The sequence below is a fragment of the Mustela nivalis genome (assembly GCF_964662115.1).
Source record: "Mustela nivalis genome assembly, chromosome: X".
Classification (NCBI taxonomy): domain Eukaryota; kingdom Metazoa; phylum Chordata; class Mammalia; order Carnivora; family Mustelidae; genus Mustela; species Mustela nivalis.
The window spans coordinates 4,405,411-4,466,358 of record NC_139040.1 but is presented as its reverse complement, the minus strand read 5'-3'; the positions used below and the strand labels follow the sequence as shown (position 1 = coordinate 4,466,358).

The window sequence follows — 60,948 nt, the reverse complement described above, 5'->3', positions numbered from 1 at the left end:
CGATAGCTCAGCAGAGACACCAAGCCATGATTAGAAGCTTGGAGTGTTCATCCCTGCCAGGCGCGCACTAGCCTCAGGGGGACGGGGGCCCTATGGGCTCTCCCCCCCTGCTCAGGGGGACTCCCTACTCCTGCCCAGTGGAAAAGTGAAGGGCAGCGGTGTCTCTCCGTCCTGGGGACGGTTGCTTTTCCCCCTCTCCCCCGCTGCCCGGTTCCAGAGCCCACCTGGTATGGTCTATGGCCCGTCAAGGCCACGGCGGGAGCCTGGGAGCTCGTTGCCCGTGCCCCTTGAGACACTCTGTCTTTGAGGCGGCTCGGGGTGCGGAGTGCGCGTCCTCGAGGCGCTGCACGCCCCAGGAGCCGGAGGTTGTTTCCTCCCAAGTCGGAGCATGACGCGCTCGACATGTTGAGTTCGGAAGAGAAAGAGGACGACTGGGGACAAAGGGGAAAAGTTATCAGGTCCTCTGACAGGGACGGGAAGAGCCCCCCCCCCCCATGCATCCTGTCCTCCAGATACCAGCAGGCAGCCTCTGCGCTGCAAACCCGTAGGACCCGGCGGCGACCGTCTCCACCCACCTCTGGGTGCTGGAGGACGGTAGGGCCACCTTTTCTCCCCTCCTATGAGGGGCGACCTGACCTCCCCTCGTGGGTCAAGGGAAGGTCCTGTCATACAAGGGACCCGGCACGACGGGGAAGGGCGCCTGCCCGGCCAGGGAAACCCTGCCGCGGTGAGCCCTCAGCCCCCGATGCCAGCTTCTCGGACCCGTCAGGCGCCACACGGAGGCCTTCCTCAGGAGCGGAGGCGGAAACCCGAGGGGCCTGACCGAGGGTGTCCTGGGCCCCGCATCCACCAGGAGGGGTGTCGTGCCACGTTCTTGACGGCGCAAGCAGAAAGCTGAGGCCTAGCCCGCCGCTAAGAAAGAAACATCGCAGAGGCCGAGGGCACTGGGTTCATCACCAAGGGGCTCCCTCTCTGACACGTTTTATTAACCTGCCTGATTTCCGACAACCAGACGGCCCTGGCTGCGGTGGTGTGCCTAGCGGGGGCCATCGGGGGGCCGAGCGGTCGGTGGCAGGTACTCGGGGAAACAGCGGCAGTCGGGACAGCAGTGGAAGGGGCTCGGGGGGTGAGGGGTCAGGGTCACGGGGGTGACGGGTCCGGCAGCCACACCAGGCAGAGCGGCCACGGCGGGCCCCCAGGGGTGGCAGAGCGGCAGCAGCCCGGCCACGGGGAGCTGCACGGGGGGCCCGGGGAGGAGCACGGGGGGCCCGGGGGCGAGGCCCAGCCCCGACGCGTAAGGGTGTATCTGCGCGGGAGGCAGGGTGACACAGACCCAGGGCAAGGTCGCGGGCTGGGCCACGGCCGGCGCGAGGCAGATGGGCGCCTGGGCACCCTGGGGCTGGCCGTGCACGGGCCGGCCTGCCGCGGCGCGGGTGGCGGCCACGGTGGTCCTGGCCGCCGCGCCGGCAATGGCAGGAGGGGCCGACCCGCTCCTGCCCTGGATGGTGGGGCCGTCGCCCTGCGGGCGGCTCTCTGGCTCCGGCGGGTCCCCGGCAGAGGACAGGACTCCCTCGTGCCGCAGGCCGGGTGTCGGTGCCGCCGGGGGGACGCCCAGGGTGTCGGGCTCGGGCTTGCTTTCCATCTGCCTTACTGTGGATTTCACGGCCACTCTCCTCTTCATCCTCAGGAGCAGGTGAGGACAGTCTCTCTTGAAGAAGGGGCTCCTGTAGAACTGTAACTGCGGGGCAAAATGGAAAGAGGACGAGAGAGTCCGTGTCACAACAGAGTTGATCGCAAGCGGCAGCCGGGTCGGGCCCGCGCTGCGGTCCGAGGTAGCCGTAGGCCCCGAGGCCTCCTGGGGGCAGGTCCCGGTCCGGGCAGGAAGCCGCGTGCTCGCTGTCCTCTCGTCCGCCCTCGCTCACTTAGGACACCCACGGCCCCTGGGGCCAGGGTTCCAAGGGGCCTCCCGGGTCAGCATCCACGTCCAAAGGAGGGGGGCTTGGAGTCCAAGGGAGGGAGGCTCGGGATTGGCAGACGGGGGCGGGAGCCTGGGCGGCTGTCCGAGCCAAGGTCCGCTGGCCGCAGAAGCGCGCCCTGGCTGGGAGTCCCCGGCTCGGGGCGTCCAGGGGCCCGCTGGGCTCGGGAAGCACGCCCACTCCTTCAGCCTTCCACAGGCTTCCAAAGGGCTTTGGGGCAGCACAGCCCCCAGACGCCCAGGCACACCGCTCGTTCACGAAAGGGGCCCGACCACCCGCCTCGGCGATGGCCGAGAGCTGCGGGAGCCCCGCGTGGGCACGCTCACAGCCCCCGGGGAGGCGGGCTGCCCCCACCGCCCCGAGCAGCAGGGCGGGAGGATCCGGTGTTGGCGGAGGTTTTCGGGCACGGGCCCCGTGCAAGCAGCGTGCCGTTTGGGGGTGCCCAGAGCAACGACGTCCCTCACGTGTGGCCATCCCCGGATGCCCATCGCCTCACAGACACACCCAACCAAAAGACACAAACCTAGAGAAATGGGAAAAGCGGGGGGGGGGGGTGGCGCTGAGGGGAGGGTCGCAGAAGAAAGAAGGGAAAAAAGGAGAAGACCCTTTCTCCCTCGTGAGGAGAGCTCTGAGCGTCTACTCTCTTACCAATTCCCAGTGCCCCCCACCCCCACTGAGTGCCTGCCCGGGTCGGCAGCGCGCCCATCACGCGGGTCCTTGAAGAAGGCAGCCCCGACACCCTTGGCGCCATCCTGGGCACTTTCCCCACAGTGGGTCTCGGTCGCCGACCCCGCTGCCCAGAGGGAGACCCGGGCCCCAGAGGCCCAGGAGGCAGCCCCGGGGGCTCCCACCCCCCACCCCGACCCCAGCACGCCAGAGCCTGGCGGCTCGGCCCCCGTTACCTTGCTCAGGACGTGAACAGGGGCCCCTCCGGTGAGAAAGCTGGTAAGGCAGATGGATGTGTGGACGTCCCGGCGCAGTTTGCTGAATCCATACAGGTTGAGCTGGCGGACGAAGCTCTTCATACAGTCCGTTTCGAACACTTTGTCCGGACCCTCCCTCTCCAAAACCTCCTTCTGAAACAGCTTCTCGTTGATGCCTATGCAGGTGCCATCCTTGGCCCACCAAATGGACGCAAACTGGGTGCTGTTGACGATGGCCCACAGCTTCTTGGGAAAGGGCAGGCAGAGGAGGCTGCCTTCTCCCACCGACAGGGCGTCCTGGGAGGTGCGCGGCCTTTGGAGCGGAGGCTCTTGGGCCAAGGCCTGGAAAGCGTTTTCCTCCAGCAGCAGCCTGAAGCCAGGGTCCCCAGGGGACACCGGCTGCGCCAGGGTGAGGGGAGGCTGTGCTGGAGGAGCGCTGCTCTCCGGGCCCACGGCGGCAGGAGCCCCCTCTTCTGGAGGGGAGGGCGGCGGCCCCAAGCCCTGCGCCGGGCCCGGCGGGCCCCGCTTCTCCTTGCTGGCCATACTCCGCTCCGGCGCGTCCCTCCTTCCTGTAGACCTGCGAGTGCGGCCTGGCCGGCTGCACCCCTTGATAACAGGGCGGCCCCGGGGACATCACAAAGGGGCTCCAGTTACTTGGGGGGTGACATCACAAGCCAGCCAGCCAGTGACCTGATAAAGGGCCAGCCACACGAGTGACCTGTCGGCACGCCAACCTTCTGGTCACACCCGGTCCTTCCCTGGGCAAGGGGAGCCTCGTCTATGGCTTTAAAGTAACACACCCAACAGGGGCCCCTGGGTGGCTCAGTGGGTGAAGCCGCTGCCTTCGGCTCAGGTCATGATCTCAGAGTCCTGGGATCGAGCCTCGTATCGGGCTCTCTGCTCGGCAGGGAGCCTTCTTCCCCCTCTTTCTCTGCCTGCCTCTCTGCCTACTTGTGATCTCTCTCTCTGTCGAACAAATAAATAATAAAAAAAAAATCTTTATAAAAAAGTAACACACCCAACATCCGGGGCCAACCCCAGACCGTCCTTCCATCCCACACCTAGCTCCCCGGGTGCCGCCTGACCTCCGCTGGCCTGCGTCCTTCAAGAGGTCAGAGGTCGTTCTCCGGGCCTGTGGGTCTCGAGAGTCCCTACCGAGATGCACGCTTTCAAGCAGGGAGCAGAGGCTGGGGCGGGCGTCCACGGTCAAGGGTGTGGGCCACGCGGGCCTTTCAGCTTCGTCCCAAAAGGTGCTGAGGTCCTCCCCGGAGACCCTCCTAGTCTACCCACGCTGTGGGTCCCCCCGAGGCCACATGGCCGATGGCTGCTTACTTAGGTGAACAGGTTAGCCAGGTGTGTCCCACCACCACCCTGCAGATGGAGGAGGAGGAGGAGGAGGAGGAGGAGGAGGAGGAGGGGAGTGCTGGTGGGAGGAGGAGGAGGAGGAGGGCAGGAGGACGCCTTCTCCTTCCTTGCCTCTCCTCAGCCTGCACGTGCCCCCCTTCACACCCGGCCACCACCTCCCAGGCAGACTGTCGGGCCGGCCGGGAGCCGGGGGCCTCACACCGGCTGGCTTCCTTCCCTTTCCTCCACTGACGGTGGCAGGGGCACCCGTCCTGGTTGGTGGCCAGGGTTGGAGCTCCGGGGTCCTTCCCTGGGCTCTGGGGCCTGGAGGATCCAGAAGAGGAAGCCATGCAGAGAAGCCTTCCAGCACATTCTCCCCACGTGCAGGCCCACCTCCCCCCAAGCACTCCCTCCCCAACTCGATTGTGGGCGTGGAACTCAGTGAGTTTCCAGAGATGGCCACGCGGCAGACGCACCGCCAGACTGGAGGCTATTTTGTCTAGCAGCAAATAGGCAACAGAGTCTGTGGCCTGGGGCTCCCCGCGGGGCCTCCCTCCATCCCCGGCAGGTACAAACCGCGGGCTGAAATGCCACCCGAGCTGAGTGCCCGGGAAATGCCGAGACAGCGGGGGCCGACGGACAGAGGTCCCAGGGCAACCGATGTAGGGGGAGCGGCACCAGCGGCTGCCGACACCGGGCGCTGCCTCGGGACCACGACAAGTGCCCGTCACGGGTTCAGACTGGCCTGGGGCTGGAGAGTAGTGTCGTGGGGCTCCTGAGCTGTCGCGGTGTCGGCAGGGGTGTCCCAGGCCACTGGTCGAGGCTCCCGGCGTCCGTCTTTCCCTCCACATTCTCCGTGTGCAGGCTGTCCCTGCAGGCGCGTTAGAGATGTTCACCCGCCCCCCCCCCCCCCCCCGCCGCACCCTGGCTGCCCTTGGCCGCTAGAGGATATTTCCTTGTGGGCTGAGAGCATCCTTGTGGCCTGAACCGCATCTAAAGTCAGATGCACACAATACCGTGGAAAAGGAGGAACCAGTTTATTGAACAGCTGCAGGGAGGAAAAATAGTGGATTGCGCTACATTTGTTCCACACCAAGCAGGAAAGGCCTCGCCATCCCGAGCGTTCCCTCTACCTCAGAGACCACAGGCTTGCGGCAGCCTGTGCCAGGTGGTCTCATGCGCGCGTGTGTGCTGGGCACCCGCTGAGCCCGGTTCAGCCAGGGCAGCGGCTGCACATGTCCAACCCTTCCCTCTGGTCCTGCGTCAGAATGTTGGTGCTCCTTTTCTCTCCTGGAACAAAGGGCTGCTTGTTCTCCCCAAAGGCTCTTAGCCTGGAGGGCTGCTTACTTCTGCCTTGACTCAGGGCTCACCCCGCGACCCCGCCATTCTGTGAGCCACTGCTCTCCTCGAGAAAGGTCTGGGACCAGCAGGAAGGGCTTCTGTCAAGGGCAGACACAAGGCCTCAGATCTTAATAGTTCCCCCTTCCAGTGGCTTTTCCGTCTCCGCCACTCTGTCCCGCATTTCTAGTTTCAGGTCACGCGTGATTGTTGTCTGACAGCCCGTACTCCCAGACACAGGCAAAGCTCAGACCATTTCTTGCTTTTTGTGGCTGTTCTGGCGGCAGCAGCTACTGTATGATCTCAAGGGGTAAATGATGATGTGCCCTGACGCATTGTGCCCCAGGGCGGGACAGGTGTGCCAGCAACTTCTACTTCCGCAACAGAACACCTTATGTCTCCAATACAAGCTTGTAAAAAAATACTTTAACAGAATATACTGTACAGAACTAGGATTTGACACGGTATATTACAATGCTAAAATATTTGTATAAATACTATACAGGCACAGAGTCACTCCATTAGAAAGGGCTCAGCAATGAGGCCATTAAAAACTGCTGTCGGTGCTGCCCGGGGAGAAAGCGCCCCCCCACAGGAGCCACGCAGAAAGGGCGGTGAGGGCACAAGGGGCCCCGAAGCTTCCGCGACAGCGCCAGCTGACTGCACCCCAATGGCAGACGTGAAGTTATGTGGTGAGGCCAGCCTGGTTTAAAGAAACATTTTCAAAGAACGCTTCTGATGGGAATTTTAGCACTTTGCAAACCAGTTCCTTCTCTGGCCTCATCAGCCATCCGTAACAGAGCCAAGCCAGCTCCCGAGGCGCCGGCCCAGAGGGGATCGCTTTCTCCTTCTCACCCGTGGTCCCTCCATCACACCCACAGCCGCTGACAAACCCTCCCCCCAGCCCACACTGCGCGCGCCCGTCCCCTGCCCTGCGTGCGTCCCGTCACGGTGAGTCACTGGTAGGCATTGAGTGCAAACAAGGCATGAGATGGAAGTCCCTGGAGCCCCCGCTCCAGTCCTAGTTCTGGGTGGGGTAAACGGGAGGCAGAGGAGGGCAGAAGACAGCGTGCGCCCCGGTCCACTTGCACTCTGCTCGAGGGAGTGTGTCTAATCTGGCATTTCGATATTTAATTTGGGAGGTGGGAGGACATACTTCCCAGGGCTCTGGGTGATGACCACCCTGGTCTTCTTCCGAAACATTGGAGCAATTTTAGGAGGTTCTGGAACTGGGGCTTCTTCTGTTTCCTCATTATCTTCATGATGGAGGTCGTAGGAAATGTTTCCATATTCTCTCAAAAATGGGAAGATTTCAAGCAGAAACTGACAGAAATCCTTACGAATACCAAACCACCCTGAAAAGGAAGGATGCACTTTTTCAAACACTGGCCTCCGCTGACTCTCCTGTCACTTTCCTTTCCTGAACGTGAAGTTTTGCTCGTACAACGTAACGCTGTCTCCTGCTGCCTTAGCAACGAAGATCGAGCGAAGCCCGATACCCACTGAGGGAAGAAGAAAGGCCTGTGGCTCCCTGGCTCTCTGACAGGGGCTTCCCACACGGGCCACGACCCCAGGGAGCACTGTGACCTTGCCAGAGATCAGGGGAGGGGGGTGCCCTCTGACGGGGGCTCCAGTACGTCTCGGATGGATACCTGCCTCCTGCCGTCTTCCCCACTGGACATGCTCACACAGGACAAAGAATGGCACGAATGGCAACCAAAAAGGGGCTTCTGTCAGCATCTGGCAGGCACGCTGGTCCATGCCGGCAGGCAGCCTGAGCTCACAAGGCCCTTCAAAGCTCCTTCTCGGAGGCCTGCTCCTGCTCTCTCTACCATGGGACCATCAGCTCAGTGCTGGCTCTCTCTCCCAGGGCACAACCCCCGCTCCAGCTCCCTGACTTCCAGAATGGCATGCTCAGGCTACCTGCAAAGGAGCTTACAGTCTAGTGAGGAAGGAAAGATCACTTCAAAACCGAATGTGCCGTCACGCAGGTGAAGAGAAGAGAGGGCAAGCAGGGCACCACGGACAAGCCATAGTGATGCCAACAATGTCCCTGGGGGGAGCCAGCAGGACGCAGACACTAAGAGAACTCCTGGGGTTCGGTGGGCAACGTGGATTTTTATCTAATCCTTAGGGGACCCCAGGAAGCAGGTGTCCTGACCCTCACTCTGCAGCAGGGGGGACAGGGCTAGGCGGCTACCTGCCACGGTCAGCCCTACCTCAGACGGCAGAGTACACTACTAAGGAGGTCACAGTGCAGGGCAGGGAGAGTGAGGTTGACAGCTTACCCCTCCCTTGGAAGGTTCCAGGCCTTCCTTGGGCAACCTCCTTAACTGGGACCCTCAGGCTCATCCTGTCATAGACTGGGGCCACAGGCACAGACACACACACACACACACATAGGTCAAGGGCTTCTGAAGTGCTGAGTACGTACAGTGGTTTCCTCCCTTCTGTCCAAATGTGGTTGCCATCAGAGTGATCAAGGAAAGCCAGAGAGGGACAAATATCGGGATACAAGAGAATGCGTTGTGGCCGTCCAGTTTGTGAACCAACAGGATCTAAGGAAAGAGAAATAGTTGAGGTTTTGTTGATAAGGCATCTGCGGACGGACAGCGTCGGAGGCTAGTCCACCCTTCCCTCGCCGGCTGTCATGAGGAAAGGTCAGTCCCATAGGAGACAAGCGCAGCCTTCTATTCTGGGGGGAAGCACAAGACAAACTTATCCCACTTCAGGATGAAGCAAAATCTGCGCACTCGGGAAGTTTCCAACACCAGGACGGTTATGGGAAGCTCCTGCGGGGTGGGGTTCATTCTAGAGGCAACCGTGCCGCCTCTAAGTCCGCCTCTAAGGGAACTCAATAGAGAATCCAGCAAGTCCCTCCTCCTGGAGGCAAACGCGCCCACACACGCCACGCGATGGCTACCGGACTACCTCTCACCCGCCCCAAACGCAGGCCACTCTAATTCTCCCCAGCCCCCCACCCCTCCACGCTCTCCTGTGCTGTGGCTCCCAGGCCCTCGGAAGGCCGTCGTGCGGTAGGGTCGGCTTCAGGGCCTGAAGACCTCCGCTGCCGGAAGCTCACCTCAAAAGTCAGGAGAGGCACGACGATGGTCATCCAGCTCAGCGCCATGGTTATGTGCGTCCTTCGCTGTTCTGCAATCACGTCCATGGAGCGCAGGAACAGGACAGACCACACGATGTAATAGAGGACCACCAGGCACAGAAAGGACATGAGAATCCACAGAGGGACGCACACGACCTGAGGGAAGGAGGAGAGAACCACGTCTGGGTGTTCTGGGCCCAGCACCTGAAGGCAGGCGCAGCCATGCCCCCGGCAGAGGCCTGCAGTTAAGAGTGCCGGTGCGAACGAGGACCGCCACCCCACAGCCCGCAGGACAGCACCAAGGATGGTCTGAGGCCAACACCTGCTCCGGGACACGCTCTGCTGTGGGCCATGCTCAGGATGAGGAGCCTGGCAGCTGTCCTCCTGGGACAGGACCTCACTCAGCCTGCACCTGCCTCCACCCCAAGGGAAAGGGGGCGGCCTGCCCCCACCCCACACACTCACCCCACCTCACCCTGACACCTCCTCTCGGCGGCTGTTGGCCACCCCGGCCGAGGCCGCCCTCCACTCACATGCGCACAGACACCGCGAGGGCTCTGCCGCCCGGTCCCAGTCACCGCGCCTAGGCGACGTCCACACCTGCTGCTGTCGCACCAGAAACACCTTGCTTCGCCCCCACACGAGCACACCGGAGAAGCCCTGGGGCCTCCCCGGCTCCCCTGTGTAATCTTTCTCCCTCTTAGGCTGCCCCATGGGTCCGGACGGCATCCCTCTGTCTCGTTATCTAACAGTAAGCGGACTCTTCCCTTGGTGCACAGGTCTATGACCTTTCACACACGCCTGTGCAGAGCTGTGTGTCCCCAGGCAGGACACAGGACAGCCGCTTCCCCCACAGGACTCCCTTGTGCTGTCCTTCACGGCATCATCCCCTCACCCCACCCCAACGCCTGGCACCCACCAATGCCTCTCACTACGCTGGGTGGTCCCCAGAGCACCGCACGGCGCTGCCTCCTGAAACGGCCTGCTCCTGCCCACAGGGCCTGTGACGTCCCTCCTCCTTGCTGTGCGTGACCACAGACTGCTTCTCTTTACGAGCCCGCCACCGCATTCCAGAGGGTGCGGGCACCACCGCCTGTGTCCAGTACCCGCGGAAGGAAATCTGGCTGCTTTCCCGCTTTTGGTGTCCCAACTAAAGCTGCCACCAACATTCAGGCGTGGGTTTTCATGTGGCTGGACAGCATCATTCATCTAAGGGACATACCCCGGACCGGCACTGCGAAATCCTCTGTCCACTCTGTGCTTAACTTCACATGAAATGGCCAAACTATTTCTCCAAGTGCCCCTTCAACTCGGCATCCCCCCCAGCGGTGTGTGGGTGTCCCCATCCATGCCCCCCGTCCTCCGCGCCCTGCATCCTGTTTCAGCTCGGCCCTTCTGAGGAGCATCTCGCAGGACCTCATCTTGGCCTCGATTTGCCTTTCCCTACTGGGTAATGATGTCCTGTCTGTGCGCTTATTTGCCATATGTATATCCTCTTTGTGATTGACTTTTCAAGTCTTCTGTCAATTTTAAAATTAGGTTGTTTGTTTTTTGAGAGTTCAGATGTTTTGGATACAAGTCCTCGTTTGGACACGTGCTTTGTGAATATTTTCTCTTACTCTGTGGCCTGTCTTTTCATTCATTTAATTTCAATTCTAAGCTTCTTTTATGGACCTTATTGTTAGTGCCACTTGTAGGGATTCCTCATCTAACTCCAGGTTCCCAAAGATTTTCTCCTATGTTTTCTTCAGCCAGTTGTTTGGTTTTCCATTTTGTTTTGAGACCTATGACTTGAGTTGGTGTGTGCTTGTTAAACCTCCTGAGTAGCCTGGAGTTCCTGATGGTAGGTTTTGCTGTACAGTCTACAGAGAGTCTCTTCCCTGGGCCCCTCATTTAGCAGCGCTCACTTATCACCCCCCCCCCACCCGATCATAGTGGCCTCCCTCAGTCTCTCCTGATCACTGCAAGAAGCATGCCATCAGACTGTTCCATGTGCTGGGGCCTGCCCAGGACTGGGGCTGGAAAAAAATCTCTCCGCTCACCTACAGAAAACATTCATAATTCCTCATCTTTTTTTTTCTGATTGCACCTTATACTCAAATGCTGGCTTGACTCAGATTAGTTTCCTTCACATTACAACCGAAAATCCTGTACCCAATTACCCCTCTCCAGATACAGCACCCTAAAGATGGAGGGCAGGTACCCAAACATTTTGTATTATGGCTGTTTTATCAAAGACTTTGGGAAGAGGCGATGAGTTGTGCCTTCATTTATTATGGCGGTGACTATGTTCCTTTATTTTCTTCCCCATCACCAAATGAATATCTTCTCTTTTTGCTATACTTGGTACTTTTTTTTTAACGGTAAACCAAGTTCATAACAAAAAATGTTTTATATGCAAAAGTACGTATTAAGCAGCAGGGGGGAAAAGCCCAAACCGCAACACGACCCCCTCTGAGGGCCCACGCGCCTCCTCTGTGTTGGTTCTCACCTGCCTTCTAGGCATTTGTGGCAGGAGTGCAAGTGCTGCTGGCTTCTCTGGCCACAGCCTGCCATGTACATACCTGTAGCCACCACCCCCCTCTAGCCATCTACGCAGGCAATTTCAACCAAACGCCCAGGAGCCGAAGCCACAGGCTCTGAGCAGGACTTAGACCTCGCCCTCTGCATGACGGTACAGTGGCACAACTATTTTAGAAAGCAAGTTGGGAGTGTAGTCTGTCTTTCAAAATCTCAAAAAGTTCCCACCCTCTGGCCCAGTAATACTCTCTCTGGAGTCTTTCCTAAGAAAACAATGAAAAAAATCAGGCAAAGATTTTTAGGCACAAAAATATACGTTACATCATGATTTATAATTATACTAGTATCAACTTCAATATTTGGAAGGGGACGGCTTGGTAAATGCACTGGAAAAATATTGCATCAATTAAACCTTAAAAGTTATACTGATAAGGACCTTTTGTTTGCCAGGGGAAGCTGCTCACAATGTGTCAGGACAAGAGCGCACCATAGCGGTACACGCACGGCGTGCGCTCAGCTGCCCTCCAGAAGCAGTAAGGTCCAGCACAGGGAACCCCGCACACTAGCCGCGCTCTCTCCCCATGGGTTATGGGGGATTAGCATTCCGTTACCCAAGCCTGTCTTTTCCAAGTTTTCTACAATGAACACAAATTACTTTTATAATTAAAAAAAGAAAAGTTTATTTAAGGATTTAAAAAGTTACATACAAGCCAGGGCCAGTGGATGATCTTGTCCAGTCTTAAGGCAATGAATATAAACTGCAGGATGTTGACAGAACACAGTATTTCTAACTAAAAATGAAGAGAAGAATCAGTTAAACAAAGTCAAAGTTGTATTCAATACTGCAATTATTTGACTAACACACTAAGAGGCAATGCAAATTATAATATGGTAAAAGTCCTATGAAGCTGTACTGGGACCTCCTGATTTTCCACACCAGAGCGAGCGAAGGGACGCAGAGGCAGCAAGAAGCCTGCCAGCCGGTCTCCCGCCTCGTCGCCTCTGGCTCGCGGCCGCCCTGCCCCTCGTGCTCTCCCGAACAATAACCTTGTCTCCGGGCTGGCCGGTAGAGGCGATCCGCGGCCATCAGCGTCCTTCCTGCCCCTCCCCACGGCCATCCCTGTTCCGTACCTGCACTTCTTTCTCCTACCCGGGGCTCAGCTCTCCACGCCTTCCTTTCTGGCTCCTCGAGGACCCGAGGACCGTGTCCCATCAAGACATCAGTTATGGATTCTTTACTGCATCATTAACCCCTCCTGTTCCACTGATCCCTCCCAGAAGCACAGAAACAAGTTCAACTCATTCCCATTAAACACAAAAGAACCCCAAGACCAAACAAGCCCATCCCTCGCTGGAGCCGACGGCCCCTCCCAGCCCTAGCACTCTGTTTCCATCAAGCTCCATGACACAGCGTGGATGCACCAGCCCCTGCGGCCTCCCCTGGCGTTCCGGGCTCCCAACAACCCAATCCGGCCTCCAGCCCCGACCATTAGCAACTGCTCTGTCAAGGCTGACGGTAACCTCTATGGCACAGACCACCTGTGTCAGATCACCCTACGGGGCACCCACGCAGCATCTCTTGCCAGGAGCCCCGCATGGTCTCGCCTCCTCCTGCTGCTCTTGCGGCTCCTCTTCAGTCTCCTCCTCTCCTTGAACCCCGAGGCCCCTCAGAGACTTCAACTTGGTCTTCTGTCCCCACTAGAGAGACATGGATGCAAACACACAGGCCTTCACTTGGTCGCCCTGCGTCCACAGCCCCGGCTCGGGTGACCTCCTGTGGGTTGCTCAGCCGTCTCTGTCTCCGCCCCAGCTGTCCCGCAGTGGCCCAGACCCAGCTCTCCTAGACGTGCATCAGCCAGAGCCAGTCCCAGACTGAGTCCATCAGCCCCTCGCACCTTCACCCTGTCCCCGTCCCTTCAGAGCCTCCCACCTTGCTGTCAGGCCCCGTGGCAGCCCAGGACCCAAGCCACATGGCCAGGAGCACCCTGTACTCCCCTTCCCACTCCTGCATGCTCTGCCACCACGTCCTGTCCTCTCTACCACCCCAACGACAGCACGACAGCTGCCTCGTCAGGCCTTTCTCCTCACCGCCCCACACAACGCCTCCAACGCCACCCCCCCCCCCCCGACGAGCCTCCCAGCCTCCAACCCGGAAGGCTCCCTGCTCCCAAACAGCCCAGGCCGGCTTCCTTCTGGCGGCAGCCCTCGCTGCTCTTCCCTGGGCTGCCGCCGCCTGTGAACTGAAAATCACAGGAAGCCATCTCGTCTGGCCCAGAGCTTCCCTGGAGTGCTCCATTCACAGGGCATTTCTGTGAGGGAGCAAGTCTTTCCTAGGGCTCTGGGCTGAACGAAATCCTTAACAGTTCCACTGGGTCAAGTAATTAGATCGAAACTTAGTATTTATGCCCAAAGTAGCCATCTAAAAAAATAACACCCATAAATGAAAAGAAAAGTATGATTTTGATTTCATTGCTAAATAACCACACCTAATTCCTCCAAGGACGTGTGTGCCTGTTGGGTGCTGCACCATTTCTTAAGATGCCGTCAGCCTTGGGGCGCCTGGGTGGCTCAGTGGCTTAAGCCTCTGCCTTCAGCTCTGTTCGTGATCCCAGGGTCCTCGGATCCAGTCCCGCATCAGGCTCCCTGCTCAGAGGGGAGCCTGCTTCTCCCTCGGCCTCTGCCTGCCACTCTGCCTGCTTGTGCTTTTTCCCTCTCTCTGACAAATAAATAAATAAATAAAAAGCCTTTGGGGGAAAAAAAGACACCGGCTTTTCCTTCATGTCTCTGCGCGGGCCCATCCCCCAGCCACCCCCTAGCAAACTTGGTGCTCTTCCTCCTGGGACACAAGCACCAAGAGGGAGCTCAACTCCTGACACGACGTTGCTTCCTCTGGGTAGGAACACCCGGCATGACCACATGAACAACTCACGTTTTGTAACTCCACATGAGGAAAAGATGGTTTCATGCCCAATGTAGTCCTAGCATTTGCATATACTTTAACATCCTAAGAAACAAAGTTCCACATTTTCACATGTACCTGAAACTTCCTCCTTGGTCCCCATCCAACTACATTTCGATGGCTCTCTCGGAGCTTTTCGACCTAGGCGACATAGCTCCCACCCCAGGAAGAGGCTAGGAATGGTGCAGCAGTGGCCCTGGGTCTCTGACACACCCGCGGGGAGAGCCCCTCCACCAGCATTGAGTCGGCAGAGGTCAGCAGAAGCGTCCAGCCATGCATGAGACAGTCCTGTTGAACAAAACGTTTCCTGTCCGAGAGGCCAACCGCACACGTCCCTCCCTCACTGAGAAATGCTGAGCCAAATAGGGAATATGTGGAATGTGTGACTGCTGTGGTCCCGTTTACCGTAAGCTTCTGCAAAGGATTTTAAAGCTTGGTTTTGCTTCATGGGCACAGGTGCTAGAGAAACCGTGCAGAGCAACAGGGGCATAAAGGAGAACAGGGAGGGTGACCGGGTGGACGTGGTGCCTTCGACCCGCACAGAGATGCAGACTCAGGTGACGCTGGAGAAGGGGTCTAGAGCTGACACTGAAATCTGCGATCGGCCGCGTGCAGGAGACGACAGCATGGAAGTGGCGGCCGAGACAGGAAGTAAGCATCATCATCCGCCGTGTGGCTCGCACATGTGCACAGCGAGGACTAGAACACCCAAGCCTAGAATCCTCAGCAGCAACAAAGGAGCCAAAGCAGAGGGTGCCGGCCTAGTCAAAGACCCAGCAGTGTCAGAAGCCACAGCATGGCTGGTGGCCAGAGAGAAAGGACTGCTGGGTCTGGCCAGTGTCCGGCGGATGGGAGGCTGATCAGGGAGCCCAAGGTCAGATGGGCTCTGCTAGAGGGAGCCTTTCTTAAATGACAAGAGAGGCACAAGAGCCAGAGAAGGACTGAGAAGCTTTTGCTGCTGTCATTTAGCTTTCTCTTTCAGACGAGAGAGCCCAAGTTACCAGACGAGCACAGGAGCAAATGCACCGAGAAACAGGAAGGGGCGAGGGTCTTCCTGCAGCGGGGAGCAGCCCTGGGCAGAGGCTGGACAGGTACCAAGTTCCCCGGGGGCCAAGGAGGGTCTCTGTGCTTCCCCACTTCACTCTCCTGACTGTCACCCAGGGAATCTTCCAGACTTTTTTCTTAACTGTACTCATTCAGGATAGCATTCCTCCCACTGGCAAGCAGCCAGAGGGGCCTTGCAGACAAGTGGCCGGGTTGTGGAAGGCTGGAGGAAGGGCAGGGAGGGGAGAGTGGGCCCTCAGATGGCAGAGCAGCCACACTACCCCCATGCCCGTGCCCTCTCCCCAGCGAAGACCAAGCGTCCTGGCGCTCAGGGTCCTGTTCCCATGGGTTCCCACGGAGCCTGGCTCTCTCACGCACCCTCTTTCTGGGAGCCTTCCAGCCCCACAGCCACTCTCCCTCCTCTGCTTGTTACTCATCCAGCTGAGAACAAAGCCCTCCCAGCATCCAGGTCTCCCCTCGCCCCATCTGTACAGGGCTTTGGGCCCTCAGTTTCCGTGCAGTTCGGCGGGCAGGCTCTGGAGTCAGGTTGACGGACGTGGGGTCCGGCCCCAGCCCTGCCCCGGAACGAACGGCCGGGACCAGATCCCTTCCCCGTCACAAAACAGGGGCGGCCGCTGCACCTGCTTCGCGGGGTGGTGGTGCCCCTCTACGAAGGCCCGGGTGCCCGGCACACCTTGAGGGCTCGGCCAAGGTGACCTGCACTCCTTTCCGATCCTAATTATCAGGGCTGCTCTCGCGCTGCTTCTGTATTCAGCCGCGTCTGCCCTACGTCGGGCTTGCAGCCAATGAGAGCAGACGAAGCGCCAGACCCCGGGCTCTGCGGGGACCCACTGGCTGGGCCCACACAGGACCGCTTCCCGGATCAGGCCCGAGTCTAGGTACTGCAGCAGCAGGACTGCCTTCCGGTAAAGATCACCCTCGGTACTCTGGGTGGTTTCATCAAATGAGTTCGAGGGCTTGAGGTTTCCTGGAGACAGGATGTCTCAGGATGGCAGCACCAACTCAGGCCACGTCTCCTGCCGGCTGGTCCGCCCCCTGAATTTCAGACCTGTCGGCCCCACAAGTGTGTGAGCCAAGCTCCATAGAAGTAATCAGTCGTGCTCTCCCTCCCCCTCTTTCTCTTCCTTTCTCCCTCCCTTCTCCCATTCCCCACCTCTCCCACTGGCTCAGGAGAAGCCTGACCCACACAGGTGGCTAGGGGCAACCACAGAGCTGGATGGAGCCCGAGGGCTTGGGTGAAAAGCCTGCGTTCTGAGTCAAAAGAGAGAACCATGATTATTCCCATCAGCTTTTGTTTCCTTACACACCATAATCTAGAGTTAATGACTTCTCTCTTCCTAACGAAGGACAAGAAATCTACATTACAATAACAGACCAAAAGATCTGACTTCTTAAAACATTCTTAAATACATGAAATCTCACCTCCAGTGACCTGTCATGTCGAAAGCCCCAGACACAAGCTGCAACGGACACGGGGGAGACGAAGAACAGCGGCATGAAGACCAGAAGCCAGAAATGGCTTCCTCTCTCAATCCTGTCACAGACCAGGACTTCGAACATCAACAGGAGCAAGTGGATGCCCACGGCAATTAACATGGCTTTAAACTCCACACATGTTTCTCCTTCTGCTCTGAAAAGGGACATCAGAAGAAGAAGAAAAATACTCAGTTCGGAATCTCCAGAACAGGCCGGTTGTCCAGGGCAAAGACCAACTTAATGTTGATACTATAAGCGATATATTTATCAATTTGACAAAAAGCAAAGGAAGTTAGGTAGAAAGCAAACTTAAACTTAATCTTTAGTAGGCAATCTTTCAAATGCCCCAAATTACTCCATGACGGTAAAGGAACTTCACAGCCAAACCAAAGTTTTAACTGGATAATGACATTCTCAGAAGTAACAGCCAGAGTTATTCCTTCCCTGACAGTAAACAAAAATGCTTTTATTCGTAACTTTAAATTCAACTACTTCCAAGATGATTCAAGCTGATTGCTTCTACTACTAAAAACAGACAAATATCCCTTAAGTCTCAAGATCCTCATCTCTTAACAAATTAAAAACCATGTAAATCACATTCCATGCAGTACTATAAAAGTAACTGGCTTTTTTTAAAATAAGCTGTGGGTTATATTTCAAAAATATCTAGTAACTATTGTTAGGTGCTATTAAAATACCGATAAAATTATGAGCATCTTTTTATTTTCCTTTCTATTCCATGAAGAGGAATTAACACCTGCAGATTAAAGAGAAGGAAGAGCAGTTAAAACTGTTTTTAAACAAAATCAGTTTAATTAGCTGTTTAAGTATCATGCAGGAACTTATCAGATTAACAACTGAAAAATTAGGCCGTTAATCAGAAAAATGCTTAAAAATGCATTTGGAAGGTCTACAGTGTTTCATTCAAAATACAGATAAACATTTTATGATGTATAAATGTATGATGTACATTTTATGATGTACACCCGAGGTTAGGACACAGAGAAAAAGAAAGTAGTGGTCACCCGTACAGGACACGGCAACGGCCCACCAGGGAACGTGAACACTGAGAACCAAATGACCGCGGCTCCGCACTCACTACATTCAACTCCACACACAGCGCCTCACGGCGCCTCTCCTCGCTCTAACAAATCTTAACTTAAAGCAATGTGGCAAAGGTCAAATAGGTTCTCAATATCAATTAGTGGACCCTAAACGGTTTAGTTATTTAACTTTTCATTCTTTGAGTCAAAAATACTAGATATCTGAAAATATTTTATAAAAAAGAAAAGATCTGTCAGCTGCACAGGTAATCTTAAAAAAGAAATAGGGAAGTCTAAGGACTTTAAAACAGCTCCACACAAATGTCCCCCATCTGCCAAGGCTCTCTGTTGGACTATTTTCAAGTTCTTAGATACGCATGTGGCTATGTATGTGACATGGGCTAACTCTTATTTTTAAAGCTAGTCAAGATGGACGAAACATCTGCACTTCTCCCACGTGAGCAGCTGCACGCGCCCCGCCTGCCCACCGGCCACTCCTCTCCTGTCTTGCTGCTGAACGCTGAGGACAGCCCCTCAAGGTTTCCTTTTCCCTTTCCGAAGTGCCAACCTCTGCGAGGGGGCAGAGAGTCTTCGGGCTCCAGCAGTACTAGGCTGTATTCCAGAGCTGAGCCAACTCTAGGAACCTGAACGGGCTGAGGCAGCCGAGAAGAAAAGCACGGGGGTGTTGAAGGTAAAGCTTACTTACCCCTCTGCCCGGTCCCCAAAGGCTCTGTTCTCCTTCACAGCATCGGGGCCTCCTCTTTTCCCGGCTCACTGACTCACTGTTATCCTGGCCAAGCTACCCCCCAACATACATACCGCTAACAGTCCTAAAACCCCAGGACTAGGAGATTGGGACAAGGGGAACCCCAATTCCAGGACAAAAGAGGAGACAGACAGATCCCTGATGACCAAAGCCAGGCTTCTGTTTTATAGGACTGCTCCTGCAAACATGACAGTTTTATGTTTCCTAGCCTAGCACGGTGCAACAGTTCGATATTTTGGATGCATTTTAGATTACACTGGCTTTTGTGGGCTGGCTGGGATCTTAAGCACCCCAGATGACACTGTTTTTATTTAAAAATGCATATCAAACCCCTAATTTTTAAAAAAAACTTAGAACAGAACCCAGTTTGCTTGTATTATAGTTCCTATAAAACCACAGATAGGCAGAAAAAAATCGTCCTTACTTAATCAAAAGTAAAAAACAAGACATTGTTCCCTTGGGGTAGAGGTCAATGAGTTATATAAAGCAATATTACCGATATTGGGGATTTCGTGCCCAGACTCCAGTTCCAACTGAGGCTCCAACAATGACCATCAACTTCCACAGCCATATGGGAGCAAAGACAGCCCAGTAACTCCACTGAATGATGCCATCCAGACGAAGCGCCAGAAGCACAGAGAACAGCAGGAGACAGGCGTAGATGAGGAATTTACTAGGAGAAAAGTAAAATGATTAAAGAAGACTCACTTTTACAAATATGTGATACTGAAACGGAGAGTCGTAACAGCAGTATTTTTGAGCATGTGTGAAGAGTCACTAATTCAACATCGCGTATTAAAAAGTTCTATGTCATAGACATACTATGTTAGGGGATTAGCGAAGCATAAAGGAGAATAAAATAAGTTCTCTGCTTTCCAAGGCTTCCTGGTAGGAGGGAGGCCACACACAAACACAGAATTATAACACAGCATGGTATGTGCTGGAACGGAACAAGGATAGAGTGTGATGGGAACCCAAAGAAGAAATCTGGATTCTGTCTGGGGACTCGAAAACTCGAGACTCCCGGCGTCCGTCTTTCCCTCCACATTCTCCGTGTTCAGGCTGTCCCTGCAGGCGCGTTAGAGATGTTCACCCGCCCCCCACCTCCCTCCCGCACCCCGGCTGCCCTTGTCTGCTTGATGTTTCCTTTGGTGGAAAGGAAGAGACAACTGTGGGAGAATTACAGCCACCTAAGCTCTGTTGCGTAAATCCACTGAGTCAGAGGCTGGATCACTTTAAGGAACCTGGAGCTTCTAGTTCAGAACTTCAGTGAAGACTGAGCCCACCTCTGATTTCCCCTTTGTTGACTAATTTCCCCAAGAAGAGACACCTTCCCATGACCTTTGGCTGTAGGGCCCTGCCACCCACCTCTGATCCAAGACCTGAGTCTCTCTTCAATCTTCCCACAAGCAGATTTTTCCCCACCTTGAGTTCATACCTCGAAACACTTGAGGCTGACTACAAAATTTTAGAATCCAAGCTGTCCATTGACTGTCCCATAACTGAATGCTGCCTACCTACCAGGTCATCAGCCATCCCTAAATCAGACATACCTTCGTCTGTTGTTCCTTGATCTGTGCTTGGACGGTATGTCTGGTTTCCCAACCCCAGTCATATCAAGATAGGATATGAAAAACACCTGATCATCTAAAAAAAAAAATAGAAAAAGCATTTGACAAAATCCAACTCCCCATCATGATAAATCACTCAACAAACTAGGACTAGAAATTAACTTCAAGGGACGCCTGGGTGGCTCATGGGTTAAAGCCTCTGCCTTCGGCTCAGATCAATGTCCCAGGGTCCTGGGATTAAGCCTCACATCAGGCTCTCTGCTCAGTGGGGAGCCTGCTTCCTCCTCTCTCTCTCTCTCTGCCTCTCTGCCTACTTGTGATCTCTATCTGTCAAATAAATAAATAAAATCTTTAAGAAAAAGAAATTCACTGTAGAAGAAATAGATTGCACTTAATGTTGCAGCTTGGGTAGTAAAAAAGTGTTCTAATAGTCCTTTGGCTGAAACATGGACCATAACGTGGCCTATAATGAGTGAATTGGAAATGTCAGGACTGCCTTGGTTTAATATAGAGGAAGGGATTCAAAGCCTTAGGGATATTGTCATTTAATACCTGCTCACACACTGGGAAAGTCCAATGGGCAAGCCTTGCACTACAGCTGTGAGAAGCAGGTGTGTGAAGGGAACACCAGCATCCTTGAAGAGCTCTTGACCGTTCTCCTCGGCAGCCCAGACTTTAATTTGGGAAATGAAATCACTGAATTTGGAAACCTAAATGCAATGGAATCCTCAGGTGGCCGGGATCAAAGGGAAGCCCACAACTGTCAAGGGCAAGGTCATTGTGGTTATAGCCACAGCCAGCTATCCGAATAGTCTGATTTATGGGTCTATGTATTGGCTAGTTAATCATGGTGTTCTTACCAGTAAAATAGATAGAAAGCCCAATAAATTATTATTTTATTTGTGTAATCATAAAAGTTCTAAATCAAATGAACAAAAGTATAACATGAATCACAAAGTCAAAGAGTCATAGCCTCTCAATTCCCAGACTTGAGCCACTAAAGCTTTTAGAAAAAATAGAACTCCCATATAATCCAGCAGTTACACTTTGGGGAATATATCCAAAGGAAATGAAAACATTGTGTTGAAGAGTATCTGTACGCCCATGCTCATAGAAACATTTTTTATAATAGCCAAGATATGGAAACAACTTAAGTGTCCATCAATGGGTAAATGGATAAAGACAGTATAGGGGCGCCTGGGTGGCTCACTCAGTTAAGCATCTGCCTTTGGCTCAGGTCATGATCCCAGGACCTCTGGATGATCCCAGGACCCACTCAGTGGGGGGTCTGCTTTTCCCTCTCCCTCTGCCCCTCCTATCCTGATCATGCTCTCCCTATCTCTCAAATAAACAAATAAAATCTTTTTTAAAAAAAGTATAAAATTGGTATATACAATGGAATATTATTCAGCAATAAAGGAGAAGGAAATCCTTTCATTTGCAATAGCATAGATAGGTATTGAGGGCATTATTCTAAGTGAAATAGTCAGAGACAAATACTGTATGGTCTCACTTATATATGGAATCTACAAACAAAACTAAACTAAACTAAGAAACAGGGATCAGTTTTGTAGCTACCAGAGGTGGGAGCTGGGGAATGAGGTAATTGGATGAAGGTTATCAAAAGGCACAAACTTCCATTTATAAGATGGCTTTACTGGTAAATTTTACCAAACATTTAGGGAGAATTAACAGCGATCCTCACAAATTCCTCCAAAAAATTGAAGAGAGAGGAACACCTCCCAACTCATTCTATGAGACCAGTATTTCATACTCAAACTAAATAAGGTCAACACAGGAAAATACAACTATAGACCAGTATTCTTAATGACTATAGATGTAAAAATCCTCAATATACTAACCACCTGAACTCAGCACAGTGTAAAAAGGGATTATGCACTATGATCAAATGGGATTTATTCCAGGTAAGCATGGTTGTTTAACAATCCAAAAATCAATTAATGTAATGTAGTATATTAATAAAGCACAAAACCAATATGATGACCTCAACATATACAGAAAAAACATTCGACTACAATTGTAGTTAATATTAAAATGCATTGAATTCTACACAAAATGAGTGAAGAGCAAATTGTTGTTATGTCAAATATATGGCAGTACGAACCATAAGTGACTCTTAATCTCACAAAACAAACTGAGGGTTGCTGGGGGGAGGGGGGTTGGGAGAAGGGGGGGTGGGGTTATGGACATTGGGGAGGGTATGTGCTATGGTGAGTACTGTGAAGTGTGTGAACCTGGCGATTCACAGACCTGTACCCCTGGGGATAAAAATATATTATATGTTTATAAAAAAATAAAATTTTTTTTAAAAAGCACAAAAAAATACATGTCAGTAAAGGTGCTAAAGAAATTGTTCATCTGAGCTTTGTGGGTGACATAGATAAAGAGAGCAGCTGCCAGGGATTTATCCCTTGTCTGTCTAGAGAAGCAACAGAACTTGGCAGTTCCAATCACCATGGAGTTTTCTTTCCCAGGCTTGATGGTAGTGTCTACCTTCCCAGAAATTGAGAAATGAGAGGGGGTGAGGAGTCACTCTCCCCTGGCCCTCCTTCACCCCTTCCCATCGACTCTTTCCTGTCTCCCACCTGTTACCCCCAAGGTCTACCTCTGCTGGGCACTGTGTGGCCCTAGGAAGGGAAGGGCAAGGAAAAGCAGAGGGACACCCATGTGGGAAATCAGGGACCAGATACGCCAGTGTGGGAGATAGAGACTGGCCGCTTTCTCACTCCCACAGTGATCACCAGCATTTAGAATTGGGAGATGTCACATCAAGGTTTGGAATCACACCTTAAGCTTCTTAAAAGCTCAGAAGTGCTGACAACACTTGGCCCCACACTGGCTCAATGTTTCTCCCACAGCTGAACATCTTCATTCATTTTCATAACCCAGCATCTGCATTTGTGATCTTTTTGCCATGCTGTGCCCCATGTACCTTATGTCCTGGCCACAGAATGCCCCTTCACTATTTCCAGATAGGACTGCCCATCACGATAATATTTTGCTTGGACATTTTTTCCTCCTGTGGCCGTCTTCCCCCTCTGTCTCCTATTGTCACCTATTCCATGAAGCCTTCTCCTCTTCTGCCACTGAAATCCAATCTCACCCCTTCACCTCTCGTCTGAACACCTCTTTTCGGTTGTGTAAGCAAATATCACACCTCCCTCTACCCTAGGCATTTGCGTGCCTTTCTATGGACTCTGCTAGACTCTAATCCTGGATTCCGTCTTACCAAATTGCTGTTTTGTCAGCCGCAGCCTCTTGGTACCCTGTTGGCACTTAACATCTAACTAACTGGATTGTCCCTGGACTGGCCTGATGCTGAGGAAGAGAAGTTGCCATTAAAAGAGGAAAAGAGGGACGATTGGGTGGCTCAGTGGGTTAAGCTGCTGCCTTTGGTTCAGGTCATGATCCCAGCGTCCTGGGATCAAGTCCCACATCAGGCTCCTTGCTCAGCGGGGAACCTGCTTCTCTCGCTCTCTCTGCCTGCCTGTGTGTACTCGCTTGCTCTCTCTCTCTCTCTCTAGCAAATAAATTTTAAAAAATCTTTAAAAAAAATAAAAGGAGAAAAGATTCAGTACAGAGAATCAAGATAAACTAACTCAGGAAAGCAGTGAGAAATGAAGGAATGTGGCACCAGAGACCAAGGAAAAATACTCCTTGCTCCTTGCTCGAACTGAGCTACACCTGTTCAGAGACATTCATCTTCACAATATAGAGATTGCATTTGACGGGACACCCCACAAGGTGATAGTGGCCTTGGCAACCTCCAACCTCAATGCTTTCCTGAAAGTCACTGGTGCGCCTCCTGTTGGCAGCTGTGGGAACTGGCCCTTGTAGTTCATGTTTTCAAATCTGACAATCAGGTTTTCTGACATTTCCATTTGTAAAATACCATTTCTCCCTCCCACTACACTAGGCTAGATCACATGTGCAGAGTACAGAAATCAGAGATTATTTATTTGCCTGCCTCCACGTGAGAAATCACCTGGAGAGAAGGAGAAAACCAAGAGTAGAGCTTTCAGGAGGTGGTGGGGGCGTCATAGAAGGGTTCATTCCTGGGGTGCCTGGATGGCTCAGTTGGTTAAGTGCTTGCTTTGAGCTGAGGTCATGATCCTGGGGTCCTGGGATCGAGCCCCGCATCAGGCTCCTTGTTCAGCAGAGAGCCTGCTTCTTCCTCTCCCTCTGCCTGCTGCTCCCCCTGTTTGTGCGCTCTCTCTCTCTGTGGCAAATAAATAAAACCTTTTTTTTTTTTCCAAAAAAAGAAGAAGAAGAAGAAGAAGAAGGGTTCATTCTCTTTTTACTTTAAGCCAGTCAGGACCATTTTTTTTCTGTGGTCTTCGTTATTGAGTAATGAAAAGGTTTCTTCTTCAGAGTGGGTGAAATCACAGCTCTGGCTAGGCAGAATGTGCTCAGTAATGGGAGTTTCTACAAAGTCTCCATTCAAGAAATCCTGCCTGATTACTCCTGAAAACTGAACACAGGAGGCCCCTGAATTCAGTGAGTCACAGGGTACAGAAGGCAGAAGCCCAATCACCACAAAACCTCTAGGAGTGTGTGGTAACGGGCTCTGGAGTCACCTGGGAACCTTGCTGATAGGCAGACTCTGGCTTCCTAGAGCTGAGTGGGGCCTGAGATCCCGCTTCTAACCAGCCTCCAAGGGATGCAGAGGCTACTGATCAGAACTCCTGGTGAACAACAGAGTGGAGGAAGGAAGTCAGACCTATGGCATCTGGCCCCCAAAACAGTCACTTTATGTCCTTCCAGAGAAGAGTGAGGTGCAGTATAGAAAAAGCAGCCTTGGGCTTCCTCCAGGAGGATTCTGGATGTGCCCTGGTAGTCCTCTAGAAGGCTTGGGATTTGATCAAATGGCCCCTGGCCTGAGTCCCTGCCACATTTGGCCCCCTGCTGCTGCTTAATGACCCACCTGAGGGGTGGTTACAAAGAGCAGGGAACCAGTCATTGTGTGCAGGACAATGTGTACAGTAGGGTCTCCCCTGTTTGCCCCAAAGTGTCCCTAAAGCACAAAGAGGAATGGGAGCATCCTTTGGGACACTCTGGGGCAAAGAGCGGAGACTCTACGTTTCTCCCCAGCCTAGGATCCGCAAGGAGACTCCCGGGCCCCCTCTGGGGGAGCCCCACCAGTGCCCGACTGTCCTCTTTCAGTCCTTAGCTCCTTTAATTCCGACTGGCCAAGGGCAGACCCTCCTGGGTACACCGCACCAGAAAGGATCCTGTGCCCAGGAACGCGGGGACCTCTGTCTTCGCCTGCGCTGGGCAAGCCCTTGGTCCCAGGCGCTCTGGGCAATGCGCAGGCGCTGCCGGGAACGCGGGCCCCTGCAAGTTTCCTCGCTGCCAGGGCTCCTCTCCGCAGGCGCAGGTGGCAGCTAGCGTTGCTCTTGTCGCTGTCCCTCCTTCAGGGTCCCTCCGCGGCCCTCAGTGGGACCATGCAAGCTCTGGTCTCCCCAGTGACCAAGGCCATCTTCGGGGCTCTGTTCCTCTTCGCTATCCTGCTCATTCTCTACGTGATCCTGTGGTACATTTGCCGGGATGTGGACAACGACTACATCTGAAGCCGGTAAAGCGCTGGCTCAGTCCCGTAAGGCCCCATCCTGTGTCCCCAACCCCCAGAGACTTCATGTTGCTTCTCCGGAATCCACGTCCCTTCCCAGGACCCCACGCTCCTCCCCTGGGCTCTCTGTTCCTTTCCTGGGTCCTTAACCCCCTTCCCATCCCACGTCCCTCCCCACGCCCTCTGTGTGCGCCTAACTGGGACACTGTGCTTCTTCCCTAGACCCTGAGTCCTTCCCCTCCAATCCGAATTCCTTTCCTAGATCCTGCACCCCTCCCCACATCCGTTCCCCAGTCCCAGTCCCAAGTCCCATCTCTCACCCCCAGAGCAGGCTTTTACTCCAAACCCCAAGCCACTCCCTGAGACCCCTTGCCCTTCTCTTGCATTTTCAATCCTTTCCCTGGATCACGTTGCCCTCCGGAACCTCCCACCTCTGAGGTGCTTTTTCCAAATCCGCAGGACCCTGTGCTCCGCCGGAGAGCCTTGGGCTCTCTCCTGATCCTGAACCGTTTCACCAGATCCCGCTCGCCTCCTCCGAATACTCTCCGCTCCGCATCTCACTTCATTCCCAGGAATGAATCTGCTCAGAGCCCTTTACTCCACCATCATCCCAGCTCCTCTGCTGACCTCAGACCCTGCAGCTTTCTCTAGACACAGAAGTGCCCCACTGCCGCACCCTGTTCACAGCCCTTCCCCAGGCCCAAGACCCCTCTCCCCAAACCCTGTGCCCCCTCAAGACCCTTGACTTTCTCCCAAGCTCACACCCTTCCCCTGGTCATGTGACTTTCTCCAGGATCCCTCCCCCCAGCCCCTGCCCCCCAGCCCCTCTCTCCAGCTCCTGCCATGTAGGTGCCTATGGCCAGGTTCACTGCACTGCTCCCATCTGGACTCTGCCATTGGGTTCTGCGTCTGAACGGCTGATGACCAAAGGGCAGTGCAGAGACTTTTTGATGGCCAATGTCTCCTGCAGCTCTGTCCCCCTGTAGGAGGTCCACACTGCCCTTACTTGTCCTGCCACAGAGGTGCTTTCCTCCCTCCCACAGGCAGAACACCTGGGTGGCTTGAGCCTACAAACCAGCAAGCAAATAATAATTTGACATGTCACTCCTGTTCCCTGACTCTCCTCGAATTATGTCTGGACCCACTAAGAGCTACCTGGTGTAGGGGTTGGGCACTGCCCTGGAGACTGAAGGGTACACCATAGTTGAGCCTGTGGACACGGAGTAAATACAGGCTGGGTGACACTAGGCAGATGAGACTGCTTCTGGTTTTCTTGTTTGATGGGGCTGGTCCATCCACGGGCAGATGGTTAGTCAGAAGTAGACTAAGTGGACACCTACAGCATTAACTCCCAAGGCTGCTTTGGGACAGGGTGGTGGAAATGTGAGCAGGGTTACTGTCTTTGGTGGCTTTGGCATCACTCGGACCTGAAGAGCGACCCTGAATACACAGTTGAGCACAGACTCGAAATGAGTTCACACCAGAGTCTTCCCAGAGAGGCCAAGGGCATCCAGCAGCAAACACAGTCCCATGGGGTGGAATGCACCATCCCCAGTGCACCCTAGGAAAGGGCACTTACACAGTGCAGGATGTCACACAGTTGTGAACTCAAATTCCAGATCAGCTTCTTACTAGTCATGTGACTGGACAAATTACATCTCGGAGCATCTGTTCTTTCATCTGTGAAATGGTATCAATGACGGTATCAAGCTCACCATGAAATACTGCATTTAAGCTGATCAACAATCTCATACCAATAAATCCTCAGTTAAAAGTGGTAGTTACTTGTGAACAATTAACTCAAATGGTATTTATTGTTTTACTAATTTTGGGAACCATAATTGACGTATAGCAAATTTCACCATTTTTTATTGTACAGTTCTGAGTTTTGACACTAAGCTGTGTACCATCACAATTACGATATAAGAACCTTCTATTGATAACATGTTATTAAAAATTTTTCCTTTCAATATCTTTAAATCTGAGAAAAACAGCATCTAAAACTTGTTTTGGAGAAATGAGTATAATATTCATTTATATTTTTATTCAATATAAATATCTATTAATTACCATTTTGGTGGTTTGAGTTTTTTTACATCATGAAGTGTGGTTGACATGCAATGCTGTATTAGTTTCAAGTGTACAACATAGAGATTTGACATGTCTATACGTTACTCAGTGCTCACCATGATAAATATAGTTCCCATCTGTCACCAGACACAATTATTACAGTATTATTGACTATAATCCCTATCTGTACTTTTCATCTTTGTGACTTATTTATTTTGTAACTAGAAGTTTGTACCTCTTTGTTCCTTCATCTATTTTGCCCATCCCCACTCCCTCCCCTCTGGTGACCACCAGTTTATTCTCTGTATTTGTGAGTTAATTACTGGATTTTCTTTGTTTAGTCATTGGTTTTGTTTTTTAGATTCTGCATATAAGTGAAAACGTCCTGGTCCTAGTATACTACTCCCCTCAAAATACCTCACTATTTTTTTCACCAATATTCATGATATTTTACCTTAGAAAGAAATTGCTTTTTTATATTACCCAGGCAATTAATCACTATACCTTCTTGCGAAAACAGTCATGCAGCCCAGAAGTGAATAGAGGGCCCTGTCTGTTCTCCCAGAGGAGGTAGCAACCATTGTTAATCATTTGGTTGGTTTTTCTGCCTTCTGCCTTTCTTTTCTCTCACCCCATGCCCTCTTTCTCTCTCACACACACCCAGAATGCTGTTTGTTTATTTTCTTCCTATTAAGTGGGATTATACTTTGGATTTCAGAGGACCAGGAAGGAATTAAGAAGCAGAATGGAAATCTCCCAAGGAAATGCTAGAACCCTGTTCTCTCTTCTGCCCCCTTAGGCATTGCTGGGACAGGGATGCCTGCTTAAGAGGTCTGTGAGGAGACTGTTTTGAACTCCTTTTGTGAGATCCTCTGATGAAAGGTGCTGTAAGAAGTGCAAAGACTATTTTTGAGTCCAACAGAGAGCACCGATCATTTGCATAGAGGTCAGAGGAGGTAACAGGCCCACATTTCTGGGTGGCCCACTTCTTTTCATTGCACACTTCTTGCCGTCAGACTCCCTCCAAGGGTGGCAAACTGTAAGGTCCCTGTTTTCCTTCCCCTTAAGGGGCTGGGTGGAGCACCAGAGTCAGTGCACAAAATCACTGTTTGTACAGGCTGGTCTTCAACGGGAGACTTCCTCCCCTTACCTACAGAAAGCCCAGAGCCTATATCAGTGACCTTGTCAATGCTTCTAGAAAGTCCCCCATCAGTAGTGTGGAGAGGGGATGGGAAGAACCTGAGAGAGGAGACCAGTTAGAAGACAAGAAATGATTAGGACCTGAATTTAAATAGTGCGCATGAGAGGAAGAGAGCTAGAGATGTGTCTGAGTTAAAATTGGTGGACCCTGATGACTGAATGAGCATGGAGGCACAGGCACTGAGGTGGGTAGGGAAGAGGAGAGGGGAGCAAAGCTAACACCGTTCTGTCGAGCCTAGCAGTGTGAGAGACCACTGGTGTCATCAAAAGTCAGTGGCTCCCATTGGACAGAGTTAGGTTCCCTTAGGCCAGCATTACCAGGTCCTACCTGGTCTGCTAACCACTGCCACCTTGATTATTGCCTTCCTTCCATCTCACACCTTGACATGGACAGATATCTAACCAAGGGCCTGGCTCATAGAAAAAGCTTATAAAATTGTAGTCTCTTCATATTACATGGGGTTTCACTTGTAGGTTTGGTCTTTCTAGGGGCCACCTAGCTTTGTTCTCACTTGTTGAGGACTATTGTGCTCACTGATAGGGTCTGCACATTTTGTGGCATATTGACTAGAATATGTGAGAAAGTCTGCTTATATAGACAAACAGAGCTCTGCCTGACCATCTAGACCATAGCTGCCTTCCCCTCCCCCACTCCTAATGTAATTTAGAGAACAGCACCTGAACAAATTACAACCACATGTTCAAGCCTTGTGGTTTGAGATGGATTATGTAATTTTTCTTTCTTTCTTTCTTTTTTTTTTTTAAACTCATGCCTTGCAGCATTCAACAGGGAATCTGAATCCCTAAAGCAAGTCAGTCAGGTCAGAATGTTAAGCTACCCTCACAGGTGTTATTTGCCACAGAGGGTTGATCCAAGGTTGGCCTCATCCACTGTCTATTGGTGCACCTTCAAGGAACATAGAAGACATGACGGGTGATGGAGAGCCCATGTGCTTAGGATGGTCATGTTACTCTTGACTCCACAGCTGACAAACAATCAGCAGATGCCTTACACTGACCTTCAGAATATCTGCACTTTTGTCTCTTCCCTTCAGCCTGCACAGCAAACATTAAGTTCATGGGGGAAAGCCATGTCACTGAGAATTCTGTGGCCCTGTAATGGATTGGAAACCTTAGGGGAGCTGCAGCTGTATCAGAGAAAGTAAACCACTAATGCAGAAAGGAGTTTAAGTTAAGTATAGGGAGGAATATTCTGAAAGGAAACTGACAAATATCTGATTAGAATTCTCCTGTTCCAAATCATCAACATTTCCCCCTTCTTCAGTAATTTGTGACCCTATGGGGGATGTAAAGCACAGGATTGGGTACTGGGAAATAGAAGAGTATGAAGACTGATCTTTCCTTTTGAAGATTTAGAATTTTGTCAGTAAGGCAAGTGAGAAAGAAAAACGGCAGGGAAGAAGAGCAGAGGCCAGAGGTTTCGTATCCTGTGGTCTGATGAGTATAGCATGATCTCCGGCAAGGGGAGCAGACATCATGGTTTCTGTGGGACAGAATCCCCTTTACACCATTTGACCCAGCCTCACTATTGAGTCTATTCCTTTCATTTTCTCAACTATCTGCAAGGCTTTTGAAAGGCGATCAGTTTTCCTCTGTCCAGGCTGCAGACAGAACACAGTCTGGATGGCCTGTCAAGTCCCTGGGAGACTTTGTGGTCCTGGTCTAGTGGTTTTCTGTGTCAGTTAAGATCAGGTATAGCTGTGATTACCAGAGACTGGAGACAATAGCAGCTCGCATGCAATGAAAGGTTATTTCCTCTCTCATGTGAAAGACCAAAGGTAGGTAGTTCAGGGCTGGTTTGGTGGTTTTGTCCCACAAAGTGCTTTGGAATCCTGATTCTTTCTAGCTTCTTTCTTTCACCATACATGGGCACCATTCCCAAGGTTCCCTAATGATCCAAGATGCTGTTCCAACCCCAGCCATCTTCTAAGCATTCCAGCCAAGAGGAATGAGGATGATCTGAAGAAGCAAGTTAAAGGGCACATACCACTGGCTCTATCAGGAGGGCTTCTGCAAGTTTTCCCATGACACTTCCATGACCCTAGTGTCTCATTAGCTAAAACTTAGTCACATGGCTATAGTTAACTTACAGGAAGCTGAAAGTGAAGGTTCATGATTATGGAAGAAGAGGAAATTGGCTATTAGGGGGCAATGCAGAGTCTCTGCTTCGTCATAGCACTTGCTCCAAGGAATTAATGAAATTCTCCATGATTCTGCAGCACTCTTTCTGGAATTTCTGTAAGGCGAGGTTATGGTGGCCATGTCAAACTTGTAAATCCTGTTACACTTCTCTACAACGACTTTTTGTACAGGCGGAGCTGGCAAAACATTGTTGTTCTGTGATGCTTCTCTGTGATATGGGAATACAATTTCTTTTTTTTTTTAAGATTTAATTTATTTGAGAAAGAGAGAGAGAGCATGAGCAGGGGAAGGGGCAGAGGGAGAAGGGAGAGGGGAGAAAGAATCCCAAGCAGGCTCCATGCCCAGAGCAAATAAGCTCCACACCCAGCATGGGAGCCCAATGCAGGGCTTGATCTCTTGACTCCAAGATCATGACCTGAGCCAAAAACCAAGAGTTAGACATTCAATCAACTGAGCCACCCAATCACTCCAGTAATGCAATTTCTTGCAGCATCACTGTTAAATCTTTAAACATATGATTTATAAGTGTTTCCTCTTGGGTAACTTTGGAACTTCAGTCAGTAAGTCATGGGATCTTAGCTTCAAACTTCCTTCCCCCATCTCAAATCATCTTTTCATCCTACCTGCCTATCTCAAAGAAGGGGCTTCCCCTACCCTGTTGAGGCTAATCCTGGCCCTGTGGCCTAGTTCAAAGCTCTTCCAACCTCTCTAGAAACCTCCATGACAAAATTTTTTGATCTTGTATCTTGAATCTTCTTCAATTTCCACCCACCTTTCTGCCCAATCACGTATTTTCCCCTCTGGTCCATGCATATTTTATTTCTATATGCTGCTTGTTCAGAGCTTCTGCTGCATCATTGCTCTTCAGTCTATTTAAAATTTAAAATTTCCACCATTCATATATAATATATGTAAATAACCTGAAGAAAATAGATAATAGTAAACTATAGTAAAAGAATAAGGAAGTGATGAGTTTTGTGTATTCATTACCTTTGTTTGTGGTATATTTTATTTCATTATGACTGTCTCCACCAATTATCATGGGGTTTGGGTCCAATTACTGTTGGAGGAGGTCATCAAGAGTGCATGACTGCCAGCTGCCTCATGAGCTCGAGCCAAGCAAGGAGGTTCCTCACCTCCTTCCCTGTCCTTGGTCTGTGCATTCTGCTTACCTTCCCTGCTCCCAGAAACTTCCAAATAATGTAACCTTGAGATAGTATGTGGTGTTGAGACCATCTGGATGGTAGACGTGACTAAACCCTGTTAAGACCTCTATATAAATTCTTAGGATTCTGGTGGATGGGTGTAGAGATCAACTTACCTTGCAGCCACCCAAGACAAGCCTCACATGTAAGTTCCCTTGCTTATTAAACCTGCTACCTCCCAATCTACAGCGGCTTGCCTCTTTCTTTGATCTTTCCCTATCCTCCACACATGGAAGCCAATTTCAGATTATTACCCAGGAATCTCCTGGAAAGCTTACAAACCAACAATTATCTAAACTCATGATTCCTTAGTTGACTCATTTCTTAGATGGGTCTAGTGATATTCCTAGCCTCTTGGGTTTTCTGTGAGGATGCTTGCTTTTCAGCTCCTGTTGCCAAACTTGATTCCCCCAAAGGCTGCTTTCTGGTCCATTGTGATTCCTAGTTTCTAGGCCCTGTCCCAGGGCTAACTACTATTTTCCTATCCTTCGGCTTCTCACCCCATCCTTCTGTCCTTTTATGTCCTAGTTCTTTGAATTCTGATCAGAGCTCTCAACACTGCCATGCCCCAGCCTCTTGTAATAATAGACAACATGAATATTCACAGCATCTTTTGCCTCTAATCTTGTCACTCCATTAATTTTTTCAGCCATTTAGTCAACAGACTTTTCATAATTGTAGCTAATGCAAACCAAGTAGTCACTGTGTGCCAGGCACTGTTCTAAGTAATTTATATGTTATTCCTCACAGCATTCCCAGAAGGAGTTTTAAAAGTTTAAAAAGCAGAATTCACTAGTGAAGCCATCTGATCCTGATTTTTTTTTTTTTGTAGGAAGGCTTTTTTAACTAGTAACTCAATTTCTTTCTTGTTATAGGTCTATTTTGACTTTCTATCTTCTTGAGTCAGTGTTGGTTCTTTGTGTCTTCTAGGAATCTACACTTTATTCATGTTACCTAATTTCTCAGCATACAGTTATTCCTAGTATTCCCGCATAATCCTTTTTTTTTTAAGATTCTATGTATTCATTTGACAGATAGAGACACAGAGAGAGAGGGAACATAAGCAGGGGAAATGGGAGAGGGAGAAGCAGACTCCCCACTGAGCAGGGAGCCCGATGTGGAACTCAATTCCAGGACCCTGGGATCAGGATCTGAGCCGAAGGCAGATGTTTAATGACTGAGCCCCCCAGGCGCCCCCCTTTTTTATTAACATGTAATGTATTATTTGTTTCAGGGGTACAGGTCTGTGATTCATCAGTCTTACACAATTCACAGCACTCACCATAGCACAGACCCTCACTAATATCCATCACCCAACCACTCCATCGCTCCCACCCCCTTCTCCTTGAGTAATGCTCAGTTTGTTTCCTGAGATTGAGAGTTTCTTATGGTTTCTCTTCCTCTCTGGTTTCTTCTTGTTTCATTTTTTCACCTCTCTTTCCCTATGATCCTCTGCCTTGCTTCTCCTATTCCACATATCACTGAGATCATATGATAATTGTCTTTCTCTGATTGGCTTATTTTGCTTAGCATTAATACCATCTAGTTCTATCCATGTCATTGCAAAGGGTAAGATTTCATTTTTTTGATGGCTGCATAATATTGTCTCTTTCTCATTCTCTCTCTCTATATAAATACTTATACATATATATGGACTTATATATATATGTGTGTGTGTGTATATATATATATGCTACATCTTCTTTATCCATTCATCTGTCAATGGACACCTGGATTCTTTCTGTAGTTTGGCTATTGTGGACATTGCTGCTATAAACATTGGGGTGCAGGTGACCTTTTGGATTATTGCATTTGTATCTTTGGGGTAAATACCATACAAACCTTTTATTTATATTTTTCTCCTCTTTTGTTCTTGATTAGGGTAATTTGAAACTTTTTTTTCTTGAGTGATTCTAACTATAGGGTTGTCAATTTTACACCCCTAGATTGTTCAGTCATTAGCTGGTGTCCTCTTTGAGAAGTGTGTGGTCCTGGCTATAACTGCATTGTTTAGTCATTGACCAGTGACTGTCCCCAGAAGATCATGACTTTGGCTATATAGTAAAGGCATATCCCAAAGACGGTAACAGAGGTTGTCAGCTAATCACAATATTTGAAGTGGGGCAGCAAATCTTTTCTTGAAGGGGCAATCTTACAGTCAATGATTGGATTACCCCAACGCCTTGGAAACCATGGCATATGTGGGTATAGGAGTGGGTATAGGAGCACTGCTGTCTCTCCTGCAGAAGGTATACTGTGTATAGGTAGAGTGGGTATAGGAGTATTGCTGTCCCTCCTGCAAAAGGCAACCCATCCACATACTCCCGGTGACAGTCATTCAAGTTTATGATTAGGCTACTGCATCCCATTCTTCGACCCCAACTAGGCAAAGTGCCTTATTTTTTTATTAATAATATTTTTATTTAGATATAATTCACATAACTAAACCCATCCTTTTAAAACATGTAATTTAGTGATTTTAATGTATTCATATGATTGTGAAACCATCACCACTAATTCTAGAATATTTTCATTACTCCAAAAAGAATCTCTTTACCCATTAAGAGTCATTCCCTTTTACCCACAGACCCTGACAGTGACTGATCTACTTTCTATGTCTGTGGATTTGCCTGTTTTGTATACTTTAACTTAGCACAATGTTTGAAAGGTTGATCCATGTTGAAGTAAGTATCAGTACTTCCTTCTTTTTTTTTCTAAGTGTTTAGTTCATTACTTCTTAATGCCTGAATATGTCATTGTATAGATTATACAACATTTTATCTATCCATCAATTGATGTACATTTAAGTTTTTCCACGTTTAAGGTATTATGAATAATACTTCTATGACTATTCATGCCCACAATTTTGTGTGGATATGTTTCAATTCTCTTGAATATATATGTAGGAATGGAATCGCTAGGTCACATGATAACTTTCTGAGGATCATCCTAAGTGTTTTCCAAAGTAGCTGCATCATTTTACACTCCCATCAGCAATGTACGTGGGTTCCAATTTCTTCATATCTTTCTAACAGTTGTCCTTTTAGTTGTATCCGTCCTATAGGTGTTGTTTCAGTAAGAGTTCAACCAGAGAAAAAGAAAGAGTAGTATATAAATATATATATCAAGAACTAGCAACAGAATAATCAAAGATCAGTTCAGAAAACTCATGGAAGGGCAGCATAACTTAGCCTTTCCTAGTTGATGTAGTCTCTAAGGCTCCTTCCAGGTCTAACATCATACACATCTATAAGCCAAGGAGGCAGAGAGGGTAAAAGAAGCAGTTTACATTGTGTTCTAAGTGATACAAAACGTAACTTGTGGACAAATATACCAGCATGTGTTTTGTTTTCTTTAGTTGTTCCATGAGCTGGCATCTCCCAGGACCTTGGGTCACAGTGTACTGGCCACACCTCCAATGTGTCAGGCAGTGTGGGAGCACTTGACTCAATTTAGGAATTAAGCCTCATGGCAGGACCTGCAAGGTTTCTTAAGCTGCTGGGCAATTTTGAGTAATAAGCAATTTTAATTTATTCGCAAATAATTTAAAAACAACTGGTTTGGGATCCCTAGAACATAACTGGCATTACTTACAACAGCTGTTTCTCTGGAAACCTCGCAGGAAGTTGCCTGTCTGGCTCCTCTCACTGGTACTTCTTCCCTGCAGGGAACTGCCTTTTCAGGTGCTGAGTTCTTTTGTCTGTCCTGGGCTACTAAGAGCCAATGCCAGAAAGCAGCATGCATCCTTATGTACTAGGGTAGCAGATGTATGGGAAAGCCCAGGGATGGGTTTAGAAGAGCAGGGAAGTGATGGGACTATTTAGAGAATGATGGCAAATTTGAGCCCCTGTTGGCATTAATTTTCCAATTGGGCCAAGACTCCTGATTACCTTTCATGGAACAACAAAATGTGTTTGATGGGCAGCAAAACACATGCCTTGTCCTGCCTGAATCATAACTCATGATAGGGTGGTGGAAAGATGTGAATGAATATTTGGGGGTGAGAAGCAAATATCAGGATATGGATCTACTTATTTATCTAAGTGAGAAGAGGCTACAGAGTAGACAGCATCAAGTTCTGGATTATTACTTGCAACCACTGTATTCTGGAATGGCAGCAGAAGTGAATGGCAGGATGAAGTGCAAGCTAGACCCTGAGACTTAGCTACTAGGAGCCTAAGTCATGGATAAAAGAGTATTTTGTCAGAAACTCTAGAAATAGAGCTCCCTGGGTGTTTGGCTTGGGCTCAATCAAAAGCCAGAATCTAAGCCTATTGTATCTTATTGCTTGTTTTAGCAAATGAAATAATTTCCATGACCTGTCATATAAATTGAAAACTTCTAGTAAGAGGTTGTTATTTTGGTCATGGTAACAGGAATATACATAACCCACAGTAAGTCAGTGTAGTCATGGACAACCACTGCACTCTGCTATCAAAATGCCTGGGTCACCTTGGGGCTCCAGTGGGAAAATGACTGTGACCCACACACAATGAACAGCACTGTGTGATGATGACAGAAGCCATTCAAGATATTAAGCAATTTTATTAGAACTGGTCACTGGATGGTTGCAAATGAGAAAATTTGACAATTCATCACAGCTCTATGAAGTACAAGTTTTACCCTTGCTTTATGAAACTTCTGTGAGTTGACTGACCTAATCCTGTGGTCAAGTGTGTAGTGAGGTCAGGATTTGCTGCTTTAATAAATACTCACTTGGCATTTACTATGTGCCAGGACTGGTGTATGTGCATTACATGTATTACTTGGCTTTGCCCTTTTGACCACCCCATTAGGTAAGTACTATTGCTATCCATGATTTACAGGTGAGGGAACTGATGCACAGCGAGTTCAGGGACTTACTCAAGATCGCACACCTAGGAAGTGGCAGTCAGTACCAACACAGGCTGGCTGGGTCCAGAGCCCCTGCTCTCAACCACATACTTTGCTGCCTCCTTTACATCGAAGTCTGACTACATATTCTCACTCAGAAACAAACACACTTGTAGCTATAAATTGTTGTCCATGTGCTATAGCACTTCTGGACCCAGAGAGAAAGAACTTTATGTGCCCATACCACCCTATTAGAGTGTGAGCTACTCCAGGCAATGGTCAGGTGTCATGGTCCACACTCCTTGCACCTACCATGGGTTTTGTTACCCAATAGAAGATCAGGAAATATTTATTAAATAACATCTTATTCAAAACTCACACAATCTTGTTGGATCAACTTTTATTTGGCCTCCAATATATATAACATGTCAACATGACCATAGATACAAACAAAGTACCACAAGGGACATATCTCAAAATATCTGTAGAAGTGCCTAACTACTACACACTCAATGGGAAACAGAACCATCTTAGTCTATGTATAACTTTAAAATATCACATTTTTCTTGGAAATCAGTACAATGCTGTGAAAGAACAAAATGATGGTAAGAGAGAGCTCCTTACAAAGTGAGCAAGCTGAATCGGTGTCCCCCAAGTGCTGGAGGGACAGCTCTACCATTTAGGAAGAAATGACCAACCTAGCGCAATAGAAGCAAACTAAGCTTGGGGGGCAGGGGCAGAGTGTGCTACAGTATTCTGATGGCTCCAGACGTGTGAAACCAAGGACTTTCCTAAAATATCCTCAAACGAACTCAAATTTTTACACATTCAATTGCTTTACACATATTCCAAATAAGCGTATTTTTAGCCATGTAGAGCCTGCTTGCTTTACATACCTTAGAAAACCATACCCAACATCTGCTAGGCATAGATAAGTTATTTCTAGGGCTTTAAGACCCCAAGCCATGGCTGCCTTTCTGAGTTCTCTGACCCAGAGACTTTACATTGTGCTGATGGGTGATATCACGCTGATGTCCCTATCCTCTGAGACTTCCCTTGTCTTCTTGCCCTTCTAGGTGGTGAGCTTTTGTCATTCTCTATCCAATGTCTCCTGATGTAAGGGACTTCCCATAACTTGCCATTCTGTCATAGTACTGCCCAAGTAGAGCTTGTTGTATGCTGCTGCTATGTCATCATAGTTGTATCTTTTCCCCTAATCAGCCCCCAATCCTCAAATTCACAAACATTAATGTATGAAAGAGCCTAGAATAAACTTTAAAATGATACACACCAGATTGTTAATTGTGGTTATTTCTGAAGATGGGACTGCATTTTGGAGAAACTTTGTAAAGGGAGAACTGTGATTTCTCTGAATTTTTAGAACTTTTTGCAAGAAGAATATGTGCACTATCACCATTTTAATTAAAATAATAACATAGTTCTAACAACAGAAATAATAGCTGTGGATTTGTCAGCTAAAGCAAATTCTAGTTGAAGCAACAGACAAAACCTGAAATTTGAATGGCTTAACACAGCAGATGTTTGTTTTTTGTACACATAAATTTTGATGCTGTTTGTCAGGGTCTCTCACTGTTCTCAAGGGACCCAAGTTTCCAGGCTGTTTTGAAGTGCCACCACCTCAGCATAAGATTGCTCTGTTTGGGGTCACCTGCGGGGGGTGGGGCGGTCATCTGGGTGGCTCACTTGGTTAGTCATCTGACTCTTGATTTTGGCTCAAGTCATGTTAGGATTGTGAGATTGAGCTCCTGGTCAGGCTCTGTGCTCAGCGTGGAGTCTACTTGGGATTCTCTCTTCCTCTCCCTCTGTCCCCACCCCCTGCTCTCTCATGCTCTCATTCTCCCTCTTGAGTTAAGTAGATAAAATCTTTTGTTTATTTATCTGAGAGAGAGATAGAGAGATGGTGTGAGAGAGTATGAGCAGGGATAGGGGTGGGCAGAGGGAGAGGAACCAGCAGACTCTGTGTGAGTAGGGAGCCCATGTAGGGTTTAATCCCAGGCCCTGGGATTATGACCTGAGCCAAAGGCAGATGATTAACTGGCTGAGCCACGCAGGTGCCCCAATAGATAAAATCTTTAAAAAAAATGCCATGTTTGCTGCTGAGTGAAAAAGAAAACACAGAAATGGCTCCAGATGTGACAAGCAATGTTTCTGCTCAATGACAAGATCTAGTCACATGACTCTTCCTAACTACAAGTGAACTGGAAATGTAGTGTCTCTGTGTCCAGGAGGGAGTGGAAAACAAGATATGGATGAGTACTTGAAGTCGATCCCACATACTGTTACACAGTAGGTGCTGCTCGATTAAGAGTGACCATTGTAATTTGTTATGACTGAAAGCTTCTTCATTTCTTGGAAGAGTTTCTTAGAAGGCCAGATTTTCCTCGATACTCTCCAAAATTCCACACACCTACTATATGACAGATGCTTTCAAACACAATATTACATCTGATTTTCAGAGGCTCGTGTAAATGTCCGCAGGGCACGTTTGCCCTTCTTCACTCAGTCGCACCTTTTTACACTGCCCTTTGCAATGTCAACTAATGTCAGTAGGCTGAGAATTTTCTCCTTCCTTTTGATACATGAGTAAAATCTTAACCCCTGAGTCTCTGCTACCCTCCACATGACTGAATTTGCCGGGACACTTGCCTGGACAAGTACCATTAGCCACACTGAAAACCAGGACTTTCCTGTGGGGCTGGTACACAAACAAGAGACCGTAGAAGGATGATCATTATTTCCCTTTTAATCTGAGCTAGCATGTCCACTAAGGAACCATTTTTCACCCACTAGGAAGGTTTTTAAGAGTTCAACCTAGTAGATGTTTGTTCCACATTGACTTCCATGATCTTTCCTCACTACAACTTATGAGGGAAACTTTGGATTTTGATCTCCTAGGTAAGTTCATTCATCTGTGTATGTGTTTAGTGGCCAGTTCCAAGTAAGTCATCCCATTAAAATTTTACTGCAAATATCAGGGAGGTTCAAAAACCCTTTCTTTAACTTCAGGTTTGTATCCAAAGAATCAGTTAATTATGTGGCAAATCAGACTACTCACAAACCCAATTGGAAAGCATTTTGAGGAGGGGAAGTTGCCCAGAAGGATCACCAGGTGTCTAACAGTCACTATCCAAAGTCAAAGAGACTATGGCTATCAGGGATATTCCAAGGTGAAGACAGATTTGCGAGGATACTTTTGCTGTGGGTAGGCATATTCTGTGTCAGGGGAGGGCAGAAGACCCTGTTAACCCTGTAGGGGAGGTAGCAGTGATAAATTGGCCAGCACGCCATGTACCAGAAGTGGACAGGAGGGCACATGGGGGAAGACTGGGGAAGGATGTCGTCATGGGGGAAAGACAGAAATGGTGCGACCTGGCAGAGTGTGCTCTGAACAAAACGCAGACAATCCCCCAATTTGTATTTGATTCCCATTGTCACCTTCCTTCCTTGGGACTGCTCCTACTACCTAGGCCTCAGGTTTCTATTTTTTGTCACCTGAGAAACATCATGCCATAGAAGAGAAATAAAGTATGAATTCGAAGGTTGGCCATAGGCTGGGGTGGGTGGGAACAGCATGGACCCTAGATGAATTCAAACCAGGGTTCTAGTCTCTGCCATGCCACTCACTAGTCATGTGATTCTGGGAAAATGACGAAGCCCTATGAGCCTCACATTCTTTGTGAAGTGAGTGGGTTTGATAAGCCCTGTCTTATAGGGCTGCAAGAAGGTATGCAATTTATGGGAAGCATCTTATACAGTGCCTGACATATACTGGTACTTTGATGAATGGCAGTGATTTCGAATGCTGTTTTGATCCAGAGCCTTCCACTCTCTCCTCTGTGATTTTGTTGTTGTTATTCAGTTTGACACAATCTTCAGTCTACCTCAGAGGTTTCTCATGTTTTGTTATTGAGTTTTTGTTGTTGATATTGTGTTTTTTATTAGTTTCATTTTCCCTTCTCTAGTTTTCCAGGTTTGCTTTTGGAAGTGGGGGACAGCAACCTGCACTTTGCTGTCATCTTGGCTGCTACAAGTAAGGCACTTAATCTTTAAAAAGAAAAATTAAGCAGAATTGACATCTTTACACCATTTTGCTCCCCATCAAGGGATATGGTATACTGCTCCATTTATTCAGGACTTTTTTTTTTACCTGAATCTATCAGTAAAATTGTATAAAGTTCATATATATATATATATATATATATATATATATATATATATATTAGGCTTCTTCTGTTGTGAATGGGATATTCTCTATAACATCTTGTAAATAATTATTACTTTTGTGTGTGTGTGTGACAAGGCTTTTCATCTTCCTATAGTGATCTACCATACACTATTTTTCTGGTCTCTTATTAATTCAGGTATCACAGGAACCTATTTCTTTGAATTCTCTACATAGATGATCCTATTGTTACACAACATTATCTTCCTTTTCAATAGTCATTTATTTTGATATGCATAGTTTGACTCTGTTCTAATGTACTTTTGAATGGTAGAGGTGAAAGCATACATTTGTGTCTTGTCCCTGTCTTCGAAGGGAATGCACTTAACATTTCATTTATGTATGTGTGCGATAGCTATTAAGAAAATTTGCTAGGGGCGCCTGGGTGGCTCAGTGGGTTAAAGCCTCTGCCTTCAGCTCAGGTCATGGTCCCAGGGTTCTGGAATCGAGTCCCGCATTAGGCTCTCTGCTTAGCAGAGAGCCTGCTTCCTCCTCTCTCTCTCTGCCTGCTGCTCTGCCTACTTGTGATCTTTTTCTGTCGAATAAATAAATAAAATCCTTAAAAAAAGAAAATTTGCCAAATTTTTTACCTTGTACTCATGTTGAATTTTTTCAAAGGCTTTTATTTTGCCATTAACACGATACAATGTTTCCCTTTAATTTGTCATTGTGGGAAATTACAAGTGAAAGTATTTTCTAATTTAAACAATGTTTTCATTTCTTAACCATAGCCTGTTTGTTCACTCAGTTCACTGCTGTATTGAATATGCTATTAATTTACTTAGGATATTTGCTACTGTCAGACTGAACTTGGCTCAAGTGCTCTTTTCAGTGTGGCAATGGGGTGCTTATCTGGTTGTAGAATTACTGAGAGCCAGCCTGGAAAAATGAGTTAAATAATTCCCCATATTTTTGTATGCTTTGGGAGAATTTACTAAAGATGGAGATTAGTTTTTCCTCATCATTGGCATACTTGACCACCCAAACCGTCTATCTGGGAACAGGGTAGTTGGGGTGTTGAGGATAGTTTGGGTGTTGAATATAGTTTCAGTTTGTATTATGTAATTAAAGTCTGCTATTTCTTTATGGACTGATTTTGTCCTTTTTTAAATATTGTGCATTTCACTCTGGATTTCAAATGTGATTGCTCAATATTTATAATAAAGCCTTTAGTACAGAAAGTCTGAAACACATATAACAGTAAAGAATAGTATAACAAATCCAATATACCTGATAACCAGCATTAATAATTTCTAGTACATGACCGGTCTGGTTCCAATGTACCCTCACTTCCCCTCATCTCTGCTAAAAGAATAATGTGAAGATAATCCAAGACATCATGCTATTTCATCTCATCTCATCAGTATTTCAGTATGCATTTCTAAAAGACAAGGAATCTTTTGTAAAACATAAGTGCAATATAATTATCATTCCTACAAATTTAAATAAGTTAGTAGTATCAAATATCCAGTTACTTTTAGCTTGTATGTAAAAAAAATTAAGTTTCTTTGAATCCCAAATATGGTCTATATTTTGTGATTTTTTTTGCTGTTGTTGTTATATCCCTTCAGTCTTTTTTAATCAATAGATTCCTCCTACATCACCTTCTCCCTCCTTGCAATTATTGTTCTTGGGAGGAAAAAAGCAGGTCAAGTATATGACATTTCTCATAATCTGACTTCTGTTGAACAAAACATTTTGTTGTCCTTTAATGTGTATTTTGGTCTCCTACTTCTTTAAATTGATAGTCGCAGGTAGAAACTTCATCAAATTAAGTTTGCATGTTTGTTTGCTGTATTTTCTTTCTTTCTTTTTTTTTTTTTTTTTTAACAAGACTGCTGCCTAGGTGATGCTGTGTACTTCCACTATGAGGAACATAATGTTTATTGTTCTTTGTGCATGACATGTGACCCTTGCTCCAAGGAATTCACAATCTTGGTGGCATGGCTGTTACAAATCTCTGACTGTTTTCCAGAGTCCTAACAAGATTGATTCTAACAGTTTCTGCTTGACTTTTTGATGTTCCTGTGGTTCTAAAGAAATCCTTTTTAGAAAATTTTAAACTATGGTATCAGTTCTTGAATAGTTGTAGTACTACTCAAGTTATGCATTTCATCTAGAATAAATCTGGGTAGTTTCTGATTTTTGAGGAATTGTACAATTTCATTTAGGTTCCTGAATTTATGTACATAGATTTGTTCTTAGTATTTCCCTTTTATCCTTCTAACATCTGTAGCATAGGGCTTGTGGGCTTGCAGTGATACTCAATTTCATTTTTTATATTGGTAATGTACATCTTCTCTTCCTTTTATTTTGTCTGGCTAGAGTTGTATAATTTATGGGATATGGCCAATCAGTGTCGAGAGAAAATTGTAGAATTTAATGCTAGATTAATAAAGATCTCAAATCAATAATCTGTTTCCACCTTAACTTAGAAAAAGAAGAAAAAACCCAAAACAATCAAAAGAAAAGAAAGAAGCAAAGAAACAAAACAACAGAAGAGAAAGAAATAAAAATGAAATCAGTCTTTTCTTTGGCCTGGGGATGATTGTAGAGTATGCTGTTTAATTTCCAAGTGTTTTGAAGTAATTCTTGTCCTTCCACTATTTGTTTTCTAATTTGATTCCTTTATTGTCAAAAAATATACTCTGGATCATTTAAATTAAGACATTTTAATGACACAGGATATAGTCTACTTGGTGAGTGCTCCATATGTGCTTGAAATAAGTGTGTATTTTTCTGTGTTGGTACAGTGATATTTAGACCCACAGTGTTTGTGACTAACCCAGGGCCCCATCTGAACCCTGGCCAATGGTTTAGTTCTCCAGGCTTTTGGCATCCTCTTTATGGTGAGAGTCCAGCATGAGCAGATCAGGTATAATCAGAACTTCCTAGATAACTTCATGGGACCCCTTGCTCATATTAGTTCCTCTTCACCATTTCTCCCTCACTGTCTGGTTACCAGGAGATTCCTTTCCTGGTCCTCTAACTAGGAGGAAATCTATAATCTCCCCTCTCTGTTGTGTATTTCCCTTGAATGGCTGTGCCTAGGTGGCCAAGTGGTGGAAAATAGAGAGAAAAATAGCAAAGTAGTTACCTCTCACTTTCTTTGTACCAAAGATTTTCTTTACCAGAGATACATATGAACCTCCCTCCAAGACTTAGATACCTAGCCTGCTGTGGCTGAGGCTCCACCAAAGGGGTTCAGCTTTGGGCCTGGGGCTTTACTTCCACCTACATAATAAATCCCTTACATTCATGCTAGTTTGCTCTAGACCTGTGATCAACAGTTATTTCTCAGAAACGGCTAGATTCTAAACATTTTTGGCTTTGAAGGCTATACTTTCTGTAAGATAGATTTTATATTTTAGTTTCATATTATATTCATATTAATATCCATTTAAGTTTAATGGTATTTCTATTTAAGGCTTATAATTTATTTAATTATATAGTGGTTAATTTATTTAATATTTATAATATTATTTATATTTTTGTATTTAGTTTTTACCTAGTATCCTTTTTTGGTTACAGGATTATGTCCAGTATAAGACATTCCATGTCATGTCATGGAATGTAGCTGTCATGTTTCCTTAAGATTCTTTTCATGGTGACAGTTTCTCAGACTTTCCATTCTTTTTGAAGATGACAATTTTGAGGAGTACTGGTTAGATAAACTGTAGAATGTCCCTCCATTCTAATTTTTCTGGTGTCTTTCTTATAAGTAGATTGTTGTTATGAGTTTGGGGAGTAAGACCAGAAAGGTGAAGTGCTCTTCTTATCACATCACATCAAAGGTACAATCTATCAATATGACTCATCACTGGTGATGTTGATCTTGATTAACTGGCTGAGATGGTGTTGGTTAGGCTTCTCCCTCAAACGTTCTTTTCTCTCTCTTTCCATGCTCTATTATTTGGAGGAAGTCACTATGTGCAGGCCACAGTTAAGGAGTGAGGGTTACATTTCATCTCCTTAAGTGGGGGAGTATCTACATAAATGATTTGGTATTCTTGGGTGTAAGAAATTTGTCTGTTCTCACTATGAGCTCATGGGTATTTATTTTGTGCTTTGGGTTATAATGCAATTTATTTATTTGCTCAAAATTTTTCCAGATTTGACCATTGGGAGCTCTTCTCATTGACTCCTGTGGTCAGGAGTCATACCCCCTTCATTGTTTTGTTTGTTTGTTTTTGAGCATTTCCTTATATTCTGGCATGACAGGATGTCCCAGGTTTATCTTGTATATTTCCTGCACCAGCCTCAGAATCATTTAATCAGATAAGTAAATCAATTTATTTCTTTTAGGATCCCTGGTTTTCTTTGTTGGGAAATAGGATCAGAAATTGATACTGCCTGTATCCATTGCTGGTATGTCCTTGCTTCTAGGCTCTTTCAACTGATAGAACAAAAAGATATATATATATATATATATATATATATATATATATATATATATATATCACTTAGTTTTTATAGTTCTTGGGTAGCTGCTCTATACTTTTCCCCCTTAGATTGAAAGATTTGCTTTCAATAGAACAGACAAGGAAGAGTATGCTTAATCCATCTTGACCCTGGACCATTTATGTTTAATGTAATTATTGAGATGATTGGTTTAATATACCATTTGCTTGTTGCTTTCTATTCATCTATCTTGTCTTTCTTCCTCCTTTCTTTTTTGCAACTTTTTCTGATGAATTGACTATTTTTATGATTCCATTTTATGCATACTATTGGTTGATAGTTATATATCTTTTGGATTTTTGTGGTTGCTCTATGTTTGCAGTATTGTTTTACTTATTAGACTAGTTTCAAATAATATTATACCAATTCAGGCATAATATAATACCCTTAAAACAGTAAACTTCCATTTCCCCCCTTCAAAATATTGTTGCTATTCCTGCTTTATACCAGAAGTCAGCACCTTTTCTTTTTTTTCTTTAAGATTTCATTTATTCATTTGGCAAAGAGAGTGAGAGAGCACAAGCACCAGGAGCAGCAGAGTGAGAGGAAGAAGCAAGCTCTCTGCTGAGCAGAGAACCAGAGGCGGGGCTCCATCCCAGGACCCTGGGCTTAAGACCTGAACTGAAGTCAGATACCCCAGGCATCTACTTCTTTTAAATATATTTTTAAAGATTTCATTTATTCATTTGACAGAGAGAGTAAGAAACACAAGCAGGGGGAGAAGCAACGGGAGAGGGAGAATACCATTTTCCCATAAAAAGAGAGATAGCAAATATTGTAGGTTTTGCAGACTGCAAAGTCCATTTTATATATTAGCCTTTAAAACTATTCTTAGTTTAAAGGCTGAGCACAAACATATCAGAGTCTGGATTTGGCCTACAGGTAGTAGTTTGCCAACCTTTGTTTTAGGCACTCAATTATCTTTAAGGTGTTAAATATGAGAAAAATTGTCTTTTATTTTTACCTTCATTTTTATAATTTCTGATGCTGGTCACTTCTTTGTATATATCCACATTTACACATATTAGTATGCTCCATCTGTATGAAGAATTTTCTTCAAAATTTCTTTCAGTGTATTTCTGGCAATGAATTTTCTTAGCTTTTATTTGTCTGTAAAGTTATTTCCCATTCAGTTTTTAAGAGACATGTCATCTTTTTTAAAAAGATGTATTTATTTATTTGAAAGACAGAGAGCACACCTGCACAATCAGGGGCAGGGGCAGAGGAAGAGAGTCTTTCAAGCCGACTCCCTGCTAAGCGAGGAGACTGCAGCGCTGCTGGACTCCAGGATCCGTGAGATCATGACCGGAACCGAAATCAAGAGTCAGATGTTCAATTGGCTAAGCCACCCGGGGGCCCCCCACTCATTTTTTTTAAAAGATTTTATTTATTTATTTGACAGACAGAGATCACAAGTAGGCAGAGAGGCAGGCAGAGAGAGAGAGAGAGAGAGAGAGAGAAGCAGGCTTCCTGCGGAGCAGAGAGCCCGATGCGGGGCTCGATCCCAGGACCCTGAGATCATGACCCGAGCCGAAGGCAGCAGCCCAAACTACTGAGCCACCCAGGTGCCCACCCCATTCATTTTTAATAAACATTTTCACTAGATATAGAATTTTTTTTAGTTTGAGTTTCTATATGATATCTATTCTTTCTTTTTCTTTTTTAAAGATTTTATTTATTTATTTGACAGAGAGAGATCACAAGCAGGGAGAGAGGCAGGCAGAGAGAGAGGAGGAAGCAGGCTCCCCACTAAGCAGAAAGCCTGATGAGGGACTTGATCCCAGGACTCTGAGATCATGACCTGAGCCAAAGGCAGTGGCTTAACCCACTGAGCCACCCAGGCACCCCTAGATATAGAATTTTTGGTTGAGAAGGTGTTTTCCCCTCCTTTTAACACTTTAAAGATATATATATATATCTCCTTCTGGATGAAACTGTAATTCTCATTTTTCTTTGTACATAAAATTTCTCTTCCTTCTTGTTGCCCTTGTTTTCTTCATGTAAACTTATCTTTCATTTTCAATATTTTGGATATTGTGTGCTCTTTTTATCCTTGTTAGTGTTTCATGAATTAATTGGTTCTGTGTGTGTGTGTGTGTGTGTGTGTGTGTGTGTGTTTTGCAGATTTTCAAAAATTCTTATCTATCATCTCTTCAAATATATCTTCTACCCTGTTCTTTACCTCTTTCTTATCCTGGAACTTCAGAATAACACACTAATGACACCATTCTATATTATCTCACCACTTTTGGATGCTCTATTCTATTTTTCAGTTCTCTTTTCCTCTTTGTATTTCATTTGAATAATTTCTAGTTAATTACCACCAATTAATTCTGTCTTTCCTCTACTATGTTCAGTCTGTTTATAATCCTTTTAGCAGATACTGGTTTTTTTTAATTCTAGCATTTCCATTTGATTTTCTTATTGTTTAAATCTGTGTTATAATTACCAGTCTCTTGGGGTACCTGGGTGGCTCAGTGGGTTAAGCCTCTGCCTTTGGCTCAGGTCATGACCCCGGGGTCCTGGGATCAATCCCTGGATTGGGCTCTCTGCTCAGCAGGGAGCCTACTTCCTCATCTCTCTCTCTGCCTGCCTCTCTGCCTACTGTGATCTCTCTCTCTGTCTGTCAAATAAATAAATAAAATCTTTTTAAAAAGTTACCAGTCACTTTATGCATATTATTCATCTTTTCCTCTAGATTTTTTAACATGTTAATAGGTGATTTAAAGTTTCTTCCTAATACAACTAGCATAAAGATCACCTTGAATTACAGTTCTATTTATTGTTTTTTATATTGGCTTGACTGTTAATTTTAAAGTGTAGTGTGTGGGTGTGTGTTTTTGTTTTTGTTTTTACTGAATGCCAGCCAGGCATCATTTGTAGGAGAACAGCAGAGACTGAGGTAAATAACATTTATGGCTGGAAATCCGCATGCCTCTTCTTCCACTAGGCTGTTAGTGTGTGGGAAGTAGTACATATAGTCAGTAGTTTAGCTGGGTCCAGGTTTCGTTGTTGCTAAGAGCTTCAAAATCTTCCAGTGGCGACATGCCTTTCACTGTGCTTCCTGTAGGGCCTGTGATGCCAGAGTTTTCCCAGAGTCCCTGCTGTCTCCATTGCCAGCAGTCTCAGCAGGTTGCGCCACAGAGGGCCTCTCCATCTGTGCACTTTCCCTCTCCTAGTCCTGTTTTTACTTTCTTATTCTTTATTGAGATATAATTCACATACCATATAATTTATCATTTTAAAGTGTATAATTCAGTGTTTGTTACTACATTCATTAGATTGTGGACCATCACCACTAACTCCAGAACATTTTCATCACCTCAAAAAGAAGTTATCACTCATTTGCAGTGACTTCCCATTGCCCCTTTCCCTAGCCCTAGGCAAACATTAATCTATTTGTCTCTATTGATTTGCCTATTCTGGATATTTCATATGAACACAGTAGTAAAATATGTGGTTATTTCTGTCTGGTTTCTCTGACTAATCATGCAGTATTCAAAGTTCATCCATAGCGTACCATATATCAGCATTTCATCTATTTGTACTGGCAAATAATATTACATTATATGGATAGACCATATTTTAATGCATTCATCAATTGATGGACATTTGGATTGTTTCCCAATTTTAGCACGAATGGTGCTATGAACATTTGTGTATAGGTTTTTGTGTGGACATATGTTTTCATTTCTTTTAGATATATACTTGGGAGTAATATCAGTGGGTCATATGGTTACACTCTATGGTTAACATTTTGTGGAACAGCTAACTGGTTTGCACAGTGACTGCACCATTTTACATTCCCACTAGCAATTTATGAAGATTTCAGTTTCTCCATATCATCTCCAACAGTTGCTATTTTCTATCTTTTTATTTTAACCAGCAAGGCTGAAGTATTTACTCATTGTGGTTTTGACTTGTATTTCCCTAATGATCCTGTAGAGCATCTCTTCATGTGCTTATTGGTTATTTACATATCTTATTTGGAGGAATGTCTATTCAAATCTTTTGCTCCTTTTAAAATTGGTTGATTTTTTTAATGGGGACACCTGGGTGGCTCAGTTGGTTAAACATCTGCCTTCAGCTCAGATTCTGATCCTAGAGTCTTGGGATCAAGCCCCACTGCAGGCTCCTTGCTCAGCAGGGAACCTGTTTCTTCCTCTGCCTGCCACTCCCCATGCTTGTTTAAAATTGGTTGATTTTTCTTTTCTTTGTTGAGTTGTAATAATTCTTTATATATTCTGGATACTACACATTTATCATATATATAATTAACAATTATTTTCTCTTAATCTGTGAGTAGTCTTCTTTTTTTAGTGCTGTCCTTTGAAGCACGAGCATTTTTAATTTTAATGAAATCCAACTTATCTATTTTTTTTGTCATTTGTGTATTGATGTCTGCTATGGACTGAATGTGTCCCTACCCAAATTCACATTAAAGCCCTACCTCCCATGTGATGGTATTTAGGAGATAGGCTTTTGAGAGATAGAGTTAGATGATTTTATGATGGTGGGATTCTCTTGATGAGATTAGTGCCCTTATATTATCTTTTTGCATGTGAGCATAAAGGAAAGGTCATATGAGGATGCAGAAAGTGCCCAGCTACAAACCAAGAAAAGATTCTTACCAGAAATTGAACCCTGCCAGAACTTGCTTCAGGACTACCACTACACAGAACTGGGAGAAATAAATTTCTATTGCTTAAACCACCCAATCTATAGTGTTTTGTTATGGCAGCCCAAACAGACTAAGACTATGTCATATCTAAGAAATTATATATACCTAATGTATCTTCATGAAGATTTACTCCCATGCTTTTCAGTAGCTATTTTTCACAACCATCTATTATATTTAGTTTCAGTAACACTAATGAAACTGTCCTATGGAAGAGACATGCAGAAAGGGAAGAACGAAGCATTCCCCAAGAGAGCACTTTCCTGGGTAAGTGAAGAGAGTATTCACACCATGAAATTCTCACTGAACCCAGCAGGAGATGGCAGGAACAGTCTTCACATGTCTGTGGCTGGCTGGCTGAATGTGGGATGTGTCTGGCAGTCTGTGGGTGTAGTTGACAACCAAAGCTGAAAAGGAGCACAAGAATAGTTATCACTTGTTTTGTTTTTGAAATATAAGATGCCTCCATTGTTTCCAGAATCCAATCAGATGTTCAAGCTCCCTACAATATTTTTTTACAGACATTTACAGTGCCATAGAGTTTCAAAGTCCAACTACACTGCAGCAACCATGAGTCCTATATCTCTTGCTACTTTGCTCTTGAGTTCATGTACTCAAGACATTCTTGACTGTCCACAGGGGTGGATATGTGAAGGTGTAAACATTTTGGGAACAATAGTCCTTTTCTCACATTTAAAGGCAATTCCATGGACCCCTAAAGAAAGCAATGAGAGCTCGAGATTACAGACACTCTCGATTTAGCACAGCTTCTGTGGGCATTGGTGTTTTACTCATCTTAACAGCAACTGCAAACAGTTGGTGGGAAACATGATAGTTCCCATTTTAGATAGTTTCCCAAGTTCTCAAAGAAGTAAGACAATTTCCTCACAATTTCACTGTAGAGAGCTTGCTCTGGGTGGACTTCCCACAGTTGTCAGTGGTTGGCAAAAGAGTTTTTTTGGAAGAAGAGTGAGAAGGACCCATAGTCCTGTCAGTGAAGGGAATGGGGATGAGGGTAGTCCTTTTCCTGATTTCTGTGAACTTGGGCTTTGGATTCAACCCTCTAGCTAGATAAATGGCCTTAGAATCCCAGGGTTGGGACAATGTAACCTACAATAAAGGACTCATCCACATCGAGAATGAATGTCTCTTTTTAGTCTCTTTACAGATGTTGGAACATAACAGGCCATCTCTTTGGGGAAGATTCTGGCTCCTGGTGGACCCCTGAAGAGCTTCATTCATACAATTGAAACCAAGAATAATTCCTCCCTTTTAAAGGATGAATCAAGTGTGTTTCAAGCTCATTTCAAAGAGAGTTTAATTGCTGAAAATATACAAGACACATTACACTTGAGGGCTGTAGACAAGTGCAGAATTTATAATATGATTCTAGGAGAGCAGAGTGCTGTAGAGATGCTGTCAGCTTTCACCTGTGTGTTCTGCTGTGTTATGTCTTGCCTTATCACGCAGGCCTTATTAAATTTGACTATTTGATGGTAACTGTGGAAACTGGGAGAGGTATTCACATTCATCTCTGGGTGCATGTGTGAGAAAGGTGACACTTTCTGAGTAATAAAGCTTTGAACCCAAAAAGCAATTATCACCAGTAAGAGTACTCTGGTTCCATGTTTCCTGCTGTTTATTCAGGGATGGCAAGGGATTTTGAAAGCAGAAAAAGTTTTCCAATTTAAATATTCCAGTTTAAAAAATGTAAACAACCTGATAAGGATTATAACTTGCAGACCAGTTTCCAGTGTGTCATCTGAGATGCTGTATTGGAGATAGAAGACACAGTAACTCTTTAGGGATGTTTTAAAATTTTGCTCACAACTGTGAACTCCTTCTTGCTGAAATCTAGGAGTGCCATATGGGTGAATGAGACCAAAACTGCTTTTAGGTTTACCCAACTAAAGGAGAGGTCTCACTGGCAAGGAAGGATGAAGTTCAAGCAAAAATCTAGTCTCCAATCAGTTTACGTGGCTCCAGAGGTGAAGAGAAAGTGAAGTTTGTGGGCAGCAAGTCACTGTTGGAAAGTGTCCTCTCTGAGGAAGGCAGTAAAGGCTTATGATGCATTCCGTTTCGCTCTTCTCTCCACTCCCAGTCCTTACCTTAGTCGTGCTCTCAGCATCTCACTTCTGGACAGATACGATATGTTCTTTTTCTACTGGTCAGTCTCTTTGCCTCAAGCTATTCCCTGACCTCTGCCCTGCAGCAGGAACAGTGTCTTGGAATGGCTGGCTAGTCAAGACTCAACCATGCTTGAAAATCTTCACTGGCCCCCAAGTGAGTTTGTACTACAAGCCTATGTGCAACTGTCCATGTTTCCCTTGCCTATGACCAACAGCCTGAATTAGACCCTTGTCACTGCTCATCCTCTCACCCAGTGCCCTGGGATCTAGTTCCTCACCCCTTAAATTCATCTGCTACTCAGTTAACAGAAGGTCCAGTGTAAATGCCAATCTCCCTATTATGTGGTTAGAATCATCTGTTACTGTGTCTATGTTTTCTAGGAATTGCAAAACCACACTGAAGGGTACACAAGTTCCGTATATCTGGTTCTCACAGGACTATGAGTTAGCAATTCTGTAATTGGTTATATGTTTACTAGGTGGGAATGAATAGTGAACATATTTGAGATAATGAGGGCCAGGTTGCTCAATGTCAGAGAAAAAAAGAATTCATTACATGTAATGAAAGAAAAAGAAAGGCTACAGTATGGTGCATGGCAGATGAGGTAGGCACAGAGGCAGAGGCTAGATCTCTCACCCAGCATGTTAGGCTGAGGAACTTGACTTTATGTTGAGGGCAAAGGACAATTGAGAGAAGGGGAAAGCATTACTTGGTTTTGAGCAGATTCGTGCTTTATTTTTTATAGTATTTATTTACTTTTCATTCATATTTATTTTACTTGAGGTAAAATTCTCATAATATGAATTCATTTTATAGTGTCCAATTCAGTGTTGTATGACTATCACCTCTATCCGATTCCAAAATATTTTCATCACCCCAAAAGCAAACCTCATATCCATTAAGTAGTCACACTCCCCATTCCCTCCTACCCTGACCCCTGTCAACCACTAATCTGCTTTCTCTATGAATTTGCCTATTCTGTAGATCTCATATAAATGGAATTTTCAATATGTTATCTTTATGTCTGGCTTCTTCTACTCAGCAAAGTTTTCAAAGTTCATCCACACTGTAACATGTATCAGGACTTCATCATTTTTTGTGGCTGAATATTTCTTTATAAGCCTATATATTTTGCTTATTCATTCACAAACTGATGGACATTTGGGTTGTTTCTACCTTTTTCTATTGTGAATTGTGCTTTGATGAACAAGTATTTGCATACCTGTTTTCAATTATTTTGAGCATATATATAGGAGTGGAATTAATAAGTCATATAGTAAGTCTATGTTTAACTTTTTGACAAATTGACAATCTTTACCACTGGCAAACATTTTTCATAACAGCTGCATCATTTTTCATTCCTACCATCAAGGTATGAGGGTTTCCATCTATTCACATCCTCACAAAACTTGTTATTTCAGATTATTGTTGTTGTTATTATTGTTATTATCGCCATCCTAGCAGGTATGAAGTAGTATCCTATTTTGGTTTCGATTTGCTTTTCCCTAATGACTAATGATGTTGAGTATCTTTTCATATGCTTTTTAGTCCTTTGTGTATCAGATATTGTAAAAAATGTCTATTCAAGACTTTCTGCCCATTTTTTAAAAAGATTTTATTTATTTATTTGACAGAGAGAGATCACAAACAGGCAGAGAGGCAGGCAGAGAGAGAGGAGGAAGCAGGCTCCCTGCTGAGCAGAGAGCCCGATGTGGGGCTTGATCCCAGGACCCCGAGATCATGACCTGAGCCGAAGGCAGTGGCTTAACCCACTAAGCCACCCAGGTGCCCCTTTTTGCCCATTTTTAAATTGGTTTGTGTGTGTGTGTGTGTGTGTGTGTGTTGAGCTGAAAGAGTTCTTTATCAATTGTGAATAATAGACTATTATCAGATATATGATTTTTTTACATTTTTGCCCATTCTCCAAGTTGTACCTTATCTTTTAAAATATTCTTCCCAGCTCTATTGAGATATAATTGACACTTAACATCTGTAAGTTTAAGGTGTACAACATGTTTACTTGATGTATCTATAAACTGCAAAATGATTACCACCATAGTATTAGCTGCCACCTCTCATCACATAGTTATCACTTCTATTTTGTGGACAGAACATTTAAGATCTACTCTCAGCAACACTCAAGGATATGACACAGTATTATTAGCTATAATCACCATACTTTACATTAATGTACTCTGATCTCTGTTTCTCTAAGTTTGTCCTTTTTGGATTCCACATATGTGGCATCATACAGTATTTTTCTGTCTGGCTTATTTCACTTAGCATAATGCCATCAAGCTCCATCTAAGTTACTACAAATGGCAGGATTCCCTACTTTCTCATGACCAAATAATATTCCATTGTGTATATATTCCACATTTTATTTATTCATTCATCCATTGATGGACACTTAGGTTGTTTCTATGTGTTGGCTATTGTGAATAATGCTGTAATAAACATGGGAGTGCAAGTAACTTTTCAATAATCTGTTTTCATTTCCTTTGGATATATATCTAGAAGTGGGATTGCTGCATCATATGGTATCTGTCTTGATTGTATCTATTGATGCACAGAAGTTTTTACTTTTGATGAAGTCCAATTTATCTATTTTTTCTTTTATTGCCTGTGTTTTTGTCATATCCGTGAAATTATTGCCAGATCCAATGCCATGAATCCTTTTTATGTTTTCTTCTGAGAGTTTTATACTTTTAGCTATTAAGATAAGGTCTTTGGAAGGAGGAGTCAAGATGGCGGAGAAGTAGCAGGCTGAGACTGCTTCAGCTAGCCGGAGATCAGCTAGATAGCTTATCTAAAGATTGCAAACACCTGAAAATCCATCGGCAGATCGAAGAGAAGAACAGCAATTCTGGAAACAGAAAAACAACCCCTTTCTGAAAGGTAGGACCGGCGGAGAAGTGAATCCAAAGCGACGGGAAGATAGACCCCGGGGGGAGGGGCCGGCTCCCGGCCAGCGGCGGAGCAACCGCGCACAAAATCAGGACTTTTAAAAGTCTGTCCCGCTGAGGGACATCGCTCCAGAGGCTAAACCGGGGCGAAGCCCACGCGGGGTCACCATGGCCTCAGGTCCCACAGGGTCACAGAAGGATAGGGGGTGTCTGAGTGTCGTAGAGCTTGCGGGTATTGGAACGGGAAAGCCGGCTGCAGAGACGGAGCCGACAGTGAGCTCGCAGCTCGGGGTGACCTTGAACCGGTCGCAGGCTCGGTGAGCTCGGAGCGCGGCCGGAGGTCAGGCAGACGGGAGTGACTGGGCGCTGTTCTCTGAGGGCGCACTGAGGAGTGCGGCCCTGGGCTCTCGGCTCCTCCGGCCGGAGACCAGGAGGCCGCCATGTGTATTCCCGTCCTCCGGAACTCTACGGAAAGCGCTCAGGGAACAAAAGCTCCTGAAAGCAAACCCGAGCAGATTACTCACCCCGGCCCCGGGTAAGGGCGGTGTAATTCCGCCTGGGGCAAAGACCCTTGAGAATCACTACAACAGGCCCCTCCTCCAGAAGATCAACAAGAAATCCAGCCGAGACCAAGTTCACCTACCAAGGAGTGCGGTTTCAATACCAAAGAGAGCAGCAGAATTCCAGAGGAGGAGAAAGCCAAGCACGGAACTCATGGCTTTTTCCCTGTGATTTTTTTTAGTCTAGCAGTTAATTTAATTTTTTTCTTTTTCATTTTTTGTTTTTTTTTTTTTCTCGCATTTGGGTAAAAATTTTTTTTTAAACTGTTACCTTTTTCTTTTTTAACGATTTTTTACTAGTTTATCTAATATATATATATTTTCTTTTTTATATTTTTCTTAGGTGTTTTCTTTTTTTTAAATTCTTTTTTTTTCTTTTTTCTATTGTTTTTCTTTTTCTTTCTTTCTTCCTTTTTGAACCTCTTTTTATCCCCTTTCTCCCCCCTCACAATTTTGGATCTCTTCTAATTTGGTTAAAGCATATTTTCCTGGGGTTGTTGCCACCCTTTTAGTATTTTACTTGCCCCTTCATATACTCTTATCTGGACAAAATGACAAGACGGAAAAATTCAACACAAAAAAAAAGAACAAGAGGCAGTACCGAAGTCTAGGGACCTAATCAATACAGACATCGGTAATATGTCAGATCTAGAGTTCAGAATGACAATTCTCAAGGTTCTAGCCGGGCTCGAAAAAGGCATGGAAGATATGAGAGAAACCCTCTCGAGAGATATAAAAGCCATTTCTGGAGAAATAAAAGAACTAAAATCTAACCAAGTTGAAATCAAAAAAGCTGTTAATGAGGTGCAATCAAAAATGGAGGCTCTCACTGCTAGGATAAATGAGGCAGAAGAAAGAATTAGTGATATAGAAGACCAAATGACAGAGAATAAAGAAGCTGAGCAAAAGAGGGACAAACAGCTACTGGACCACGAGGGGAGAATTCGAGAGATAAGTGACACCATAAGACGAAACAACATTAGAATAATTGGGATTCCAGAAGAAGAAGAAAGAGAGAGGGGAGCAGAAGGTATACTGGAGAGAATTATTGGGGAGAATTTCCCCAATATGGCAAAGGGAACGAGCATCAAAATTCAGGAGGTTCAGAGAACGCCCCTCAAAATCAATAAGAATAGGCCCACACCCTGTCACCTAATAGTAAAATTTACAAGTCTCAGTGACAAAGAGAAAATCCTGAAAGCAGCCCGGGAAAAGAAGTCTGTAACATACAATGGTAAAAATATTAGATTGGCAGCTGACTTATCCACAGAGACCTGGCAGGCCAGAAAGAGCTGGCATGATATTTTCAGAGCACTAAACGAGAAAAACATGCAGCCAAGAATACTATATCCAGCTAGGCTATCATTGAAAATAGAAGGAGAGATAAAAAGCTTCCAGGATAAACAAAAACTGAAAGAATTTGCAAACACCAAACCAGCTCTACAGGAAATCTTGAAAGGGGTCCTCTAAGCAAAGAGAGAGCCTACAAGTGGTAGATCAGAAAGGAACAGAGACCATATACAGTAACAGTCACCTTACAGGCAATACAATGGCCCTAAATTCATATCTCTCAATAGTTACCCTGAATGTTAATGGGCTAAATGCCCCTGTCAAAAGACACAGGGTATCAGAATGGATAAAAAAACAAAACCCATCTATATGTTGCCTCCAAGAAACTCATTTTAAGCCCGAAGAAACCTCCAGATTTAAAGTGAGGGGGCGGAAAAGAATTTACCATGCTAATGGACATCAGAAGAAAGCAGGAGTGGCAATCCTTATATCAGATCAATTAGATTTTAAGCCAAAAACTATAATAAGAGATGAGGAAGGACACTATATCATACTTAAAGGGTCTGTCCAACAAGAAGATTTAACAATTTTAAATATCTATGCCCCCAACGTGGGAGCAGCCAACTATATAAACCAATTAATAACAAAATCAAAGAAACAGATCAACAATAATACAATAATAGTAGGGGACTTTAACACTCCCCTCACTGAAATGGACAGATCATCCAAGCAAAAGATCAGCAAGGAAATAAAGGCCTTAAACGACACACTGGACCAGATGGACATCACAGATATATTCAGAACATTTCATCCCAAAGCAACAGAATGCACATTCTTCTCTAGTGCACATGGAACATTCTCCAGAATAGATCACATCCTCGGTCCTAAATCAGGACTCAACCGGTATCAAAAGATTGGGATCATTCCCTGCATATTTTCAGACCACAATGCTCTAAAGCTAGAACTCAACCACAAAAGGAAGTTTGAAAAGAACCCAAATACATGGAGACTAAACAGCATCCTTCTAATGAATGAATGGGTCAACCGGGAAATTAAAGAAGAATTGAAAAAAATCATGGAAACAAATGATAATGAAAATACAACGGTTCAAAATCTGTGGGACACAACAAAGGCAGTCCTGAGAGGAAAATATATAGCAGTACAAGCCTTTCTCAAGAAACAAGAAAGGTCTCAGGTACACAACCTAACCCTACACCTAAAGGAGCTGGAGAAAGAACAAGAAAGAAACCCTAAGCCCTGCAGGAGAAGAGAAATCATAAAGATCAGAGCAGAACTCAATGAAATAGAAACCAAAAAAACAATAGAACAAATCAACGAAAGTAGGAGCTGGTTCTTTGAAAGAATTAATAAAATTGATAAACCCCTGGCCCGACTTATCAAAAAGAAAAGAGAAAGGACCCAAATAAATAAAATCATGAATGAAAGAGGAGAGATCACAAATAACACCAAAGAAATACAAACTATTATAAGAACATACTATGAGCAACTCTACGGCAATAAATTTGACAATCTGGAAGAAATAGATGCATTCCTAGAAACATATAAACTACCACAACTGAACCAGGAAGAAATAGAAAGCCTGAACAGACCCATAACCAGTAAGGACATTGAAACAGTCATTAAAAATCTCCAAACAAACAAAAGCCCAGGGCCAGACGGCTTCCCGGGGGAATTCTACCAAACATTTAAAGAAGAACTAATTCCTATTCTCCTGAAACTGTTCCAAACAATAGAAATGGAAGGAAAACTTCCAAACTCATTTTATGAGGCCAGCATCAACTTGATCCCAAAACCAGACAAGGATACCACCAAAAAAGAGAGCTATAGACCAATATCCTTGATGAACACAGATGCGAAAATACTCAACAAAATACTAGCCAATAGGATTCAACAGTACATTAAAAAGATTATTCACCATGACCAAGTGGGATTTATTCCAGGCCTGCAAGGTTGGTTCAACATCTGCAAATCAGTTAATGTGATACAACACATCAATAAAAGAAAGAACAAGAACCATATGATACTCTCAATAGATGCTGAAAAAGCATTTGACAAAGTACAACATCCCTTCCTGATCAAAACCCTTCAAAGTGTAGGGATAGAGGGCACATACCTCAATATCATCAAAGCCATCTATGAAAACCCACCGCAAATATCATTCTCAATGGAGAAAAACTGAAAGCTTCTCCGCTAAGGTCAGGAACACGGCAGGGATGTCCATTATCACCACTGCTATTCAACATAGTACTAGAGGTCCTAGCCTCAGCAAACAGACAACAAAAGGAAATTAAAGGCATCCAAATCGGCAAAGAAGAAGTCAAATTATCACTCTTCGCAGATGATATGATACTATATGTGGAAAACCCAAAAGACTCCACTCCAAAACTGCTAGGACTTATACAGGAATTCAGTAAAGTGTCAGGATATAAAATCAATGCACAGAAACCAGTTGCATTTCTCTACACCAACAGCAAGACAGAAGAAAGAGAAATTGAGGAGTCAATCCCATTTACAATTGCACCCAAAACCATAAGATACCTAGGAATAAACCTAACCAAAGAGACACAGAATCTATACTCAGAAAACTATAAAGTACTCATGAAAGAAATTGAGGAAGACACAAAGAAATGGAAAAATGTTCCATGCTCCTGGATTGGAAGAATAAATATTGTGAAAATGTCTATTCTACCTAAAGCAATCTACACATTTAATGCAATTCCTATCAAAGTACCATCCATCTTTTTCAAAGAAATGGAACAAATAATTCTAAAATTTATATGGAACCAGAAAAGACCTCGAATAGCCAAAGGGATATTGAAAAAGAAAGCCAACGTTGGTGGCATCACAATTCCGGACTTCAAGCTCTATTACAAAGCTGTCATCATCAAGACAGCATGGTACTGGCACAAAAACAGACACATAGATCAATGGAACAGAATAGAGAGCCCAGAAATAGACCCTCAACTCTATGGTCAACTAATCTTCGACAAAGCAGGAAAGAATGTCCAATGGAAAAAAGACAGCCTCTTCAATAAATGGTGCTGGGAAAATTGGACAGCCACATGCAGAAAAATGAAATTGGACCATTTCCTTACACCACACACAAAAATAGACTCAGAATGGATGAAGGACGTCAATGTGCGAAAGGAATCCATCAAAATCCTTGAGGAGAACACAGGCAGCAACCTCTTCGACCTCAGCCGCAGCAACATCTTCCTAGGAACAACGCCAAAGGCAAGGGAAGCAAGGGAAAAAATGAACTATTGGGATTTCATCAAGATCAAAAGCTTTTGCACAGCAAAGGAAACAGTTAACAAAATCAAAAGACAACTGACAGAATGGGAGAAGATATTTGCAAACGACATATCAGATAAAGGACTAGTGTCCAGAATCTATTCAGATAAAGGACTAGTGTCCAGAATCTATAAAGAACTTAGCAAACTCAACACCCAAAGCACAAATAATCCAATCAAGAAATGGGCAGAGGACATGAACAGACATTTCTGCAAAGAAG

General features: G+C 45.9%; 2 protein-coding genes across 3 annotated transcripts; both read right to left on the bottom strand.

Annotated features, from left to right (window-relative positions):
• Window positions 1–934: 934 nt before the first annotated feature.
• On the bottom strand, window positions 935–4,310 carry LOC309855833 (heat shock transcription factor, X-linked-like). Its single transcript, XM_082716486.1, has 2 exons — window positions 2,879–4,310; window positions 935–1,738 (listed from the first exon to the last, which is right to left on the bottom strand). The coding sequence occupies exons 1-2, from the start codon at window positions 3,440–3,442 to the stop codon at window positions 1,037–1,039; spliced, it is 1,266 nt and encodes a 421-aa protein (XP_082572612.1). The 5' UTR covers window positions 3,443–4,310; the 3' UTR covers window positions 935–1,036.
• A 953-nt stretch (window positions 4,311–5,263) lies between these two features.
• On the bottom strand, window positions 5,264–19,204 carry LOC309855832 (transmembrane protein 185A-like). Of its 2 annotated transcripts, none has more exons than XM_082716484.1 (6): window positions 19,010–19,204; window positions 16,651–16,858; window positions 11,912–11,995; window positions 8,664–8,840; window positions 8,016–8,139; window positions 5,264–6,936 (listed from the first exon to the last, which is right to left on the bottom strand). In XM_082716484.1, exons 1-6 carry the CDS (start codon window positions 19,066–19,068, stop codon window positions 6,692–6,694), a joined length of 897 nt encoding a protein of 298 aa, XP_082572610.1. In that variant the 5' UTR covers window positions 19,069–19,204; the 3' UTR covers window positions 5,264–6,691. The 2 variants fall into 2 exon arrangements, with proteins under 2 accessions (XP_082572610.1, XP_082572611.1); XM_082716485.1 differs by having other exon boundaries at window positions 16,651–16,853; window positions 19,010–19,141.
• Between the last annotated feature and the right edge of the window lie 41,744 nt (window positions 19,205–60,948).

Coding starts and splice junctions, on each gene's coding strand:
- LOC309855833 (XM_082716486.1), bottom strand. CDS start 3,442: ATGGCCAGCAAGGAGAAGCGGGGCCCGCCGGGCCCGGCGCAGGGCTTG. Junction 1,739..2,878: donor CTGTTCACGTCCTGAGCAAG/GTAACGGGGGCC, acceptor TTTGCCCCGCAG/TTACAGTTCTACAGGAGCCC.
- LOC309855832 (XM_082716484.1), bottom strand. CDS start 19,068: ATGGTCATTGTTGGAGCCTCAGTTGGAACTGGAGTCTGGGCACGAAAT. Junction 16,859..19,009: donor GCACGAAATCCCCAATATCG/GTAATATTGCTT, acceptor GTCCCTTTTCAG/AGCAGAAGGAGAAACATGTG. Junction 6,937..8,015: donor ACAGAAGGGAGGAAACCACT/GTACGTACTCAG, acceptor CTTCCTTTTCAG/GGTGGTTTGGTATTCGTAAG.